This window comes from Haliotis cracherodii, unplaced genomic scaffold (genome assembly GCF_022045235.1).
Source record: "Haliotis cracherodii isolate W230 unplaced genomic scaffold, xgHalCrac1.p SCAF_13, whole genome shotgun sequence".
Lineage (NCBI taxonomy): Eukaryota > Metazoa > Mollusca > Gastropoda > Lepetellida > Haliotidae > Haliotis > Haliotis cracherodii.
In genome coordinates this window covers 24,264,325-24,336,413 of record NW_027266268.1, presented here as the reverse complement: position 1 = coordinate 24,336,413, position 72,089 = coordinate 24,264,325, and the positions used below count along the sequence as shown (strand labels likewise).

At 40.7% G+C, this 72,089-nt stretch overlaps 1 protein-coding gene across 1 annotated transcript; it reads left to right on the top strand.

Annotated features, from left to right (window-relative positions):
• Positions 1-19,485: 19,485 nt before the first annotated feature.
• On the top strand, positions 19,486-48,829 carry LOC139459102 (sodium- and chloride-dependent GABA transporter 1-like). The gene is made up of 14 exons (XM_071240547.1): positions 19,486-19,684; positions 22,095-22,226; positions 22,499-22,687; positions 24,734-24,848; positions 25,082-25,214; positions 25,427-25,561; positions 25,813-25,916; positions 26,580-26,704; positions 45,948-46,060; positions 46,627-46,755; positions 47,035-47,134; positions 47,604-47,704; positions 47,989-48,156; positions 48,664-48,829. Exons 1-14 carry the CDS (start codon positions 19,486-19,488, stop codon positions 48,799-48,801), a joined length of 1,881 nt encoding a protein of 626 aa, XP_071096648.1. The 3' UTR covers positions 48,802-48,829.
• The last annotated feature ends 23,260 nt before the right edge of the window (positions 48,830-72,089 follow it).

The following is a 72,089-nucleotide window of genomic DNA, read 5'->3' as shown; positions in this document are numbered from 1 at the left end:
AGATGCATGCAATTGACACCCAACGTTTTTTAATAACAAGTGCAAGTGATGTTGCACTTACATGTTATGATCGTGTGTATCGGTGCCAGGCACTCACGTGTTTTTGTATTTTGGAAACTTTTCACCAAATGTCGGCAGTACCTCATTCTTTCCACACAAATTAATCCCAATCCATGCAGAAATTCAATAATGGTAAAAGTTTTATATGGAAGTTGGCCACACTCTGTCATATTTTACTACTTTGGCGGGTTTTCTTTGGCAGAGTATGCTTATGAGTGAGTCAGTGGGCGAGTGAATATGTTATTTTTACGCAGTGTCCTTGTCATGCACAATACGATAAAGGACAGTCAGTATCCGTTGTATTTCAGAAGGTTTCCGTCATATTCCGATATAACCCTGAAGGAAAAAACGTGCTGACGTTTTGATTTCACACAGTAGCAGCACGCACAAACGCAACCGTACAGTAAGGTATGTTGCCGTGTGAGATATACGACTATGTCGTTTGAATGGGTTGGAGTTGTCACAGCACAACACGTAAGCAGCGAGTGTTTGAAAAAGAAGAAAATAAACTAGTCAAGGATTGACGTGTATCTGCTATTATGAATCTTTTGGTTGGTTGGTTGGTTTGTTGTTTAACGACTAATTCAGCAATATTCCAGCTATATGACGGCGGTCTGTAAATAATCGAGTCTGGACCAGACAATCCAGTGATTGATATCATGAGCATAGATCCACGCAATTGGGATCGATGACATGCATTAACCAAGTCAGCGAGCCTGACCACCCGATCCCGTTAGTCGCCTTTTACGGCAAGCATGGGTTGCTGAAGACCTACTCTACCCCGGATCTTCACGGGTCTATGAATCTTTTGAATGGTATTAGCATGTGTAAAGTTGCCAACATGCTGCATTTGAAAGAGTGAACTTTCACAATAACTTCGATGTGTTCTCCTTTGTCAACCCAAATAATACTGATGTCATCGCCGGGCGTCTGGCTGAAAAACAAATCAGCTCGCTATCGGAATACCTTCTGCGTGTCAAAAGGCAGCCTTCTGCATTAGCAATTTCGGATGACCTGTCCCTCATTGTGACTCATGTGTGTGAGTAGGGTATAGATATATGTTGTGAGTTTTTGAATTCAACAAATCTCTGTTGCGGTGGGCGGTGAGGTGCGGCATTCTTGTGGTTAAAGACTTCGCTCGTCACGCCGAGGACCCGGGTGCGATTCCCCACATGGGTACATATGCCCTCTTCACACAAATATTGCCAAAAGCAGCATAAAACCATACTCACTCACTCATATTGATATGATATTGATATGTGATGTTAAGTGGTTGAAGTTCGTTATATATATCTTTTCAATTACACTAGAAAAGGTTCGTCCCATGTGAATAGCTCCTCAAGTTTATTGTATGCCTATTATCCACCTAATAGTAAGAGTGAACATCGAAATGCTTGAAGAATTCGAGCCTACAGAAAGTGTATTGACATTTAAATTTCATCATCTCTCCCATGACGGATAAACTAAATATACACACCTTGACATGGGAGATTCAGAACCTTTGGAAAATCTTGACTTGCTTCATTGAGGGCTATAGCATGATAGTAAGGAGGTCATACCCCATTTGTTAGATACCACAACTGTTAGAAAGTGATCTCAGCTTTAGGAGGATATTAACAACTAAAGTGACACAGAATATTAACTGATATGCCCAGGCTTACATTATTTACTAGAAACAAGACGAAGAAAATTTGCATCTGGATACAACTTTGTTTGCTTTGATCCTCTCCAGCCATAACATAGGTGCTGAACATAAGTCAAATATACCAATGGCCTGAATGTGTTTCCTTGAACGAAAACTGCTTACTGAACACAGTTTCTAGTTTTATGTCTGCACAACGAATGGCATAGGTATTTGGGGGATGATTTAGGTGTTTACTATTTATGTCATTAGTCTTATGCACATGTTTGGACCATCATCTTTGTTACATTCTTATTCTAAATATCGCCTTGGTACCAGCACAGGCCTTGGATGCTCCCCTTGAGGCACGCAACTGCTACGACTTGGCATAGCAGGAGTATACATTCCAGTCAACCTGCACAATCACTAATACCTTACGTGGCTGACACCTTAAACTTGACTTGACCTTGGCATATTCATATTTCTTGCAGCCATGGGAGCTGTTTTCAACACAAGGGAACGTTGTCATTACCTCCCTGACGGTATAAACAGTAAACAAACTGTGCAATGGATACATATATATATATGTATATAGTAAATACCCACCTAGAAACAGGCCTATGTTGATATTTGCTAGCCGGGAGACACAGGAGCAAGGTATGTAATATGTCTGTATTCCCCAACAAATGAACAGTCACTATTTTGTCGTCGCTATCGAACTCAAATAGTTTTCCTTACTTGGAACTATTACATTTTGTTTCTTTAATGAAAGACAGATGGCGTCTTAGAGTTAACCACCAACCATGATAAAATTAACAAAGAAGTTTGCTCCAACAGTCCCTGAACTTTATATTATTTCCTTCCGCCTAGCCCTTACTGTAAGATTTCAGCTCTAAATAAAACACGTTCCTTTTCAATTTAAATACAGTTGTTAGTTTATATTAAAACATTGTATATCTTCAGTGACAAAGTTTTTGTTTAACTGGTGAACAGTGGAGAGAAGTTCCCATCACACTTTGGTCCCTTTTCAATTGAATGGAGTTGCTTGTTTCTTTCAAAATTTTATACTTTGTTAGTTTACGTAAATATCTGCATGGAGATATACAATAACACAACTGCTTCGCTTATCTTATCTTATCCAAATATAACATGATAAATATCTCCTTCTAAAACGGTCTGTTACAGAAACTCGAATTATTATTATATAGGATGTATGTTTTAAAAATGTTGTATTTCAAATAATGGCAATTAATGTAGAACACAATACATCTTACGACATTTCTAAATCTCTGTCATTATCAGCAATAAAAGTCAACTCCACATAGTGTCATAAACTGATTTTAATTAAGATGTATCAATTTCTAATTATGAATTAAATAAACTGAAATGAGGACAGATGTCACAAACAAATCATTTTCATCTCCGGCATTTTGTATAAGCGTAAGTGTTCGCATGGGTACGTAACCAGAGATAATGACAACTTTTAACAGCCCATATTTCGTACAGTACAGTACAGTATGTCCAGAAATTATTGAGAATTTAAAAATTGTAATTTATTAAATTTTTTTCACTCATAACCAAATGTTAATTGTGAATATTAGTACAACGTAACTCCAGCTTCAGAGACAGGTGAACACTTAGTATTTTGTCAAGTCACCATGGGCAGCAATGCAGGCTTCAAGGCGCCGGGGCATACTACTGATCAAAGAAGTTAGAAAGTCGTGGTTCATGCTGTCCCAATATCGGACCACCTCTTCTTTCATGTCAGCAATATTTGTCAGATCTTTTTTATTGACACTTTCCTTCATAAGCCCCCAAACATTTTCTATTGGATTTAGTCAGGGCTGTAGCTTGGCCAATCTAATAATGTCATGTTTCTGGTCCGAAAACGGGTCTGAGAATGTTTTGGGTCGTTGTCTTGCTGGAAAATCCAAGAATTTCCATAGAATACTTGAGCAGATGGAAGTAAATGTACCTCGAGCATATCTGTGTACCGCTCACTGATCATATTCCCTTCAAATTCACACAGGGGCGTTGCCCCTAACACAGATATGCCACCCCACACGTGAACTTTTGGACTGTACTTTAAGCGCTGATACAAAGATTTTTCAGTTCGTTTGGTCCAGAATTTTAGTGTATTAGGAAACAGTCACACAGAACTTTCATCTGAGAAAATCACATTGTCCCAGTTAAAATTCCTTTGATCTAAGCACCAGTTCAACCTTCGCTCCTTTTGTTCAGGTTTCATGATCGGTGATGGAATTCCTCGACTTTTCTCCCAACCCATTGCATGCAGCTCAGTTCTAATTGTCTCCTTACAGACAGCCACAGTTCCTCTATCAATCATATCCAGTCTTAAGTTTTCTAAACTCCTTCGTTTGTTTTTAGAAACAAGAATACCAAGCCGCCTCCTGTCACCGACTGTCAATTTTCTGGGCCTACCTGCGCCTCTCTTGTGCTCAATGCCATCTCCACTTTCAATATTTTTCAAAATACGATAAACAGTGGACAAAGGGATGCTTGTTCTACTTGAAATCACTTTAGCTGATCTGTTGTCCTTGTATAATACTCTAAAATCAACTTCCGCTTCTCTAAATCATCCATACTGAGGATCACTGAAAATGACGTCTACTGGGAAGTAAACAAAGCGGGATAACTCTTGACAAACTAATGAAATAGGATTAACTGAGTTGTCCCTCTTGAATGAAACCAAGCACTTGATAGCTGGTCAGTGTTTTTTATACTAGATATCCACTTAAACAAATCCCTAAAATTCTCTGTTCATACTATATATGATATTCAAAATGCACTCTTCAAAAAAAGAAACGCACAGGTTGAATTTTAGTAAATTTGTTGTACCTAATAAAGTCAACATAGTTAATTTAATATTATAAATACAAATATGAAAGTTTGGAGCTCGATAGTCACATGTACAAAGGCATTGAAAACTGATCATTGTCATGTTACATAAGGCCACAAGGTTGCGCTGAACTCAGTATCTCGTGTGACCGCCCGTGCCACAATCACGCCTGTGCATCTTTCCTACGGAATTCTGCGGCATTCCGCTTGTAACGCGTTGGCCAGTTGTGGGAGTGTCTGCGGCGTGTTCTGACGCACACGTCAATCGAGTTCATCCCAGAGGTGTTCGATTGGGTTGAGATCTTGAGATCTCGACGGCCAGGGCAAGACATTGATGGTGGCATTAGGCAGGTAGTCTACTGTGACACATGCTGTGTGCGGTGGAGCGTTATCCTGTTGAAGCAGCTCCTTCGGGCGGTCAATGATTGAAAGAAGGTGATGTAGAAGAATTTGATTCATGTGGTAATTTGCTTTTAAATATCCCTGAACCGCAACGAAGTCAGATCTCGTGGTGTAGGATTTGTCCCCCCCCCCCCACACACACACACCGTGGGACTACCGCCACCGAAATTGTCGAATTCACGTACACGATGTGGGGCAAAACGCTCATTTCGACGACGAGAAACACGTTGTCTTCCATCTCGCCGGTGAAGAAGAAATCGTGATTCATCGCTGAACCACACTCGTCTCCACTTTAACAAATTCCAAGACTGTAAGGTATGGCACCAACGCAAGCGTCGCTGTCGATTTTGGATGTAATCGGTTTTGCGCAATTGTTCTCATAAATGTCGTTGGCCCAGGTTCCAAATGCCACACAAGGTACAGTAGATTGAAGGTAATCTGTTCTCAATATGTGGCATGGCCATCATAGGAGTACACATTTGACTGGCATAATCGGCCCATGGAAGCAATCAGATCCCGAATCGTGGTCTGTGGAATGTTCATCCACTCTGTCTGCATTGCTTGTGCCAACTGTCGGAGGTTCTGTGGTTGTTGCTGACGCGTTCGCATTCGTTGATCCAGCGCATCACATAACTGTTCGATTGGGTTTATATACAGGAGCGGGATATATTGTGACTCCAAAATTAACGTTCGCTTGATGCATATTGGGAAGGAAGCGTTGCCAAAGAATCTCCTACGTGCACCATGTCTGTTTTATCAGTGTAGGAAATGGCTGCCCACATCATTACACTATCATCACCAAATCTGTCCACTTCCAGTATGCAGTTTCGTGCACAACGTTCCCCGTTACGCCTGTAAACACGACTTTTACCACCCGCACGGTGAAGCACAAAACGTGACTCGTCACAAAACCAAACTTGTCTCCATCACAAGTGTGGCCATACAATGTTACCTTGACACCATTGACGTCACAGCCGACGATGCAGGTCCGTCAAAATGACACCTGGAACTGGTCGTCTAGCGCGATTACCTTCAGCACGTAAACGGTTCCTCACTGCCTGGGCTGATATCCTACGCAATCCCGGTATTGCCGTTGCTGAGGAGGTGGCCGTGATAGTTGATTCACGTAACTGACGTCGTCGTATGAATCTGTCCTGTGTTTGGTAGCGATACGTAGTCGACCGGGTCACTACTGGATCTTGTCCCATGTGTCTGACAACGGTTCCACACTCTTTAATTCTTTCTCACTCTTTTATTTTTACGCAGTGTCATTGTCATGCACAACACCATAGGGGGCAGACAGTATTCGTTATATATTTCGTTTCCGTCATATTCCGATATTACCCTGAAGGAAATAAACGTGCTGACGTTTTGATTTCACTCGAGTAGCAGCACGCACACACGCAGACACACACTAAGGTCTGTTGCCATGTGAGATATACGACTATGTCGTGTTTATTGGTTGGAGTTGTCAACTAGTCAAGGTTTCGCGTGTATCTGCTATTGTGAATCTTTTGAATGGTATTAGCATGTGTAAAGTTGCCAACATGCTGCATTTGAAAGAGAGAACTTTCACAATAACTTCGATGTGTTCTCCTTTGTCAACCCAAATAATAGTGATGTCATCGCCGGGCGTCTGGCTGAAAAACAAATCAGCTCGCTATCGGAATACCTTCTGCGTTTCAAAAGGCAGCCATCTGCATTAGCAGTTTCGGATGAAAAGTCCCTCATTGTGAACCATGTGTGTGAGTAGGGTATAGATATATATTGTGAGTTTTGGAATTGATAGAATTTCTGGCCTTGTATGGATAAGATTTTATTCATCAAATTGATAAGAGGGCGGTGCGGTAGCCTTATGGTTAAAGAGTTCGCTCGTCACGCCGAGGACCCGGGTGCGATTCCCCTCGTGGATACAATTGTGTGAAGCACAGTTCTGGTGTCGCCCGACGTGATATTGTTGGAATATTACCAAAAGCAGATTAAAACCATACTCACTCACTCATATTGATATGTGATTGAAATACGTTATTTATACCTTTTCAATTACACTTGAAAAGGTTCGTCCCATGTGAATAGCTCCTCAAGTTTATCGTATGCCTTTAATCCACCTAACAGTAAGAACGCACATTGAAATGCTTGAACAATGCGAGCAAACAGAAAGTGTATTGACATTTACATTTCACCAGAAAGTCTCTCCCATGACGGATAAACTAAATATACACACCTTGACATGGGAGATTCAGAACCTGTGGAAAATCTTGACTTGCTTCATTGAGGGCTATAGCATTACAGTAAGGAGGTCATACCCCTTTTGTCAGATACCCCAGCTGTTAGAAAGTGGGGTAGAGATGGCTTGTCAAAACATTTGAGATTTACCTGTTGTCCAAATGAAATCCCCCTAATCTTCTGTATAATTAAAATCAAATACAGTGTAAATTGTTTATTTGTCTTAAGATGGCATATACATATAAAAACATACAAGACATAGACATAATGCCAACTTCCAGCCTTCTTGGGCTTATAAGACATGAACATTAAAATACAAATCGTAAGACATGAACAAAAATATATACAACACAATACATACTAAAAGACACGCACGCACGCACACACGCACGCACGCACACACACAGGCGCACGCACACACAAACACACACACACGCACACGCACACACAAAAAGCATACACAGGCACAGACCAAATGCACACACAGGTGTGCGTAATAAAATGCATGGTAGCATGGTAGCGTAATATCATTAAACAAGCTTATGCACGCATTTACATACAGAACAACTTCCTGCGGGCATACATTTTTACACACATCTTGCCAAGTGTAGGAATGAGGGTGTGATCTTGAAGCAGACTTGGTAGGTCGCACTGGTCACGGAGTTCTGGGATGAGGCTGGGCAAAAATTGGTTTCTGATGTCATCATAAAAATAACAGTATAGGAGGAAATGACTTTCATCTTCGACATGAGTGTCGTGACAGATTTTACAGTATCGTTGTGCTGCAGGGGTCGGCGGGTTCGCGTATCTTGCAGTTTCTATTTCAAGTCTCAATGATCCACATCGGAGGATGCAAGGATAGATCTTTGGTTGCGGAGTAGCTATAGATAACTTTCTGTACATAGTTCCGATTTGAGTGAGTGAGTGAGTGAGTTGGGTTTAACGCCGCTTCCCTCTCTCACAAACATTACCGAAACATTGCGAGTTTTCCTGGAATGCGCGAATTGATATTTATTACGTCATAGGGTAAGTGGTGTGTCAGTCGGACAGTGACAGAAGCCAATATAGTTCCAACTGAAATCTGTTTCTTAAACAGTGACGAAGCAACATATACGCAAAACAACAATTGTTTTTACTTGCCTTTCGCGGCAATCCATCGGTCTGTCCGCTTGAGTAACTGTCCTTTGTCAAAGGGAAGCTACTCTAACCCTAGTCTATGAGACGTCACAGCCACGTTCAGACGTTGTTGACAGTCGGTCTGTCCTTTCATAACGTTAAGAAGTGCAGTCAGATGTACACACAGCGACGAAACGAAACAAGGTAACAATTCAAACATATTTCGGCAAAATCCAACTGTATATTTTAATTTGTCGAAAAGGTTTCAAGCCGCAGAGGCCTACAAGCACAGATATGGCTACTGATCCCGCTTGGCTAGGCCTGGTGCCCTCGCAAAATTGTCTCGAAATTTATATCTCCAAAGTTGCCAAAACTTATAAAATGCCTTAGCTACGTCACAGTTAGACACTGATTTTCAGTATATTAGACTGTTCTTTTGATAATGATCAAGGAGATAAACATACTGTGTTTTCAATGTAGAGCTAGGTTACCTGTAGATTTAACCCCGCTAAATTGAATTTGGAACCGAACGCGCAGCGTGTTTAATTTCATGCAGAGTCCATCTTTCCAGATACGTCATCGAGTACAGGATATGAATCCATAAAGTACATTATGTTAAGAAAGAGTCTTCAAATGTTCCAATGGCAATTTTTTTAAACTACACGTCAAGCTTATTAGATGTAAATTATAAGGCATAAATATCTTAGTGAGTGAACTACAAACTGGACCCCTTCAAGGCTTATGAAGATGACTCTTGATGGTTATTTAAAAATGCTACAAATTTGTCACTCATGTTTTTTTGAACGAGTTAAGTCCTAGACCCGGTAATATCTCGAAGACCTATTCTTGTGAATCCCCAAGCAAGACTAAAAAGTGTAGAGCAAACAGCTTTAAAACCTCAGTAACACGACTTATGCGTCAAAATACACTTTGACAAATAGGTGAATACTGAAATCTAAGAACTAGTGAGTGAGTGAGTGAGTTATGATTTTAAGTCACATCGGCAATATTTCAGCCATATCGTGACTTTCAAAAGTTATATATAATAAATACATGTAAACCATAAAAACCTGTCGACAAGGGACAGTAAAATAACTAGACTTATCACAGATTATTATTTAAAACTAGCAGGGAACCATAAAAATACATCACTAGACAGGACAATACATTATAAAATGGGCTATAGATCGCCAGCAACTGAAGGTAGATCACCATACTGGGGACCATGGGGACTCTAAATCTAAGAACTAATTTACATGTTACATGGGTGAGTGAGTGAGTTAAAATTTTAAGTCACATCGGCAATATTTCAGCCATATCGTGACTATCAAAAGTTAAATATAATACATATAATGAAATGTATGTAAAAACCTGCCAACGAGGGACAGTAAAACAACTAGACGTATCACAGCAATAAAATTTAAAACTAGTATGTAATAATAAAATCAATAGCACTATCATATACATTACATTTTAAAAACAGGCTATAGATCGCCAGCAACTGAAGGTAGATCACCATACTAGGGACCATGGGGACTTACAGTACCTTTGCTACCTGCATGGACCCCAGCAGGATTTACATCATCCCTTCAGTCGCTGGCGGTTGTACATGATTTTAGCCACAATTAAAATGACAGAAATTCTACGTTTAAAAGCGTAGTAAATGGAAATATTCCGTGAATGACAGGGACTTACGATACCCTCTCAGGGGGACAATAATTTTACAGTACTTTAACCCCCTTCAAGGATACTGCCACTAACAATCTCAGATATAAATTCATTCTACTAATTTAAAAAAAGTTATTATACACAAAACAGATTAACAGAATTTATGATACAGTTCAATTTCTTTTAAAAAACCAATAACTAAATGAGTACTTATAGTATTAAAAAGATCCTTAATAGTTTTGACCTGGAAATAGTTATCCCTTGTGATGGAAAAATCAATGCAGTCAAGCAGGACATGCTTGACTGTGATTCTTTCATCACAAGGGACACAAAACGGAGGATCCTCACCTTTTAATATATACTCATGTGTATATCTACTGTGGCCAATACGACATCGTCGCATTATGACCTCCTCAAATCTGGACTGACAGCCAAAGTAGGTGTAACCGATAGTTGGTTTAATTTCATATAATTTATTGATACCTACTTGAGTGTCCCACTTCTTTTGCATTAGATCACGGATGTAAGATCTTATCACGGGTTTATAATCACTGTAGGGAAGAAGAAGTGGTGTCACAGATTTGTTGAGAGCTGCTTTTGCAGCAGCATCAGCCATCGTGTTACCAGTGATTCCAACATGGCTAGGTAACCAACAGAAAACGATGTCGTATTGGCCAGTAGCAAGATCAGTAAACAGTTCAACAATTTCCATTAAAAGTGGATGCGTGGAAGACATGTTTTTAATAGCTTGAATGCAAGAAAGAGAGTCTGAAAAAATAATGAACTGTTTATATTTAGTTTGGCTGTGGATATATTTTAGAGCTGTTAAAATAGCATTTGCCTCCGCTGTGAAAATAGAACATTTATCTGGTAATCTGGTTGAGATAGTCCTGGATCCAATGACGGTTGCGCTGGCAACAGCGTCATCATCCTTGGATCCATCTGTAAATATAGATCTGTGAGTATCATACGTGTTACGTAATTCATTATATTGCTGTTGATAAATTAGTTGATTTGTGTCCGATTTTTTTAGTTTACTTAATGTCAGGTCCACCTCTGGCTTGACTAACTGCCAAGGCGGCGAAGTGAACAGCCGAGTGGGGGCTATGGTGTCAAGATTGATTTGGGCAGCAGAAACATCAGATTGTATTCTTATTCCAAGTGGTGGAATAAGAGATGTCTTTTTATTATAGAGATTTTTGTACAGAGGATTAAAAACACAGCCATATGCTGGATTTGATTTAGTGGAACATAATTTAGAGATATACTGTAAACATAATTTAATGCGTCGTTGTTGAAGGGATGGCTCATCAGCCTCCACATACAAACTGTGAATAGGTGAAGTTCGGAAGGCTCCAAGACAAAGCCTCAGGCCTTGGTGATGAATAGTGTCCAATAATTTTAAATTGCTCTTACAAGCCCCACCATAAATGATGGAGCCATAATCAAGTTTAGAGCGTATGAGAGCTCGGTATAGCTGGAGGAGGGTTTTCTGATCCCCTCCCCACTTGGAATTAGAGACAACTTTTAACAAATCTAGGGCTTTCAGACATTTGTTCTTTAAGTATTTGATATGAGGTAAAAAGGTTAAATGATGATCAAAAATTATACCCAAAAACTTCGCTTCTTTTACAACTTTAATGGGGGTGTTATCTAATATTAGTTCAGGTTCTTTGTGAGGTTTATATTTTCTGCAAAAGTGAATACAGTTAGTTTTAGATTTGGAAAATTTAAAGCCATTTTCTAAACACCATTTTTGGATTTTATTTAAACACAGCTGCATTTGCCTCTCAATCGTATGCATGTTCCTACCACGGCAAGAAACATTAAAGTCATCCACAAACAACGATCCATCAATTGATATCGTTTAAAACCTTTGCTAAACTGTTGATTTTAATACTAAACAAAGTGACAGACAAAATACTACCTTGTGGGACACCCTGATCCTGATTATAATGATCAGACAGGGTTGAACCCACGCGGACTTGAAATTGCCTGTCAGTTAAAAACTTGGATATAAATCGAGGCAAACGGCCTCGCAATCCAAAATCATGTAAATCTTTTAAAATACCATACTTCCATGTAGTGTCATATGCTTTTTCTAGATCGAAAAAGATAGACACTGCATGTTGATTGTTTATAACGGCATTCTTAACGAATGACTCCAATCGAACCAAATGGTCAATGGTACTGCGATTTTTACGGAAGCCACATTGAATATTTGTGATTAAGTTATTGGATTCCAAGTACCATGTTAATCTATTATTGACCATGCGTTCCATGGTTTTGCAAACGCAGCTAGTCAATGAAATGGGTCGATAATTGGAAGGAACTGTATGGTCACGTCCAGGTTTAGGTATTGGAACAATGATAACTTCACGCCACGAAGAAGGAAATTCTCCTGACGTTCAGATGTTATCAAATAATATCAAAAGGGTTTCTAAACAGGATTGCGGTAAATGTTTTAAGAGTTGATAATGGATATTATCAGACCCTGCAGCAGTGTCATGAGCCTGTCCAAGTGCTGTATTGAGCTCATAATGGAAAAGACTTCATTGTAATCTTCCCCGTTATCTGAATTAAAATGTAAAGGTTTCTTTTCCTGCAGCTTTTTGAATCTTTGAAATTGAGGGACATAATTAGACGAGGAAGAATGTTGGGCCAGAGTTTCACCAAGTTTATTTGCAATATCTGATGTATCAGTTAATAATTGATCCCCATCTTTGAGATGGTGTATGCTTGACTTAGAACCCTTACCTTTTATTTTCTGAATCATGTTCCATACCTTGGACATTGGCGTCCGTGAATTTATCTTGGATACATAATTTTGCCAAGATTGACGTTTGTTTTGTTTGAAAGTGCGCCGGGTTTTAGCATTAACAATTTTAAATTTATTGAGATTATGGACCATTGGATGGCGTCGGAAATATTTTTCTGCCTTTTTCCGTGCCTTCCTAGCTTGTTTGCAATCAATGTTGAACCATGGTTTACGTATGTGAGGATTTGAGGAGGACTTCGGAATACATTCATCAGCTATTTTAGTGAGTTTATCGGAGAACAGTTGTATAGAGTCGGGAACATCAAGAAATACGTCAGGGTTTAGTTTGTTAGAACAAAGGACTTCATATAATGCCCAGTTGGCTTTAGTAAAATTCCAACGTGAAGATGGGGGAACATCAGATGGAGTCACAGATTCTAAAATGGTCGGAAAATGGTCATTTCCACAGAGGTCATCGTGGACTGACCATTCAAATTCACTTAGTAAGTTAGAATCTACAACTGATAAATCCAGACAAGAGTAAGTACCAGTTGCTGGATGTAGATAAGTGGTTGAACCGTCATTAAAAATGCATAAATCATTATTTAAGAAAAATTCCTCAAGTAATTTACCCTTTGTATTGCTGTCAGTACTACCCCAAAGTGGGTTATGGCCATTCAAATCTCCCATGAGAACACAGGGTTTAGGGAGTTGGTCATAAAGTGCCTGAAGATCGGACTGTCGCAGAGAATAAGAAGGTGGAATGTATAAAGAACACAATGTAAATACAACATTCAATGTGACACGGACTGCAACAGCCTGAAGAGGAGTATTTAGAGGAACAGGACTATGAATGACGCCCTGCCTCACCATAACAGAAGATCCTCCAGTAGCTTTATCCCCCGGAGGAGAAAAGCAATGGTAGGAATCATACTGTCTTAAATTAAAATTATCTGTTGATTTGAGGAAAGTTTCTTGAAGACAAAATGCTGATGGTTTTAAATCCTGAATTAATAGCAGAAGGTCGTTAAAATTGGTCCGAAGTCCTCTACAATTCCATTGGATTAAACTGGGAGAACAAATCATGGGGGCTCAATTGGAGATCGTGAGCGGGGGGAAGGTCCTCTACGCTGTAATGGCAGCGATGGAGCAACCTCCATATCCAGAGGTTCAAAAGGGTTATGAACCTCCAGAGGAACAATCAAGGGCAAAGGCACCTCAACATGTTTAAGGGCCCTTGCTTCTTTTTTACGTTGTTTCTTTTCACTTTTCGAAAGGGGTCTATTTTTTCTCAAGTCGGGTACAGTGTCTGGTTCAGTGTCTGGTTGAATGGTAGGATCGGGCAAGGTTACAGATTCCGGCAGCGGTTCAGTTTGGGAAGCTGATGAAGAGGAAGAGGAAGTGCTGGTGTCATTAGTATCAATTTGGTACAGTATTTTTTGAACATTCGACACCCAGCTTAGAGCTGTTTGACAACCATTATCAGCTTTGATAGGAGAAGATGAGATTGCAGCAGAATAAGTCAATGAAGAGGCAGAAGTGGTTGGTTCACTGGTTACCAGTTTCTTTGCGTCTCTAAATGAAATATCATTGGTGTACTTCAGTTTCAGAATTTTGGTTTGTGTTATAAAGGATGGACATGATTTTGAAGTGGACATGTGAACACCGCTGCAGTTTGCACATTTGATGGTATTTGTGCAGTCAGTGCTATCATGAGACTCACTACAGCGGAAGCAAACTTGGGTGTGATGACAGGATCTCGCTCCATGTCCAAATTGTTGACATTTAAAACAACGGAGCGGATTTGGTATATACACATCCACTCCGATGTTGAAATATCCTGCTTTTATTGAGGTTGGAAGCTTTGAGAGATTGAACGTAAAAAGGTACGTATTAGTTTGGATGATGTTGTTACCATCTTTCCTGCTGAACCGTTTAACTGAAGATACACCTTGAGGTTTCAATTCTGCTACAATTTCATCTTCTGACATATCTGAGAGGCACTTCGCACGGTCACGAACAATGCCTCTACATGAATTGAGTGTTTTATGCACAGAGACAACAATCTCTGTATGTGCAAAATGATCAGCATTGAGTAGATTCAGAGACTGCTGTCTCCTTGCACACTCCACGAGCAGTGAACCGGAACGAAGACGAGTGACATTCTTCACAGTACCACAAATACCTTCGATAGATTTCGAAACTACAAAGGGATTGAGTTTGAGAGGCTCACCATCAATCCCTTCAACAACCAGAAAACGAGGCCAAGAGTCAATATTTTGTACAGAATCCTCATCAGAAGATATTGCAGGATCTGTATCAATATGCCTTCTTTTGTTTTTTTGTCGAGAACCAGTGATCTGTTGGGTAGCCATAATGGAAAGAGGATATTCGACACCCCTGCTCCCCACCCACCATGGAGTGTCTACAAGGACGGTGCTGCAGTGGAAACCGACTACAAACACCAGGGTTACAGGCATGCTATACTCGAGCAATACAGACAGGGGAAGCTAACAGAGTCAAACAGAATAACGTCAGGCTGGTTCCGCCCTTGACAATTTTCTGAAGACAAATAGAACCCGGAGGTCAATAATGCCAGATTGGCCCATGAGCCACCGCCTTCAGGCATGGGACTCTAGGCAGATTTAGAACATACAATTTTTGATGTTTTCCAAAATAATTGTGTGGAATATCAGTAAATATATAGTCAACATCAAAGCGGACCATGCACAGGGCATGGCGTGACCAGCCGATTGATAAAACCGGGCCCATTCTACCACCCGTCTGGGTGAAGTTAGGGTCAAAGTGGTGTGTTGGGCAAAAGGAACACTGTTCCTGGCCCCCAGTGCCCTCAACCACCAGAATCCCTTCCTCCACCGACACAGGGACGCAACCCACGGCAAACAGGTTGCCCAATTCGGTCGCCTTTTACGACCAGCAAAGGGGTGCTGTGGGAATATTCTACCCCGGTTCCACACGGGGGAAGAGCTATTAGCGCTACCGAGCACTCACCACGAGGAGGTTGCTCTTCACGAGTGCCACATGTTACATGAGGCTATCGATTTCTCTATTACTTCCTTGTTTATGTAGTATGATTTCATCACTCACTCGTGATAATACCAAAACAAATACGGTTACAATATCGATATTTGTGTTGAGCAAATCAATACCAAGTGTTTAATGCAGTTAAATACTGTAATTACAATTTTAGCAACGTAAAAGGATGTTGGTCCCAACTCGAGCAAATGAATGTTTCCCAAAAGTTGTGTACAATGCCTAATTCAAGATTCATAAATCAAATCTTACAGCGCTGTTGCCATTTCCGTTTCCTATGCGTCAATGATGAACATGGCGCAACTCGTATTATTTTTCATGCCGTGATATAACTGGAATACTGTTTAAAGCAGTGTTAAACTAACTCACACACTCACATAATAGTTGTGCACCAAATAAAAACTACAAGCACTACAACAGAAGCCATATGAAATGTAAAATATAAGGTATTTTTCATCTGACTTAGAAACGGACGGGGTTATAGATCCATAGCAATACGATTGCGCCATAAAGTTTGGGTTGTATGTGATGACTAATTGGATATTTAAATGTTTTTCGCAAGCAAAAATTTATACAAAAAATATGCAAATGTACATGAGCACATTTAGTACATGCAGGGTTGCACGTGGTCTTGGTAATTATACAACGTTGAATATGTTTTTTACGAAAAAGTCAGGATAAATGTTTTTTTGCCCATGGCTTCTGTTAATGAAACTAAGTTAGACATTGTTACGAGTGATCTCTGTTTTTGACTTCATTCAGGATTACACAGCATATCAGGGAGATGTGGCAAATGTCAACTTCGAGATAAAGATACTAAATTCTACTGTTAAGTCAGAACCGGAGAAAAGGTTCAAGATATCGGTACTTTCGAGATGATGAATCTCGAGATAACTGGGTCCGACTGGATGTGTAATTGAAACATTATGTACTGGGGTGACTACAATAAAAGCCATGTTTGGCTTCTTCATCAAACAATTGGTGGAACAAACGCTTTTGAATAAAGGATATTTCATCTTACCTGGTGATAAAAATGCCACAAACAAGAATTTGTTGCAGAAAAATGACACAAAACATATTCCAATAATTATTTATTTATGAGATTTTTTCTCCTTCGCTATTGAATATTTTATTTAAACCTCAGGAGACAGTTATTATTGTAATAAAAATGTTTAAAATCCAAACGTTAACTTAGATATATCAAGAACCATACAGTTCAATATGAAAGCAATAAGAGTGAGTGAATGAGTATGGTTTTACGCCGCTTTTAGCAATATTCCAGCAATATCACTGCGGGGGACACCAGAAATGGGCTTCACACATTGTACCCATGTCGGGAATCGAACCCGGGTCTTCGGCGTGACGAGCAAACGCTTTAACCACTAGGCTACCCGACCGCCCCCCAAAGCAGTAAGAACGTTTATAACAATAACATAATAAACATGGTGTCATAGATCCATATCTGACCCTAAAACAAAAATGATTCATATATATTTTACTTCCCATTGAATTTCCCTCATGACACTGCTTTGAGGCTATAAACACAACGAACTACAGTTTTAAAAACCTGGTCAAACCAGAGGCTGTAACCTGTCCCAGCAAGGGCATGAGCCTTGTCATGGCAAGGTCTCATTCAAAGTAATGATAAATAAGACATAATTAATGCAATTATTGGATGGAAACAAGACAACTATTTTTACGATATTTACAGAACGGGGACTATTCAAATGGATAAAAGACATTTTTGTTCTTAGATAGTTAATTAATCAACTCATTGTAAATGTGAAATAACCGTATGCCTCATGGTATTTCTCTGAACATAATGACTGTCTGTTTGATATGAATATGCATTATTTTTAAAGGAATGGCATCAAATATTAGCTATCAAACTACATCTCTACAATGCTTCGTGCTTTTGTGTCTTGGTGTGTACTGCGGATCCTGGTTATTGGTTGCCCTACCACACGTCGCAGGCAACCCGGACAAAGAAATTTCGCAGTGGCTGCAGGAATGTTTTGCTCCTATCAAATTACTGTCGTCATGCGAGGATGTACCTAAATTTGTGTGTTCTTACGGGGGCATGGGTGGCCCAGTCGTCTAAGGCGCCGCGATTCGCTGTGCAGAGTTGCGTCCCGCCAGAAACCTATGATTGTTGGTTCGAATCCCGGTTCGGCCCGATTATATTTCTAGGTTTGTCAGTACCATACCCGTGCTCGTGGGTTTCACCGAAGTGGTAAACGTCTGAGACCTGCATCACTTCGGGCTTTCCTCCCACATTAAGCTGACACGCTGCGATATAACTCAGGTTGGAATACTGTTAAAAGAGGCGTTAAATCCAACTCACTGACTCCGTGTCCTGTACCAGCGACCAGCGACACCTCAGACGATATGTCGCTATGCTGCATATTTAGGACGCACCCATGCTTGTAGTTCGATTCCCCAGTATTTGAACTTAACTCGGATACTGCATCAGATGTTTGGGTTCACCTATCCCTTGACGGCCAATTTTCTCTTAACATCGATGTTGATCATGAAGTGCATCAAGAGGACCAAAGGATCCGCCCCTAACTACAAATTGCCTTTCACTCTAAACATGCTACTGCAAGTTCAACGTACAGGTTCCTCAACCAAGCCAGGCTTTGACCTATTGAGAATCACCAATGTAACTGCGGGATCTGTATCTGCGAAGTACGTAAAATCAGTGTGCCAATCAGATGTGACGTTCACTACAAAGGGGGCAGTTCTGTCCGTGCCAGATGCAATTTTGTGACGCGACCCCTGTATCCAGGGCATCCCCTGTGTCCAACCACGGCACTTATGCGTTTCTTTCGGATTGCCGGATCAGTGCCTCTCAGCTCCAATTTTCCATGTGTCGGCAGAGGGACAATTGACAACGTTCTCAGCAAACTGTTTTCGCTCACGTCTGCGAAGTGCCTTAACCGCACAAGGACTCTCTGTGCACAATTATAGTGCTCGTAGCCTTCGCCGAGGGGGTACGACGCGGAGTGCCACTTGAGACCATTAAAGTCCTTGGTGATTGGCGATCAGACTCAGTGTTTGCTTATCTCAAAATGCCAGCTGAAGGACAGTATGATCTTTTGCAAAGTTTCCTATACCAACCATAATCTAAAACATGTTAAATTGTTTTCCTTACCACTACAAGACTTTAGGTTGGGAGTTTATCACGCTTATCTATGACATTTCATGCTGCAAAGATATTGTTTGCTTTGCATCAGCATCCAACTGTTATTAAATTAGAATGTATCAGCATCCAACTGTTATTAAACACTGATGTAGTTTGTATAGTTTTGTTCAATAAATATTATTGCGCCCGACCCGAAGTTGTTAAATGGAATTTATATAAAATATCATTTATTTAATGCAAATATATAGCGCCAAATACTAGTAGATCCTTCAGAGATGAGATACTGAATAGGTTATCCCATGCGATGAAAACCCAATCACAAGGGATGCTCATTTGAGGATCCTCACTTGTTAATAAATATCCATGTGTATATTTGGAATGATCAGTATGGCGTCGTCGTAGAATGACCACTTCAAATCCAGAGTGACATCGTGGGGTTTTGACTATAAATTGAGGACAGTAAACATAGTTTCGCCTCATTTAGGCTGCTACATGACCAATGTTCTTATTATTCGCTTTGTCCTCCGTATATTGTATCTATTCCTTTGATGTTAGGATTCACAGTTTGTCTCAGAAATGGAGTCCGATAAAGACCATCATGAGAGCGATCAAGACTCAGAAGAACTGATGGAATCAAACAAAAACAACGATAAAGATAGAGGAGAGAAAGAACACTGGGCTTCGCAAATAGAGTACCTTCTCTCCATGATCGGCTTCTGTGTTGCCCTTGGTAACGTGTGGCGATTCCCCTATATCTGCAACAGGAACGGAGGAGGTAAGTACACTGTAGATTGAGGGAGGTACGTGTTGAGTCACACTGCAATCAACAATGTTACTGCTATATTGTGGTGGCATGTGAAAAATCAAATCTTGATCTGGTTCACCAGTGAATATACCCGTGAAGATCCGGGGTAGAATAGGTCTTCAGCAACCTATGCTTGCCGTAAGAGGCGACTATCGGGATCGGGTGGTCAGGCTCGCTGACTTGGGCGATGAATGTCATCGTACCCCAATTGCGTTGATTGATGCTCATGATGTCAATCACTAGATTGAGAAAAATAAAAATGCCAAAAATCCGCAAATAGCATTAGGCACCACTTCAGCATCGATTTCATATATCTAAAAAGTTTTGTTGAAATATATTGAAAGGTTTTTGAATTGTGCTCCGAAAACGAAATCCGCCCCTCATGAGACCAAGTACAAATTGTTTCCATGGAAATCAAGAAAAGGAAACATGACAAAAATCCATAAATAGCAAAAAGCAAATCTTCAGCAATTTTTTGTTGAAAAATACTGAACGGTTTTCGAGTTATGCTCCAGAAACGAAATGATTACGGACGGACAGACAGACGAGGCGTCGACTATATCACCACGCGCTATATGCCGGGGGGATAATAAAAAGAGACAAAACCCTATCCACAACCACAAGTTATCTTCGCGAAAAAGCAAAGTCCACTGCACGATTCCAGCCACACCACAAGCATGTGTATATGAAAACACCACCAAACAGTGACGACGCAGGGCGCTCGCGAAGAGGCTAAAGCATCCCGCCTCACCGGCAAACCCGCCAAAAGCACACCCAGAGGCAAGTCAACCGTTTACCCCCCAAAGACACTGAGCTTTTCCAAAGCCTGACCAACGCCAATAGCCAAGAATGTGGTCCTGGTCGTGAAGCATTGTCTACCATCTAAGTGTTTTAGCAGTGTCATAATTAAGAGGCTAAATGCATTGGCGTCACAGGCCGGGTGATTTTGTTGATTGTGTGTCCTCGTACCCCTAAGGAATGTTAGTGAGTGAGTGAGTGAGTGAGTTAATATTTAACGTCACATCGGCAATATTGCAGCCATATCGTGACGGGATAAAACTTGACTTTAACAAGATATATCTAAACTGTAAAAAATTCTGTCGACGAAGGACAGTAAAACAACTAGATTATCACAGCAAAGGAATGTTAGAGAGAATGCTTTTTTTGCAGCAGGTGTCATATTTTATATTTATCAGTTAGACAATCCAGCTAGACGCATGGAACGTCATGTATACTCAACAACAAAGGTTCCCGTGACACCAACATTTTAGTGTATTTTTCAAACAAGTAAAGTTTGGTTTTCAATTGTGTAGTACATATATGGAATCAAGTCACAAAAACGCAACTGCTACAGAACAGCATGCATTCCATGCAAAAGTTGACTTTTATATAAGCCCCATTGATTTCACTACCAAAGAATGGGTATAAAAACATGTGCGTTAATGAGATTCCGTATGCATTGTTTGGTATCGTGCTGACAACAACCACTCAGAAAAGCAACAAAATAACGCAATTATTCAACATTACGAAATGCAACGCCTGTCCGAAAATGAGAGTCTGCGAGCTATTGGTATGCTTGAAGTAGGATCGAGTCAACGTGATGTTGCAAGAGCATTTAACGTCCACAGAAACACCATTTGGTGTTTATGGCAACGTTGGCAACAGACGAATGCAATCAGAGACCATCCTCGGTGTGACAGGAAACCACCGTCAAGAACGTCTACAGTGGTGCAGACAACGTCTACGCTTGACGGCCATGCATTTGGGACAAGCTCTATTCACTGACGAGTCTCGTTTTCACCGCAGCTACAGCGATGGACGGATTCGAGTGTACCGACGTCGAGGTGAACGTTACGTCAATCATTGTTTCATGGAAGAAGATCGATTCGGGGGCGGCAGCTTTATGGGTAGATCCGGGTAGAGATTAGTTCTTCAGCAACCAATGCTTGCCGTAAGAGACGACTAGCTGCATCGAGTGGTCAGACTTGCTGATTTGGTTGTTGCATGTCATCGTTGATCGAGGCTCATGATGTCAATCACTTCATTGTCTGCTCCAGACTCGATTATTTATAGACCTCCGTACAGAGTCTGGCGTTGAACAACAAACCAACAAAACCAGAGTGGTTGAGTTGGATTGATCTCGAATGTCAGGACATGTCACTATAATATGGTAGGAAAACCTTAAAATTATGCAGGTCTCAGACCTTTACCACTTTTGTGAAATCCATGAGCACCGTCATGGTACTGACAAACCTTGAACCATAACAAGGAAACATCTAGGGTTCGTACCCACAATCATCGGATCATGGCACGGCGACATGTAGCGCATAAAACGACGGTTCTGCCAGAACCTGTATCATATATGTCATATCTATTTTAGGGGCGTTCTTGATTCCCTTCGTCGTGTGTCTAGTGTTGTGTGGTCTGCCTCTGTACTTCCTTGAGGTGGCTCTGGGACAGTTTACAGGAAGTAGTGCAACACATGTATGGAGTCTCTGCCCTCTGGTGAAAGGTAAGAGTCTCTAAGTACTGGCAATGACTATTATCAATGCTTATTAAGTTGGGATGTAGGGCGGGTTGTGTACATTAACCATTGTCCCCTTGCTTAAAATAATGCAGGGCATCATGTAACGATAATGCACAAACTTCAATATAATAATGCTGGAACTGATAACCATCACACTTGAGAACATAATGACCACATTTCCAGATTAGATTACAAAAGACTGAGAGGTTTTCATCCCTGGAAAGATGGTCAATTTTGCTTCACATGTTTCTCCACAGGGCTTGGTGGTGGGATGCTGATCTTCTGTTCCGGGTTTGTGATCTACTCCACAGTCATCTGTGCATGGTCTTTGTACTATGCATTCTACTCCCTGAGGCCTGTCCTACCATGGACGTCCTGTACCAACCCGTGGAACACCGACGCATGTGTGACAAGTGTGAAACACCTGAACCAGGTATTCAGTGGAGGTAGGAGAATGTGGAGGTGTTCGTTTCTAAGGGAAGTGTGAGTGAGTGATTCCTTACGCAATCTTGCCGCTAGTCATGGCGAATATTTATATGGAGGTGTCCCTCAAAGCCAGATTACAAATAGAAAATAACAGCAGTGTGTAGGTCCCAGTAAATGTAATGCAGCCATGATCAATACCTTTTGTAAATCTATGTAAATGTTACAGTCAGTGTGCAACCAGACTTAGGTATCAATAAATGTTTTGAACTTTCAAGAAGTCCGGTTAATTGACAAATTACATGACTATACGAAGAAAATGATGAACCCCACGACGAGTGTGGTTTCTGTTACTTCAAAGGCCATAATATATATCTCACATCCGGTAACAAGTAGAACATAACAGCTAATTAATAATGAATGATGAAGACAGCAGGACAAGTGGCTACCTAAATGACTCGGACCTTCGGACTTTCTACGATTCAACACTTGTGGCACAGTTCCTTTGCAAGTACCCTCAACTTTTGTATTTTGTAAACAAGTGACATACAAAGAAAATATGTTTTGAACGTGAATGGTTTTCTGTGAAAATTCAGTGGTCTTGTGGATAGAGCGCCTGCCCGGAGAGCGGAAGGTCGGGGAACACGTGCACGTCGCTATATAAGTGAGATAATCCTGAAAACGACGCCAAACCCAATTTCACTTAACCTTGAAAATTCAGATGAACCAGTGAAACATGAAAAACACCCGTGAATTTCACTGAAATAAATATTTATCAATTACAACAAATGGTGGCATTACACCCGTGAATATCCGGGTTGGAATAGATATTCAGCAACCCATGCTTGCCGTAAAGGAGACTATGCTTGTCGTAAGAGGCGACCAACTGGATTGGGTGGTCAGGCTCGCTGTCTTGGTTGATGCATGTCATATCCCCATTGCGTAGATCGATGCTCATGCTGTACATCACTGGACTGTCTAGTCCAGACTCGATTATTTACAGACCACCGTCATATAGCTGGATTACTGCTGAGGGCGGCGTTAAACAACAACCAACCAAACGAAATAAAACATAGTGGCATTGGAATGTCAAGGATATAGCAAAAGTTTAATGCCTTGTAAAACCACCGAGTGAACGATTCCCAGTGGTGACCCTCCTTTACTCGCATCACCATGCCCAAAAATGAATATTGTACAGAATACAAGAAATGTAAGACCACTGTAGGATACAGAATACAGGATACAGAATACAGGATACAGAATACAGGATACAGAATACAGGATACAGAAAGCTATTTCAATATTTTGAGAATAACTAAAGCTTATATCAAGAGTGAGTGAGTGAGTTAAAATTTTACATCGCATCGGCTATATTGCAGTCATATCGCGATGAGAACAAGGTAGTTACCATAATTAAAGACCTGTCGACGAAGAACAGTAAACCAGTCAGATAAATAACACAGTTTAGGTATAAAACAAACTCAAGCAATAATAAAACATAGAATTTTTCCGTAGATTAGTTCCTATAAATTAACACCAGGCTATAGACCACTAGCAACCAAAGTTAGACCACCTCACTGGGAATCATGGGGACTAACAGTGCTTTTGCTTCCTGCATGATTCCCAGCAGGAGTTATGCCATCACTTTGGTCACCAGTGGTTGAATGTAATGCTTAACCAATATTAAAAAAGGGAAGCACAATCAATACATTAAAACACCAGTTGATATTATAAACTTCAACATAGATGAACTTACGTGCCACTGTCAGGGGGACAATACTAATATCCAGACGTGCATGAACTCTGTCGCTATGTAATGATTTTTAGTGTGTTTAGCTGTTAACAGAATACCTTTGTGTGCCTAGAAGAAAGTTCATGTACCATTTTCTGATGTCACATGGCATAGTTCAGGTGGATTAGGTGCTTATAACGCCCCAAAGCAACATTAGTGAATCAGTAAATTGGAATGAAGCGAAATGTACGTGTCTCAACTGGTATGACATCCCTCAGCTTCATGTCTGCCTCTATTAGCGATACCAAGTGGAAATCTGTATTTCTCATCTCCACAGTTGCAAACACATCCAGTCACTTCAACCAATCGGACAACAATACCATCTCCAACACATCCTTTGTCATTAAAGGTTGGAAAAACGGATCTGTTACTGCAGCAGAAGAATTTTGGCAGTATGTGGATTTATTAAGTGTTTCCTATATATGTACCTATATATGTCACTTTAGAATGTCAGCCAAAAAAAGCTTTTGGGAAATTCTCCCCCATCAGAATGAGAGTTGAGAAGTATGAGTTGCTGTAAGTCTATGGTACCTCAGAATTCAAGTAAACAAGTTTAGTACGAAGCGATTGTGACATATTCCACCTTTCGAATTATTATTAATTCATTTGTATGTATTTCTTGTAGATACAAAGCGCTTGACATAACGAGGGGTCTGGAGTATCTCGGCCCAATCAAAATGGAGTTAGCACTTTGCCTACTTGCGTCGTGGGTTGTCGTCTTTCTATGCATTGTCAAAGGTGTTCGGTCTGTTGGAAAGGTTGGAACATTTTGCTTAGAAGTTACGAACGAAATCTGCAAGTTACAAAGTAAAACTTCATATCCGTTCGGATCGTGATACTTGAATTTAAGAAGAACGGTGTATTTAGTTTAAATTAAAGTTTTATATTTGAAATAGTTAAAATTTACTGTTATATGATGATATCTGACGTCACCCACGGCTGAATCCTGTGGCTCTTGCCCTCGTTTTAGGTTGTCTATGTGACAGCTACGTTGCCCTACGTCATCCTGATTGTTCTGTTGGTACGTGGCCTGACTCTCCCTGGAGGAACAGATGGAGCTCTCTTTTACATCACTCCAAACTTCAGTAAACTTCTGGACATACAGGTACGACGATAAGCAATTACATCCAAAAGGGGTGTGGTTCAAAGATGTTAAAGCGCATACGACGCTGTGAAAACGGATATACGAATTGCGTAAATGTTGACTTATGGCAGGAGATATCCGAAGCTTGGAATTAAAACCTATGCAGGTCACAAGATATCAATAAATCAGCAGAAAGTATAAGCAGATGGTGGAACATATAATGACATTATCACAAATGTTTCCATTTCACATAGTGTTCTCTTATTCATCAGGTGTGGCTTGAGGCGTGTCTCCAGGTGTTCTACTCCCTGGGTCCGGCCTGGGGTTGTATCATAACCATGTCGAGTTACAACAAATTTAATACAAACTGTCTCAGGTAAGTGAAAAACGTTTTGCGACAGTGATATACTCACAGTCGTAATCGCGTTGAAACGGACTCGACCTGTCAAGATCCTTTGTAAGTTTGTTGTTTCACGTCTCACTCCCAGTTTGCTGAGATCAAACTGTAACCCTTCTTGGGGTTTCAAGAGTATACGCTAATTAATCGTTGCAGTTATGGTTTATGGAATGATTGCACGCGTTGAACATGACGACATTTCCATATGCATATCTAATAAGTAAAAAGTAAACTTCGGCAACAGCTTCTTTGTTAAAACCTTTTTGTTTTATTGTTTTGTTGTTTCCCACCCCACTCCGCTCTGACACTGGAGTCAGACAAACCAGTGATTGATATTATGAGCAGCCTCACTCACTGTCGGGGTACGATGACCAATCAAGCCACAGGATCACGTATTCCTGGTGTAAATTAAACACAAAAATGCTCTTGTTTGGGTTTTGCCAATCTGAGCAGAAATTCTGACTCGTGTGCATAAAAGAAATAGATCAGAAAGGAGGGATCCCGATTGGTGCCCATGGGATTCCTATTGCTTGCCTAAATACTCAATCCCTATATGTTACATAGATGAATGGACATTTTACTTGTTCCAATTGTCTTTTTTATCAAGCAATTTATGTTGTGATGGTATGTTTGTGAATTCAGGAATGCTGTATTTTGCACATTTGTGTGTGAAGGAACCAGCATGTTTGCTGGTCTTGTAATCTTCTCAATTCTTGGATTCATGGCACATGAAGCTGATGTACCGATAATGGATGTCGTTTCATCAGGTACGCATACCCTATCGCTATATAATGATTGACGTATTTACCCGCCAATAGTAACTGATTACAAGTCTTTATATCGTCAAAGATTGATAGTTTAGAATCATTTCCCTTTCTTTGACGTTAATAAATGATAACATATTTTAAAATCTGTATTCATTTGCCGACCATTTAATAGTTTGTGCTGCAAGTTTGTGCTGAGAGTTCTTGGTTGTGTGTAAATCTAAAGGAAATATTATTTTCTGGAACAAATATCCCATAGAATTGTCAGTGTTACACATAAGGTTATAATATTCATTCATCCTGCCATAACATGTTGGAATGCAGTATGTAAATACAGTAGACACTGTGTGATCCGACATCTGTCAGCCCCTCATGATATCCTCTGAAGTGTTCACTCTGTATTCCGACATTCATGGTCCCTTGAGCAAATCCATTCTGTGTAATATGACAACAACAAAAGCGCAACCTTCAGTAAACACTCAATTGTTGTTTTGTCTTCGTATTCTTAAGTGACGACGTTTACTTGAAGTTTAGCTTGTGTATTTAGTACACCATCTTTAATAAACACTCAGTTTATGTTTACCAAGGATCAAGCTACAATGAACCAATTACGTTTTCATGCTTCGTGCAACTCGAGGTTTAATCGTTATTTTTTTCCGGAATTGATAGGCTGAATTACAGACTGAGTGAACCATTGAGGGTGCACTCAGCTGTGAAACTAATCCGAGATATTGACCCGTCCCGAGCACATTCCGATTGCAGTCTGCGGAATATATACTGAACCGCAAAAGAAACGTCACCCCAAGTAACATTGAATGAAAAGTTGTCATTTAGTGAGTGAGTGAGTTAAGTTTTAAGTCACATCGGCAATATTTCAGCCATATCGTGACTAGCAATGGTGAAGTATAATACATAGATTGAAGCTTATGTAAAAACCTGTCAACGAGGGACAGTAAAATAACTAGATATATCACAGAAATAAATGTAAAACTAGTATTTAATCATAAAATCAATAGCACTATACAAAACATGACAATATAAAAACGGGCTATAGATCGCCAGCAACTGAAGGTAGACCACCATGCTAGGGTCCATGGGGACTTACAGTACTTTTGCTACCTGCATGGACCCCAGCCGGATTTACATCATCCCTTCAGCTATTGGCGATTATGACAAATTTAGCCAAAGGTAAACGAACAGATATACTACTATTAAAAATGTGGTCAAAATAAATATACTTTGAAAGACGTGGTCTTACATATCCTCTCAGGGGGACAATAATTTTACACTACTTCAACCCCCTTCGAGGATACAGCCACTAACAATCTCAGTTATCAAATTTATTTTACCAATTATAAAAATTATACTATATACGAAACATATCAATCAAAATTTATGCAACAATTCAATTTCTTTTAAAAAGGCAATAATTAAATGAACACTGATATTAAAAAGAGCCTTTAATGTTGAAACAGTGAAATATTTATCCCTTGTGATGGAAAAATCAACACAATCAAGCAGGACATGCTTGACGGTGATTCTCTCATCACAAGGGATGCAAAATGGAGGATCCTCACCTTTTAAAAGATATTCGTGTGTATACCTGCTATGGCCAATACGACATCGTCGCATAATGACCTCTTCAAATCTGGACTGACAGCCCAAGTAGGTGTAACCAATATTTGGTTTAATTGCATGTAATTTATTGATACCGACTTGGGAGTCCCACTTCTTTTGCATAAGATCACAAATATAAGATCTGATTACAGGTTTAAAATCAGTGTATGGGATAAGAAGTGGTGTCACAGATTTGTTGAGTGCTGCTTTAGCAGCAGCATCAGCCATTGAGTTGCCTTTGATGCCCACATGACTGGGCAACCAACAAAAGACGATGTCATATTGGCCAGTAGCAAGTTCATTAAATAATTCAATGATTTTGATTAAAATTGGATGTTGACATGCTACGTTATGGATAGCCTGCAGGCAAGAAAGAGAATCGGAAAATATGATAAATTTCTTATATTTTGACTGTTTACTGATATATTGTAAAGCTGTTAAAATGGCATTTGCCTCTGCTGTGAAAATGGAACTAGTATCGGTTAATCTGGAGGAGATAATCCTGGATCCAATGACAGTGGCGCTGGCAACAGCGCCACTATCCTTGGATCCATCTGTAAATATAGATTTGTAAGTATTATATGTGTTTCTTAATTCATTATATTTTTGTTGATAAATAAGTGGATTAGTTTCCGATTTCTTTAAGTTAGTTAATGTCAGATCCACCTCTGGCTTTACTAACTGCCAAGGTGGAGAAGACAAAAGCTGCGTGGGGGCTATATCGTCAAGATTAATTTGAGCAGCTGAAATATCAGATTGAAGTCGTATTCCAAGTGGGGGGAGAACCGATGATTTTTTTTGATAGAGATTTTCATAGAGGGGGTTAAAAACACAGTCATATGCTGGATTCGAATTATTAGAGCATAATTTAGAGACATACTGTAAGGATAATTTAATGCGGCGTTGTTTAAGAGATGGCTCATCAGCTTCAACGTACAGACTGTGAATAGGAGAAGTTCGGAAAGATCCAAGACATAGTCTTAGACCTTGATGATGGATAGTATCCAAAAGTTTAAGGTTGCTTTTGCAGGCTCCACCATAGACGATGGAGCCATAATCCAGTTTAGAGCGAATTAGTGCTCTGTATAATTGGAGTAGGGTTTTCTGATCCCCTCCCCACTTGGAATTTGAAACAACTTTCAGTAGGTCAAGGGCCTTCAGGCATTTATTTTTCAAATATTTTATATGTGGTAAAAACGTTAAATGGTGGTCAAAAATAATACCCAGGAATTTAGCCTCTTTTACAACTTTAATCGGAGTGCTATCTAAAACTAACTCAGGGTCTTTATGAGGGTTGTATTTCCTACAAAAGTGTATACAATTTGTTTTGGATTTTGAAAATTTAAAACCATTTTCTAAACACCATTTATGTATCTTATTTAGACATAATTGTAATTGTCTTTCGATAGAATGCATGTTTTTACCACGACATGATATGTTAAAATCATCCACGAATAAAGATCCATCAATGGAGTCATTTAAAACCTTAGAGAGGCTATTTATTTTAATGCTGAACAATGTGACAGACAAAATACTGCCTTGTGGGACACCCTGATCCTGATTATAATGATCAGACAGGGTAGTACCCACACGGACTTGAAATTGTCTGTCAGATAAAAACTTGCATATAAATTGAGGCAAACGGCCTCGCAATCCAAAGTCATGTAAGTCTTTTAAAATACCGTGCTTCCATGTAGTGTCGTATGCTTTTTCTAGATCGAAAAAGATAGACACTGCATGTTGCTTATTTACAATGGCATTCTTAACGAATGACTCCAAACGAACTAAATGGTCAATGGTACTGCGATTTTTACGGAATCCACATTGGATATTTGTGATTAAGTTATTAGATTCTAAGTACCAGGTTAATCTGTTATTGACCATGCGTTCCATGGTTTTGCAAACGCAACTAGTCAATGAAATTGGTCGATAATTGGAAGGATCAGTATGATCACGACCAGGTTTAGGTATGGGAATTACAATAGCATCACGCCATGAAGAAGGAAATTCTCCTGACGTCCAGATTTTATCAAAGATCATCAAGAGGGTTTCTAAACAGGATTGCGGTAAATGTTTTAAGAGTTGATAATGTATATTATCAGACCCGGAAGCAGTGTCATGAGCTTGCCCAAGGGCAGTATTGAGTTCATGAATGGAAAAGATTTCATTGTAATCCTCCCCATTATCGGAATTAAAATTAATAGGTTTCTTTTCTTGTTGCTTTTGATATTTTTGGAATTGAGGGGCATAGTTCGAGGAGGAAGAATGTTGAGCCAGAGTTTCGCCAAGTTTGTTAGCAATATCAGAAGTATCAGTTAATAATTCATTCCCATTTTTAAGGTGGTGGACACTAGATTTAGAACCCTTACCTTTTATTTTCTTAATCATGTTCCATACCTTAGACATCGGCGTACGTGAATTTATCTTGGAGACATAATTTTGCCAAGATTGACGCTTGTTTTGTTTAAAAGTACGCCGTGCTTTAGCGTTTAATATTTTAAATTTATTTAAATTGTGGACCATAGGATGGCGACGGAAATAGTGTTCAGCTTTTTTCCTTGCCTTCCTAGCTAGTTTGCAATCATTGCTGAACCATGGTTTACGTATGTGAGGATTTGAGGAGGACTTCGGAATACATTCATCAGCTATTTTATTAAGTTCATCGGAAAAAAGTTTAATAGGATCGGTAACATCAAGAAAATCATCAGGTTTGAGTTGATTAGTGCAAAGGACTTCATATAAAGCCCAGTTTGCCTTAGTAAAATTCCATCTGGATGATGGAGGAATATCAGATGGTGTCACAGATTGTAAAATGGTAGGAAAATGGTCGCTTCCACATAGGTCATTGTGGACTGACCATTCAAATTCATCAAGTAAATTAGAGTCTACAACGGACAGGTCTAAACAAGAGTAAGTGCTAGTTGCAGGATGTAGATACGTGTGAGTACCATCATTGAAAATACACAAATCATTATTCAAGAGAAAATCCTCAAGTATCTTTCCTTTATTATTTGTGTCATTACTACCCCAAAGAGGGTTATGGCCATTCAAATCTCCCATGATAACACAAGGCTTAGGGAGTTGGTCATATAGTGCTTGAATATCAGACTGTCGAAGACAGTACGACGGTGGTACATACAATGAACATAATGTAAAAACAATATTTAATGTTACACGTACCGCAACAGCCTGAAGAGGGGTATTTAGAGGAACAGGACTGTGAATGACGCCCTGCCTCACCATAACAGAAGACCCTCCAGTTGCTTTATCCCCTGGAGGGGAAAAGCAATGGTAGGAGTCGTGCATTCGTAAATCAAATTTATCTGTTGCTTTCAGGAAAGTTTCCTGTAAACATAATGCTGATGGTTTTAAATCTTGAATGAGTAGCTGAAGGTCATTAAAATTATTCCGAAGTCCTCGACAATTCCATTGTATTAGGTTAGCTGAGCAACTCATGGTGGTTCGACTGGAGATCGTGAACGGGAGGAAGACCCTCTCCGTTGAATTGGCGGAGATGGGGTGATTTCCATATCTAGAGTGAGTGAGTGAGTGAGGTACTGCTTTACGTCACATCGGCAATATTTCAGCCATATCGTGACGAGAAATTAGATATGAAATATACAAATATTTAAACTTTATAAAAAGCTGTCATCAAAGGACAGTATGAGAACTAGAATATCACAGATAAGATTTAAAACTAGTTGCAGAACAGTTAAAAGCATTAAGTAGTAAGGAACAACACAATATAAAAATGGGCTAGAGATCGTCAGTAACTAAAGGGAGATCACCACACCAGGGACCATGGGGACTTACAGTGCCTTTGCTTCCTGCATGGACCCCGGTAGGATTTATACCATCCCTTCAGTCGCTGGCGATTATATGCAAGTTTAGCCATTGAATAAAACTAACAAATATACTACGAGTTAAAAGTCTGGTATGCATACAAATACTACGAATGGTTGGGGACTTACATACCCTCTTAGGGGGACAATAATTTTACGCTGCTTCAACCCCCCTCGAGGGTACAGCCACTCACAATCTAAGTTATTAATTAGCACTACCAATTAATAAAATAATACATTAAGCACATCAAAATTTATGGACAAGTTCTATTTCTTTTAAAAAACATAATATTAAACGAGAATTAACATCATTAAAAAGGTCCTTAATTGTTTTTACATTGAAATATTTATCCCTTGTGATGGAAAAATCAACACAGTCAAGCAGGACATGCTTGACTGTGATTCTCTCATCACAAGGGATACAAAACGGAGGATCCTCACCTTTTAGTAAATATTCATGAGTATATCTGCTGTGGCCAATACGACATCGTCGCATAATGACCTCTTCAAATCTGGACTGACAGCCCAAGAAGGTATATCCGATATTTGGTTTAATTTCATGTAATTTATTGATACCTACTTGGGCGTCCCACTTCTGTTGCATAAGATCTCGGATGTAGGATCGAATCATGGGTTTAAAATCAGTGTATGGGATCAGAAGTGGTGTCACAGATTTGTTGAGGGCTGCTTTAGCAGCAGTATCGGCCATTGTGTTACCTTTGATACCAACATGGCTTGGTAACCAACAAAAGACGATGTCATATTGGCCAGTAGCAAGATCATTAAATAACTCAAGAATTTGGATTAAAAGTGGATGTTTTGAAGACATATTTTTAATCGCCTGAAGGCATGAAAGAGAATCTGAAAACAGTATGAATTGGTTATGTTTAGATTGATTACCGATATATTTAAGTGCTGTAAAAATGGCGTTTGCTTCTGCAGTGAATATTGAACTGTTATCAGGTAAACGTGAAGAGATTGTTCTGGATCCAATGATAGTGGCACTAGCAACTGCGCCACCATCCTTGGATCCATCTGTAAATATAGATTTATAAGTGTCATAATTGTTTCTTAGTTGATGGTATTCTTGTTGGTATATCAATTGGTTAGTATCGGATTTCTTAAGTTTGGTTAATGTCAGGTCTACCTCTGGCTTTACCATTTGCCAAGGAGGAGATGAGAAAAGTTGAGTAGGAGCTATATCTTGGAGTTTAATATTCGAAGCTGATATTGCAGATTTTATTCTAATTCCGAGTGGGGGATTGAGTGCTGATTTCTTATTGTAAAGATCTTCGTAGAGAGGATGGAATATACATTCAAAAGCTGGATTTGACGGATTAGAATATAATTTAGTGATGTATTGTAGAGATAATTTTAGTCGGCGTTGTTTAAGAGAAGGCTCATCTGCTTCTATATAGAGACTGTGAATGGGAGACGTTCTGAAGGCTCCAAGGCAAAGCCTCAGACCCTGATGATGTATCGTATCTAGTTTTTGTAAATTACTTTTGCAGGCTCCACCATACACGATGGAGCCATAATCAAGTTTTGAACGGATCAGGGACCTGTACAAGTGCAATAGTGTTGTCTGATCCCCTCCCCACTTTGAATTAGAAACGACTTTCAACAAATCAAGTGCCTTCAGGCATTTAGCTTTAAGGTATTTAATGTGTGGTAAAAAAGTTAAATGGTTATCAAAAATAAGTCCCAAGAACTTGGCCTCCTTAACAACTTTGATAGGGGTGCCATTCAGAAATAGTTCAGGGTCCTTATGCGGTTTATATTTTCGGCAGAAATGTATGCAATTAGTTTTTGATTTGGAAAATTTAAACCCGTTTTCTAGACACCACTTGTTAATTTTATTTAGACATAATTGTAATTGCCTTTCAATTGTGCGCATATTTTTACCACGACAAGATAGATTAAAATCATCCACAAAAAGTGATCCATCAACTGAATCATTTAAAACTTTTGACAAACTGTTAATTTTGATACTGAATAAAGTGACAGACAAAATACTGCCTTGTGGGACACCCTGATCCTGATTATAATGATCAGACAGGGTTGTACCCACTCGGACTTGAAATTGCCTGTCTGTTAAAAACTGTGATATGAAATGAGGCAAACGGCCTCTTAATCCAAAATCATGAAGATCTTTTAAAATACCATGTTTCCATGTTGTATCGTAAGCTTTTTCTAAATCGAAAAAGATCGATACAGCATGTTGTCTATTTACAATGGAATTTTTAACGAATGATTCTAAACGCACTAAGTGATCGATAGTACTTCTGTTCTTCCGGAAACCACATTGTATATTGGTAAGAAGATTATTCGTTTCCAAGTACCACACTAATCGATTATTTACCATGCGTTCCATAGTTTTACAAACGCAGCTAGTGAGAGATATAGGTCGGTAATTTGATGGATCAGAATGATCCCGCCCAGGTTTGGGAATGGGGATAACAATGGCATTATGCCACGAAGCTGGAAACATTCCAGATGTCCAAATATCATCGAATATATTTAACATAGTTTCAAGGCATGATTCGGGCAAGTGTTTCAGCAGCTGATAATGAATATTATCAGCGCCTGCTGCTGTATCATGAGCTTGCCCTAAGGCAGTATATAGCTCATGTAGTGAAAATACCTCATTATAATCTTCACCATTATCAGATGTAAAATTTACTTTTTTCTTTTCCTGTTGGAGCTGATATTTTTGAAATTCAGGAGCGTAATTAGATGAAGAAGAATGATGAGATAAAGTTTCACCAATGCTATTGGCAATAGCAGATTTATCAGTTAACAAAGTATCGCCATCCTTCAGATGGTTAACTGTAGAATTTGATCCCTTGCCTTTGATCTTTTTGATCATGTTCCATACCTTGGACATAGGGGTACGAGAGTTAATTTTTGAGACATAAGTCTGCCAGGATTGACGTTTATTTTGCTTAAATAGACGTCTTGCCTTGGCATTTGAAATTTTAACATTATTTAAATTATGGACAGTGGGATGTTTACGGAAGTACTTCTCCGCCTTCTTACGACATTTCCTAGCTTGTTTGCAATTAGCATCAAACCATGGTTTACGAACACGTGGGTTGACAGAGGACTTAGGTATTGATTCATTAGCAATTTCATTCAGTTGATCTGAAAACAACTGAATCGGGTCAGTAACATTCTGAAAAGACGTAGGTTTTAATTTATCTTTGCATAAAGATTGAAATAAAGGCCAATCAGCCTTCACAAAATTCCATCGAGGTGAAAGTGGATCATCAGCGGGATTAATGGGCTTAAGCACCGTGGGGAAATGGTCACTCCCACATAGGTCATCATGGACGGACCATGAGAATTCATTTAACAAAACTGAATCCGTCAAAGACAGATCTAAAGATGAATAGGTACCAGTAGCAGGGTGTAAGTAAGTGTCGGAGTCGTCATTAAAAATGCAAAGATCGTTGTCGGAAACAAAATCCTCGATCACTTTTCCCTTTTGATTAATGGTTGAACTTCCCCATAGAGTATTATGCCCGTTTAGATCACCCATGATGACACAGGGCTTTGGGAGCTGGTCGTATAGTTTTTGGAGATCATTACGCTGAAGATTTGAAGAAGGAGGAATGTATAAGGAGCAAAGTGTGAAGGCAATATGCAGTGTAAGTCTAACTGCAACTGCTTGCAGAGTCGAGTCAAGCGGAACAGGACTGTGAACAACGCCCCGCCGCACTAAAATAGAAGCACCTCCAGTAGCTTTATCTCCCGGAGGAGAGAAGTAATGATATGAACTATACTGCTTTAAATCAAACTTATCTGTATTTTTAAGGTACGTCTCTTGTAAACAAATTGCTGATGTATTTAAATCACTTGTTAATAACTGCAGTTCATTAAAATTATGCCTAAGTCCTCTGCAATTCCATTGCATTATATTAGACAATTGAGTCATGGTGGCTCAATTGGAGATCGCTCGCGTGAATGTGAGGAGGAACTACTCCCCCGCCTGTCCTGTGAGGACAGAGTAACCTCCATGTCCAGAGGCCCAAAGGAGTTCTGTAAAGGAACCTCTGAAGGTGAAGGGACGATTGGCAGTTGTTTTTTCTTCAATTTCTTTTTTTCTTTATTCGACAAATGAACAACGACTGGTTGTTTGACTGACGTATGTGATGGTTTCTGAGACTGAATCTCAGTCTGAGAACCTGAACTGGAAAGACTGATGGTATGTATATCCTGAATGATTGGAACAGTATCAACTGGTTGATCTGACGTGACCCATGTCAAGTCAGTCTGACACGAAATAGTAGATGTTGTAACAGAGCGGGAGACTGCAGCGGAGTAAGAAATAGTTGAGGGGGTAGTGGTCTGAATTTTGAATAGTTTTTTGGCATCCAGGTAGGATATGTTTTTTTCACATTTTATTTTCATTATTTTGGATTCCATTTGCCACACAGGGCAAGATTTGGATGAAGCAACATGTGGGCCTGAACAATTTGCACACTTCAGATCATGATCACAGTCAATGCTCTCATGGTTGTCACCACAACGATGACATACCACAGAGTTATGACAGGATTTTGAGCCATGACCGAAATGTTGGCACTTGTAACATCGGAGCGGATTGGGGACATACACATCCACTCCGATGTTCATATAACCTGCTTTTATGGACTGTGGAAGGGAAGTTTGGGCAAACGTCATGAGATAGGTATTGGTGTTCGTGATGACACCGTCTTTCTTGATCGTGAAACGTTTAACAGCGGTTACAGCCTGGTCTTCCAATTCAGTAGCAATTTCATCCTCAGACATGTCGGACAGACATCGAGCCCTGTCACGAACAATGCCTCGACAAGAGTTTAAAGTTCTGTGCACAGACACAGCAACCTCAATATTGGCAAATGTAGATATAGACAACAGATTGAGAGATTGCTGTCTCCGTGCACACTCCACCAGAAGCGAACCACTACGGAGACGGGTGACGTTCTTGACCTCACCACAAATCCCGGACACAGCCTTAGAAATGGCAAAAGGATTTAATTTGATAGGCAGCTTATCAGCAGCCTCAATAACCAGGAATCTAGCCCAGGTATCAATATTTTGAGAAATACTTCCAGACGAAATTTCAATGTCTTCTAATCGTCTCTTTTTTTCATTGCGAGATGAACCAGATTGCTGTTGAGCCATGATGAAAGAATATGATTCAGCACCCCTGTTCCCCACCCGCCATCGAGTGTCAACAAGGACAGTGTTATATCGCACCGGACATCCAGGATGCAAACACCAGGGATACAGGGATGCTATACTCCAGCAAATATGACTTGAATAGCTATATTTATCTACCAGATTTAGTGCCAGGCAGGTTCAGTCCAAGACAAGAAACTGGAGACATACAGAATACAGAGGTCAACATCACCAGATTGGCCCATGAGCCACCGCCTTCTGGCGTAAGACTCTAGGCAATTTATTCCATCCAAAATTGTTAGTTCATACAAGTTATGCATGGCCAAGATCAAAATATACATTAAATACAACACAGGCGTGCATATACAATATTACGCACAGGGCCTGGCATGACCAGCCGATTGATAAGACCGGGCCCATCTTACCACCCGTCTAGGCGAAGTAAGGGTCGAAGTAGTGTGTTGGGCAAAGGAACACTGTTCCTGGAACCAGTGCCCTCAACTACCAGACTCCCGTCCTCCGCCGACACAGGGACGCAACCCACGGCAAACGGGCTGCCCACTTTGGTCGCCTCTTACGACCAGCAATGGGGTGCTGTGGAAATATTCTACCCCGGTTCCACACGGGGGAAGAGCTATTAGCGCTACCCAGCACTCACCACGAGGAGGTTGCTCTTCACGAGTGCCTCCATATCTAGAGGTTCAAAGGGGTTATGAACCTCCAGAGGGACTGTCAATGGTAAAGGCACCACAATGTTTTTCAGGGCCTTAGAATCTTTTTTCTTTTGTCGTTTTCTTTCTTCTTTGGACATAGACACATTTTTCATTTCAGGGATAGGTTCAGGTGCAGGAGCAGATTCTGGCAGAGGTTCTGTAGAAAGTACAGTTTGTGAAGCTGTTGAAGATGAAACGTTTGTCTTGGCAGTATTAACTGGAAACAAAAGGGTCTGCTCGTCTGAGACCCAGTTAATAGCTGTTTGGCATGCAGCATCTACTTTGAGTGGAGACGAGGAGACCGCAGCAGAGTAGGTCAACATGCTAGAGGAATTGGGTGACTCTTGGTTTAATAAATTCTTAGCAGCTGTGAATGAAATGTCGTTAGTGTGTTTTATTTTTAGAATTTTTGTTTGTCTCACAAAACAGGGGCAAGATTTAAAGGAAGACATGTGATCGCCGCTGCAGTTTGCACATTTGATGGTATCTGTGCAGTCTGTGCTATCATGGGACTTACTGCAGCGTGAGCAAACAGGCGAGTTACGGCAAGATTTCGCACCATGTCCAAACTGTTGACATTTGAAACAACGGAGTGGATTTGGTATATATACATCCACTCCGATGTTAAAATACCCTGCTTTAATAGATGTTGGAATCTTCGTGAGAGCAAACGTGAAGAGATAAGTATTTGTTTTTATGAAATTCTCACCATCTTTCCTTGAGAATCTTTTCACAGAGGTCACGCCTTGATTCTTCAGCTCTGTTGCAATCTCCTCCTCAGACATATCAGAAAGACATTTCGCACGGTCCCGTACAATGCCACGACATGAATTCAGAGTCTTGTGCACTGAGACAACAATCTCAGTATTTGCGAAATGATGTGCCTGGAGCAGATTTAGAGATTGTTGTCTCCGAGCACATTCCACAAGCAAGGAACCGGACCGGAGACGAGTAACATTTGAAACATTTCCACAGATGCCTTCAATTGATTTGGAAATTACAAAGGGGTTGAGTTTCAGGGGCTGACCATCAACTCCTTCTACAACAAGAAATCGTGGCCATGAATCGATATTTGGTACAGTATCTTCATCAGAAGATATTGCAATATCTGTGTCTACATGCCTCCTTTTAGTTTTAGATCTAGAACCAGAGTGAAGGGTGCCATGATGAAAGAAAGATGTTCCACACCCCTGCTCCCCACCCTCCATGGAGTGACAACAAGGACAGTGATGTAGTGGAAACCGACTACAAACACCAGGGCTACAGGGGTGCTATACTCCAGCAAAAAGGACACAGGTAGCTATTTTAGTCAAACAGGGTTAAAAGTCAGACTGGTTCCGCCCAAGACAGTTATCTGATGACAAATAGAACCCGGAGGTCATTGATGCCAGATTGGCCCATGAGCCACCGCCTTCTGGCGTAAGACTCTAGGCAATGTATTCAATCCAAAATTGTTAATTCATACAAGTTATGAATGGCCAAGACCAATATATACATTAAATACAACACAGGTGTGTATATACAATGTTACATACAATGTTACGCACAGGGCCTGGCATGACCAGCCGATTGATAAGACCGGGCCCATCTTACCACCCGTCTAGGCGAAGTAAGGGTCGAAGTAGTGTGTTGGGCAAAGGAACACAGTTCCAGGAACCAGTGCCCTCAACTACCAGAATCCCGTCCTCCGCCGACACAGGGACGCAACCCACGGCAAACGGGCTGCCCACTTTGGTCGCCTCTTACGACCAGCAATGGGGTGCTGTGGAAATATTCTACCCCGGTTCCACACGGGGGAAGAGCTATTAGCGTTACCCAGCACTCACCACGAGGAGGTTGCTCTTCACGAGTGCCAAGTTGTCATTTAAATACTGGGTAAGTTTGGTCAAAGTTTCTAAAAATTAACATTACCTTGTCCGGAAAAATGAAATGTGATGATAAAAAACAAATCAGATGGCAATAAAACCGATCGCCCAAACGCATCACGGCAATGGCCATGGTAACCCGATGCACGTGAGTTCCGTGCAAATTGAAATGCACATGCGTTGCCCCATTTCTTGCCCTATTAAAATCCACCCCGATCGGATAACATTCATTCGTTATTGAATTGCTACCACATACCAAGATTGACAAGAAATCAGCGACACCAAGCTCTTGGACGATTGCAAGCTGGACAAACCGCCCGGCAAGAAGCCATTGCATTTCAAGTCCACGTAAGGACCATTTACAGACACCAGCAACGGTACCAGACCACCAACACTAAAGATGACCGACCAAGTAGTGGAAGATCAAGGGTCACCACCTGACGTCAGGGTCGTCAGATAATAAGACAGCACCTTCAAGATCGCTTTGTTAATGCTGCGGAAACTGCTCTACAGACCAGCAACACATTAGTACGGGCACCGTGCGTCGACCATGGACGAGCAGACACCTCCACTGTCACAGGCCACACCGAGGACCCATTCTGACACCACGTCATCGCCGGGACCGTCTTCAGTGGGAAACACAGCACCAGCTTTTACACCACCCGCAGTGGAGAAGAGTTCTCTTCTCAGACGAGAGCCGTTGCTGAATCTCAACAGCAGATGGCAGAGACGCCGTGGGGAACGTTATTCGGATGCTTGTGTTGTTGAAAGAGACTTGTTGGGTGGTCGGAGCATCATGGTGTGGGGTGGAATTGGTCTTGCACAGAGGTTCGTCCCTGTGGTCTTCCAGAACATCGGTCCAGGGAGAGGCAATGGTGTCACAGCAGCTCGGTACATTAATCAAGTCTTGAGACCACACGCCATACCTCATTCTGCACGTCGCCGCAACCACGAGTTTCAGCATGATAACGCCCGTGCCCACACTGCGAGAGCAACAAGAGACTTCCTTAAGCAGAATGGAATCAGAACCATTTAGTCCCGATTTTAGTCCCATTGAGCACCTGTGGGACGAGATTCAAAGACGGCTGAATGACGTCCGACCAAGGCCGACAACTGCAGCTGAACTGCGTCAGGCGTTCCTCAGAGTGTAGGCTCAAGTGCCTACGGCCTTCATCAACCGCCTCATCCATTCCATGTATCGACGTTGCCCGGCAGTCATCAATGCACATGCGGACACACGACATACTGACTTGTGATGCCATTTTCTCAGAGACTAGTGTTTAACTTTAAGAACATTTGACACTTTAATTTCAACTTTTATGATCAGTTTTGCCAAGTTGCATCTTTTTAATATGTCTCAGAGTGTGTTTTCAGTGTTTGGACAAATAAGGTTTCTCATTTATCCATCCATGTTGACGTTTCTTTTGCGGTTCAGTATTTATACCTCTTCACCAAGATTTCGTAAATACAACATAATGATGAATCCACTCTAATAATACTCTGTCTATCAAGCCTCCACTATCACCATACACACTATCCGGTTGATAGTTTTGGGGAACGGCTGTCCAAGTCCTCTATGGCACCGCCATACGCTGGGCAAAATTGCGTCCTTAAGCGTTTCAGGAACCTATGATCTGGGTTCGAATCCTAGATCAGCTCGAACAAAGTGTTGGTTTGTCAGCACCATATGATCGTGCGTTTCACCTAAGAGATAAACGTCTAAGAACTGCATAAAAATACTTCGATTGATGTGGAACTTACATACCCTCTTATGGGGACAATTATATTACGCTACTTCAACCTCCCTCGAGAGTACCGCCACTAACAATCTAAGTTATTAATTAGCACTACCAATTGTTAAAACAATACAGTAAATACATCACAGTTTATGAATAAGTTCTATTTCTTTTAACAATCATAAAGCGTTCGCTCAGCACGCCGAAGACCCGGGTTCCGTGATATTGCTGGAATATTGCTAAAAGCGGCATAAAACAATACTCACTCACTCACTCACTTTAAGAAACATAGCATTAAATGAGAACTAACTTTACTAAAAAGGTCCTTGACCGTTTTTGCGCTGAAATATTTATCCCTTGTGATGGAAAAATCAATACAGTCAAGAAGGACATGCTTGACCGTGATTCTTTCATCACGGAGATACAAAACGGAGGATCCTCACCTTTTAACAAATACTCATGTGTTTATCTCACCACTTCTTCTGCATTAGGTGTTTGATATAGGATCTAATAACAGGTTTATAGTCACTGTATGGTAGTAGAAGTGGTGTCACAGATTTGTTGAGTGCTGCTTTTGCAGCAGCATCAGCCATAGTGTTACCAGTGATACCAACATGGCTTAATAACCAACAAAAGACGATGTCATATTGGCCAGTAGCAAGATCATTAATTAATTCGAGAATTTGGATAAAAAGTGGATGTTTATAAGACACATGATAATCTGAAAGATAATGAATTGTTTATGTTTAGATTGGTTATTTATTAAGGCAAACGGCCTCGCAATCCAAAGTCATGTTAATCTTTTAAAATACTGTGGTGTCGAAAAAGATAGACACTGAATGCTGTTTGTTCACAATGACATTCTTAACGACTGACTCCAATCTAACTAAATGGTCAATGGTACTGCAATTTTAACGGAATCCACATTGAATATTTGTGATTTAATTATGTTAATCTATCATTGACCATGCGTTCCATGGTTTCTCAGACAACACAACTTATATCCAAGGTACTTTTAACGCCTTAAAGACCGGCGGTAATTGGTGTTAATTACCAGGGTATAGCCAGTCGCGTACCTCTTCTTCTGAACTACGGTAATCCCCTCGTTCTTTGGTGCTGACTGTCTGGGATGAGCGAGGGGTACAATGTCATTACCCGAGGGCCTTGGACCTATTACCGTAGTTCCTCCAACAAGCACAAAGAGTGATCTTCGTTTAACAGCTTTTATTCCCACTTTGTGTTGACGGTCAACCCACTCTATTTGTCACTTAATTATGAGACTTCGGCCGCAAGGCTTCAGTCTCAGTCGAAATGCTTGTGCCTAGGTTTGGTTTCTGGTTCGAAAGATCGTGACAACAAGCCGAGAGCGGAGTACCAGTCCAGATGTAGTCTCCCCAGGCGCAGCCGCTACCTAGCCGCTCTCTAGCCGTCTCTAGCCGTTGTCTAGCTGTTCTCTATTCGTTCTTAGCCGTTCTCTCGATTTAGGGCTTTTGCCCCTTTTTAAACCGGTACCTACGTCACAGCTCTACTCTTTTTTCCATCCATCATTGTTCAGCCACCTTTCCCCTCTACACTAGATCAGTCAAACCCACTCTTATCTAATAACCAGCACCTTATTCGGACTTGCCATGATGTAGCTTCTCACCCTTTTGGAATTCGAACTATTCCACCTCAATACCATATGTCTCAAGACCCTGACGTTTCCGTCCCTCTCATCTGTGTTCCACTTTTTATCTATTTCGGCATCTGGTTAATCGTTTTTCATTAATGTATACCTGTATACTACCCTCACCCTTGGTTACTCGTGGCCAAGTATGTTTCCCGTAGTCTTCAGCTATCAGAGCTGCCCGTCTCGTATATATATCAATGTGTTATGTTTACATCTTACTGGTTTCAACTCCTCTTCTTGACCTGTATATACAATCACGTAGGTGTCTTAATGAATTGTTAATTACTTTAATTAGTTGTTAATTACTGTACTTTTATGCCTATAATACGACCCCCGTTCTGGCGAAGAGTGTGTCCCCACACTCTGAGATAGTGCCAATTCTTGTTATATTATCTGGTATATATTCCCTCTTATTTCTATGACCTATTGATTTAACTACCCTTTAATTATCTAAATATGTATTACACTTTCATGCCTATAATACTTATACAGCACCTTCACCCTCAGCACTGCTATTGCTTTCGGTCCTCGACTATTTAAGGTGTGGTGTAGCTTTGCATTTGATGCTACTGACCACAACAAACTTCTGAATCCTTGAGGATTTTGGTATGCATGATCATGCTCTAGGCAGGTCCGTGTCTGATATATCACTCTGTTTTTTAATGGTCATTTTTCCTGTCCAGTACATTTCAGCTGATAGAGTAGTGAAATACGCTCCTGACTGGTGCACTCTAATCAATTATAAACAATCTTGTTCAAAACACAGCTGCTAGGATTGTCTCATACTGTAGCAAGTATCATCACATAACCCCAATCCTTTACTACTTACACTGGCTTCCGGTGGCACGGGTGGCACAGTCGTCTAAAGAGCCGCGTTTCGCCGTGCAGAGTTGCTTCACCTGGGGCACGACAGAAACCTATGATCGTTGGTCCTGTTTCTAGGTTTGTCCATACCCGTGTTCGTGGGTTTCACCTGAAGAGGTAAACGTCTGAGACCTGTTAAGAGGTAAACGTCTGAGACCTGCATCACTTCGAGCTTTCCTCCGACATTTTGCTGACACGCTGTTATATAACTGAAATACTGTTAAAAGCGGCGTCAAAACCAACTCACTCACTCACTCACTACACTGACTTCCAGTTCGTCAGAGGATATGTTACATTCTCTGTCCCGTCCACTGATACTTATACAATAAGCTCTAGAATATGTTAACTAGTTTACTAAATACACTACGATGCTATTTACGAATAAATGTATCCATAGGACAACCCCGATCTGTAATTGTGTTCAGCTTTAACCTCGCGATTGGCTATTGAAAATGGACCACTGGCACAACCTCATTGACAACGAGACCCGTGAAGATGCGGGGTAGAATAGGTCTCCAGCAACCCATGCTTGCCGTAAAAGACGACTATGCCTGTCGTAAGAGGCAACTAACGGGATCGGGTGGTCCGGCTCGCTGACTTGGTTGATGCACGTCATCGTATCCCAATTGCGCTGATCGATGCTGATGATGTGAAGCACTGGATTGTCTAGTCCAGACTCTATTATTTACAGACCGTCGTCATATAGCTGGAATATTGCTGAGTGCGACGGTAAACAACATGTAACTGAAACTGAAACATTGCCAACGAGATCTTCAGCAACCCATGCTTGCCATAAAAGCGACTATGCTTGTCGTATGAGACGACTAACGGGATCAGGTGGTCAGGCTCGCTGACTTGGTTGAAGCATGTCATCGATCCCAAATGCGTAGGTCGATGCTCATGATATCAATCACTGGAAATAGAGTTGTTTGAAAAGATTTGCTTGCTATGTGTTATAAGATATGAATGTTTTAAACTTGGTAGATTAAATTAGCAATTGAGATTGTTAGTGGCAGTATCCTTGTAGGGGGTTAAGGTGCTGTAAATTATTGTCCCCCTGAGAGGATACGTAAGTTGCACATCATTCAAAGTAGTTTCAGGCCTACCATGATTTAATCGTAGTATATTTGTTAGATTTATATTGATGGCTAAAGCTGCATACAATCGCTAGCAGCCGAGGGGATGGTGTAAATCCTGCTAGGGTCCATGCAGGTAGCAAAAGTACTGTAAGTCCCCATGGTCCCTAGTGTGGTGATCTAAGTTCAGTGGTTGCAATTAGCGATCAATAGCCTGTTTTGATCATGTATTGTGTATCGTTACATCTTTTTATAGTTCAATGCTAGTTTATATTCATATCTGTGATAGTCTAGTTTGTTTTACTGTCCTTTGTTGACAGGTTTATATATTGTCAAAATGTCTTTATTATTGATGTATAAATTGATCTCGTCATTTTATGGCTGAAATATTGCCGTTGTGACGTTAAATCTTACCTCACTCACTCACTATAATCTACAGACCGCCTTCATAGAGCTGGAATATTGCTGAGTGCGGCGTAAAACAACAAACAAACAAACAAACCATCCATGAATACTGCCGTAGCATTGCGTGATAGGCTATTTACATTTATACATTTATGTATTCATACGCAATGGTTTTGTGTGACTTTTAAGTTATCTGTTGGAATAAGATAACTCATTTTGACCAATCAGAATCAAGAATTCTGCAGTAGTGGAATAGCAAGGTTATCCAACCTTAAACATGTTGCATGTTCTAGGACCTGGATTGGGCTTTGTGATCTACCCAGAAGTCCTTGCACAACTCCCGGTTCCTCAGCTGTGGAGTTTCATCTTCTTTATCATGCTCATCATGCTGGCACTGGATTCCATTGTGAGTATTTTTGATATAATCACTAGGCATACTTTTTATGCTGTACTAAGAAGGTAGTTTTGCTGGCTCTAGAAAAAGGTAAAGTAAAGAAATGCTTATGCATATACTTACCGAGATTAGATATGTTTCCTTTTGTTGTGATATTTCAAACATTGACTAGAACTGTGTTAGCAGGTATATACTCAATCCAGGGAAGTTTCCAAATGGACAGAATGACACAAATACCCACTAACCCTAACCTCAAAACCATGGCTTCGATACCAGTTGTCTGAGACTGACATTTCAACTATAATTAAACTGCATTGTAAAGTATGTGTGCTCTGCAATCTTATTGGTACTTGTAATTGGGCTGGATCCCGGAAATCTTTTGATGTATGTCATTTTTATGTCAATCCCAAACTTAAAAATTCGTGACATTGACATCACACCAATTAAATATTAACGACTGAGTTCTCTTTTTCCTCATTTTATTTACCATACGGGGGTTATATCATGAAGCATTAAATCGTGGCGTTTTGGGATTCCAGATGTCACCAGTCTTATATCGCATGTTATCTTATTTCCAGTTCTCTGCAGCTGAAACTGTGATAACCGCTATCGTAGATGAGTTCCGTTTCTTGTTGAAGTGGAGACTGTTGGTGACAGCTGTCTATTGTTCAGTGTCCTTCCTAGCTGGCCTTGTTTTGACGACTGAGGTTTGTTACTAGTATAGTATTCAAATCTAACTGAATGTTTACGCTAACGACGTATGGTATGATAGATTCTCTACAACTTAATTGATCAATTGAGGTGAAAACCTACCTTTAATTTTTGGGGCGGTTGGGTAGCTTAGCTTAAAATGTTACTTCAAACGCATAACACGAGACAGGAACGTGAATACAATGTCTGAAGCGCTTTTCCCTCAGGTTATTTGAGACATCATAACTATCATGAGATGGTACACTATTGTCATGATTTTCCCCCTTTACTTTCAGGGAGGTGTATACGTTTTTCAGTTATTAGACTGGTACCTCTTCTCTATTTTCCTCATATTCTGTGGTTTTATGGAGTGTGTAGTTGTTTCCTGGATCTATGGTAAGTGCTGCGGACTTAAAAGTATGTAAAATGAATTCATGAATGCTTAATATATGCCATCTCTAGACAGCGATACTGTCAGACCCTCGCCTTCAGTGCACCGCTGGTAACGCGTTCCTCAAACATTATGAACAGAAACATCTAGATAATTGCATTAATGTCTAATGTAACAATACACACTTTATGAATGACTATAATCGAACACTGGTTTGCAACCAACACATAGTTTTAAAGCTACGTTAAGACCCCTTCTAAAGGATATTCCGTTATACGAAAGATTCCCTATCATTGTTAATTTAAAGAGGCATCTCTGCATATGTTCATTACAACAAGATCAGCTTAGTATGACCCTTTTCCATGTCAAATCTCTTAGTCTAAATATCCAGGCACAGATGTAATATTCATAACATTTCTAAACCGTGTGTGACGTGATAGCAGCTGGGTGTATGATATACGCTTCATATTCAAGGTGTGGATCGCTTCAGCGATGACATTCAGATGATGATTGGCAGACCAGCGCCTCTGTTCTTCAAGATCACGTGGTGTTATGTTACACCAGCCATGCTCCTGGTGAGATTTTGCCAGTTTGATAACGTCATGATGCCACATGATAAATGATGCATGAACAAAAACCCGTGTTCTTGTGAGCAAATTGTTTTTGACTGAAATATTACCAACGAGAAGGACTACCTTCATCACATGTATCACATAGTTCTAAGCTTAGTCCTAAGTCTCTTTCTGCAAACGATGTTAACAGTCAAGCTCAGACTCATTGATAATTTAAAGCATACTGTAATACCTGAAATTATGAAAGCAGAAGAACATATATTTCAAGAAATTATTTATATTTTCAGACAACCCTAATTTTCACCTTGACTCAGTACAAACCTCCAACATATGGGAAGTATGTCTTCCCGGACTATGCTTCAGGCATTGGTTGGTGTATAGCAGCCATCCCAATGCTGCCAGTCTGCTTGATGATGGTTGTCGCTATTGCCCAGGGAAAGGGGGACATTCGGCAGGTAACTAGCACAGTATTTTCGCAACGTGTTTTTATGTTTTCTCAAATATGGTTGAATATTAGATAGTTGATATAAAAACCAAACAAAGAGCACTTATAATAATCATTTCACGAGCATAATGGCATTGATACTGACATAAAAATGATGATCGATGTAATTTCGATAGTGTTAACTTCTTGACGGGGCTTCAATATAATAATCTACAATTTATCTACAGCTAATGATAAAGATACAGTACATTCAAGTGTGCATGCAATTGATTGTAATGGCACCGTATCATAATCTTTATGACACTCGTTTCATAAAATCAATATGACACGCGTTTCATAAAATCAATATAACACGCGTCAAGATTTTAATCTCCATATATGTGTGGGGGAATTAAGTCGCATCCTACGACAAGCTATAGTGTGCTGGAGATATACTCTAACCTGTGTTTCCACCGAGAGCAGTGTCTTTTATTTTATGCATGCAAGCAAATTCATAATACTGATTATTGTATTTCAGAGGATAAAGACGTCCTTAGAACCAGATGCAGCATGGGGACCCAGTAATGCCCATTATCGCACGTGTTACTTAAAGAAACGAAAACGACCCAAGTCACTGAAACGCGTCTTCATTTCTTCAGTGTCATGTCGATCGTAGACGGATAGAGTATTGAGAAGATACTGTTCTTAAGATTACGAATTAGAAGGTGAATTTTACATGAACAAATGTTCAAAATCGTAAACTCAAACGTACGGTAATGCCTGCTAGTGTCCAAATTGTCACATATTACCTAGTTTTAAAATTATTCCTGTACGCATTCTTTCTTACATGCCTTTCTCCAAAATTATATGATCATCTTAGATAATATCTTTGAGTTGAAGTGCCAGTATTTTATGACATTTTATACCATTATCTCATTATCAAATATAATTTGACTTTAACTCCCAAATGAATAAAAAACACCTTTTATAATTTTTAAGCTTGTATCTGGTGGATCTGGTCTAGTTTAAAATAATTGGTCACATTAAGTGGAATTTCTTATTTGAGTGTGTGAGGTAAAGTTTAACGTCACATCGGCAATATTTCAGCCATATCGTGACGAAACAAAATCTGACATTTACATCATCCCTTCAGCTGTTGGCGATGGCTGACAAATTTAGCCAAACATTAAAATAACACATATGCTACGAATAAAAACGTGGAAGAAATAAATATACTTTAAAGACGTGGTCTTACATACCCTCTCGGGGGGACAATAATTTTACACTACTTTAACCCCCTTCGAGCATATAGCCACTAACAATCTCAGTTACTGATTTATTCAACCAATTTATAAAAATGAATTTATTTATTTACAAAACATAATCAAAATTTATGAATCAATTGAATTTTCTTTTAAAAAACAAGAATTAAACGAGTACTTACCAATGTAAAAAGATCCTTGATTCCTGAAACTTTAAGATATTGATCCCTTGTGACGGAAAAATCAATGCAGTCAAGCAGGACATGCTTGACCGTGATTCCTTCATCAAAAGGGATGCAGAATGGAGGATCCTGACCTTTCAATAAATGTTCATGAGTATACCGAGAATGGCCAACACGACATTGTCTTAATACGACCTCTTCAAATCTGGACTGACAACCAAAGCGGGTATAACCGATATTTGCTTTAATTGCATATAATTTATTTAAACCTACTTAGGTGCCCCACTTCTTCTGCATTAGATCTCTGATGAAACATCTAATAACAGGTTTATAATCACTGTATGGTATAAGAAGTGGTGTCACAGATTTGTTGAGTGCTGCCTCAGCAGCAGCAGCCATTGTGTTACCATCGATCCCAACATGGCTTCGTAACCAGCAAAAGACGATGTCATATTGGCCAGTAGCAAGATCATTAAATATCTCAAGAATTTCAATAAAAAATGGATGTTTACAAGACATTTTTAATACCCTGAAGGCAAGAGAGTTAATCTGAAAAATGATTTGTTTATATTCTGATTGGTTCTTGCCATATTTTAGAGCTGTTAAAATTGCGTGCGCTTTTGCTGTGAATATTGAATTTGTGCAGTTACATCAAATCAATTGAGTACGATCAAATGTTTATAATATACAATACTTGGCCTAAGATTCCGGGCTGACTCGGTGTTGGAAAGGTAACTTACGCTGCGGGTAAGTAGTATAAAAAGGCAGCCCTGTGGGTTGCATAAGTAAATTTGAAATATATATGAAAATGATTTAGAACCCTGCGGGTAGATCTAAAAATATAAAATGAAAATATGTAGAAAGGGTGATACCCTGCGGGTATGAGTGAAAATGAAAATACTTTGGGGGCCGCCATATAATGATAGTTTACAGAATGATTGGCTTGCAAAGCCCCTTCCGAGCCAGCCCCTTGGTGGAGATGGGGATGGATGGAGGGTCGCGATCGTAATGACAGCTGAGAGAACAATGGAAACAAGCGGAACGACGTTGAGGCTCTTGTTGTTGGTATAGAAAAACAAAATGACGTCACATCCGTAGTACTGCGCATGCCCGGGGAAAAATATATTGTATTCTGGGATAGAAAATAGTAACTTGATACAGAGAAGAAATGTGATCGTTCACAGACGATTCTGAATGAGTGAGTGAGTGAGTGAAGATTTATAGTCACATCGGCAATATTTCAGCCATATCGTGACTAAATCAAGTTGGACATTAATAATACATGAATATAGACATTAACATCTGCCGACAAAGGACAGTAAAAACACTAGACTATCACAGATGTAGATTGTAAAACTAGCATATCATAATAAAATTCGTAACAGTTCATAACAGTACACAATAAAAATGGGCTATAGATCACCAATAGCCAAAGGTACATGTGTAGGTCACCATACTAGGTACCATGGGGACTTACGATACTTCTGCTACCTACATGGTAACCCAGCAGGATTTACACCATCGCTCTACCTACTGGTGATTGTCAGCAAGTTTAAGCCAAATCAGTTAAAAACAACAAGAATTCTACGATTAAAAACATGGAAAATGAAAAATACTTTGAATGAAATACGACTTATGTACCCTCTCAGGGGGACAATTATTTTACGCTACTTCAACCCCCTTTGAAAGTACAGCCACTAACAATCACAGTTATATAATCATTTTACCAAATTAAAAGCACATACTTTTAACAATACACTTCAAAATTTACCAATCAATTCTATTTCTTTTAAAAAAGCAATAATTAAATGAGAACTTACCTTAAAAAGATCCTTCATAGATGAAACCTGGAAATAATTGTCCCTTGTGATGGAAATATCAACACAGTCAAGCAGGACATGCTTGACCGTGATTCTTTCATCACAAGGGATACAGAATGGAGGATCTTCACCTTTTAACAAATATCCATGAGTATAACGAGAATGGCCAATACGGCATCGTCTTAATACGACTTCTTCAAATCTGGACTGACAGCCCAAGTAGGTATAACCGATATCTGCTTTAATTGCATGTAACTTATTTATACCCTCTTGAGTGTCCCACTTCTGCATTAGGTCTTTGATATAGGATCTAATAACAGGTTTATAGTCACGCTATGGTAGTAGAAGTGGTGTCACAGATTTGTTAAGAGCTGCCTTTGCTGCAGCATCAGCCATAGTGTTACCCGTGATTCCAACATGACTGGGCAACCAGCAAAAGTGAGTGAGTGAGTTAATATTTAAAGTCACATCGGCAATATTTCAGCCATATAGTGACTAAATCAAGTTATATATTAATACATATAGACATTAAAATCTGTCGGCAAAGGTCAGTAAAACCACTAGACTATCACATATGTAGATTTAAAATTAGCATATCATAATAAAATTCATAACAATTCAGAACAGTACACAATAAAAATGGGCTATAGATCACCAATAGCCAAAGGTAGGTCACCATACTAGGTACCATGGGGTCTTACGGTACATCTGCTTCCTGCGTTGAACCCCAGCAGGATTTACACCACCCCTATGGCTACTGGCGATTGTTAGATATTTAAGCCAATGTAAAAACAACAAATATTCTACGATTAAAATCCTGGAAAATGAAGCATACTTTGAAGGGAGTGGGACTTACGTACCCTCTCAGGGGGACAATTATTTTACGCTACTTCAACCCCTTTGAAAGTACAGCCACTAACGATCACAGTTATATAATCATTTTACCAAATTAAAAGCACATACTTTTTACAATACAGTTCATCAAAATTTATCTATTAATTCAATTTCTTTAAAAAAAAACAATACTTAAATGAGTACTTACCTTAAAAAGATCCTTCATAGATGAAACCTGGAAATAATTATCCCTTGTGATGGAAAAATCAATACAGTCAAGCAATACATGCTTGACCGTGATTCTTTCATCACAAGGGATACAGAATGGAGGATCGTCACCTTTTAACAAATATTCACGAGTGTACCGAGAATGGCCAATACGACATCCTCTTAATACGACTTCTTCAAATCTAGACTGACAGCCCAAGTAGGTATAACCGATATCTGCTTTAATTGCATGTAATTTATTCATACCCACTTGAGTGTCCCACTTCTTCTGCATTAGGTCTTTGATATAGGATTCAATAACAGGTTTATAGTCACTGTATGGTAGAAGAAGTTGTGTCACAGATTTGTTGAGAGCTGCCTTTGCTGCAGCATCAGCCATAGTGTTACCCGTGATTCCAACATGACTGGGCAACCAGCAAAAGACGATGTCGTATTGGCCAGTAGTAGTGAGTGAGTTATTATACAATTCTAAAATATCTAAAATGAATGGATGATGTGAAGAGCTAGATTTGATTGCCTGTAGACATGATAATGAATCTGAAAAGATGATGAACCGTTTACAACTGTACTGTTTTTGGATATATTCCAAAGCAGTTAATATTGCCTTGGCTTCAGCGGTGAAAATGGAGCTATGGTCTGGTAAGCGAGATGAGACGGTTTTGGATCCAATGACAGCAGCACTGGAGACTGTGCTGCCGTCCTTGGATCCATCTGTAAAAATGGAACGGTGGGATTCGTATTTAGCTCTAACTTGTAAATCTTCTTGCTGATATACTAATTGATTTGTGTCTTGTTTTTTAAATTGTGTGAGAGTGAAGTCCACCTCCGGTCTGATAAGCTGCCAAGGAGGGGAAGACAGAAGCCTGAAAAGAGAAATATTATCTAAATCAATATGTGCAGCTGTAATGTGGGGTTTAATCCGAATGCCTAGTGGTGGGACCAGCTTAGGCTTACTATAAAAAAGGTCTTCGTAAAGGGGTTGAAATATATAGTTATATGCAGGGTTTAACGGGTTAGAACGTAATTTTGCAATAAATTGAAGCGATAATTTGATATGCCGCTGCTTCAACGATGGTTCACCAGCTTCTACATATAACCTATCCACAGGAGACGTTCGAAATGCGCCAAGACATAGTCTTAGGTCTGATGGTGAATGGAATCTAATTTTTGTAAATTGCTCTAACAGGCTCCTCCATAAAGGATGGAGCCATAATCTAATTTAGAGCGGATCAGAGACCTATACAAGTGTAGATCACCTCCCCACTTCGTGTTGGCAACACCTTTAACAAATCTAGAGCCTTCAGGCATTTAGTTTTAAGATAGTTGATATGCGGCTTAAAAGTTAAATGTTGATCGAAAATGAGACCCAGGAACTTGGCCTCTTCTACAACCTTGATAGGAGTGCCATGTAAAAATAGTTCTGGATCTTTGTGGTGCTTGTATTTCCTACAAAAAAAAATGAATACAATTGGTCTTAGCTTTTGAAAACCTAAAACCATTTTCAAGACACCATTTGTCGATTTTGTTGAGACATAGCTGTAACTGTCTCTCGATGGTACGCATATTTTTTCCACAAAAAGTGAACCATCAATGGAATCATTTAAAACCTTTGACAGACTATCAATCTTTATGCTAAACACAGTTACAGACAAAATAATGCCTTGTGGGACACCCTGATCCTGATTATAATGGTCAGACAGGGTGGACCCACACGAACCTGAAATTGTTGGTCTGTTAAAAATTGAGATATAAATTGAGGCAAACGGCTTCTTAACCCCAAATTATGTAGATCTTTTAAAATACAATGCTTCCAAGTGGTATCTGCATGCTGCATGCTGATTATTTACAATTGCATTTTTGACAAAGGATTCTAAACGTACCCGATGGTCAATGGTACTTCTATTTTGACGGAAACCACATTGAATGTTAAGATTGTTAGTTTCCAAGTACCACACCAGTTTATTTACCATACGTTCCATGGTTTTGCACACACAGCTAGTTAGTGATATTGGTCTATAATTAGATGCATCACTATGGTCCCTACCAGGTTTAGGTATGGGGACAACTATTGCATTACGCCATGAAGGAGGGAAATTTCCTGACGTCCATATCTGATCAAATATATCAAGAAGCGTCTCTAAACATGAATTAGGTAAATGCTTCAGGAGTTGATAATGAATATTATCATCTCCCGTCGCAGTGTCGTGCGCTTGACCAAGTGCAGTATTTAGCTCGTGGAGCAAAAATACCTCTTATAATTTTCTCCATTTTGAGAAGTAAAATCAACTCTCTTCTTTTCCTGTTGTTTCTGATATGGTTGAAACTTGGGATAATAATTTGTCGATGAAGAGTGTTTGGCCAGCGTCTCGCCCAATTTATTAGCAATGTCCACTTTATCTGTTAATAAATGGTCACCTTCCTTGAGATGGTGGACAATCGATTTTGAGCCTTTACCTTTAATTTTTGCAATCATGTTCCACACCTTGTATATAGGCGTGCGAGAATTAATTTTAGAGACATAATTCCTCCAAGACTTACGTATATTTTGCTTGAAGGTACGGCGTGCCTTGGCACTTGTAATTTTAACATGATTTAAATTATGGACAGTTGGATGTTGGCGGAAATATTTCTCAGCCTTTTTCCTTCTCTTCCTAGACTGTTTGCACTCATCATCAAACAATGGTTTTCGAATGTGTGGATTTGCAGAGGACTTAAGGATGGTTATATCAGCAATGTCATTTAGCTTATCCGAAAACAATTGAATTGGGTCGGTAACGGTCCTGAACATATCAGGTTTTAATCTGTCTGTGCATAGTCCCTGAAAAGAAGGCCAGTTGGCCTTGGTAAAGTTCCATCTTGATGTAGGTGGAACATCAGATGGATTTCTTGCTGTTAATAGTAAAGGAAAGTGGTCGCTTCCACATAAGTCATCATGGACCGACCACGTAAATTCGTTGAATAGATTTGAATCTGTTAATGACAGATCTAAAGCGGAATAGGTTCCAGTAGCAGGATGTAAATAAGTATTTGATCCATCATTGAAAATGCACAAGTTGTTATCGCAAATAAAATCTTCAAGGACTTTTCCTTTGGTATTAACGTCAACACTTCCCCATAAGGGGTTATGGCCGTTCAAATCGCCCATGATCATGCTGGGCTTAGGTAGCTGATCGTACAGAGATTGAAGATCTGATTTCTGAAGCACAGAAGATGGAGAAAGATATAGAGGACACAGAGTAAATGTTATATGTAAAGTCAGCTTGCAGATTGGTATGAAGTGAAACAGGTGTGTGGATCACTCCCTCTGCTTCACTAAAACAGAAGATCCTCCAGTAGCTTTAGCACCTGGAGGAGAAAACGAATGGTAGGAACTATACTGACGCAAATCAAAGTTGTCAGTCTCTTTGAGATATGTCTCCTGGAGACAGATTGCTGATGGCGTAAAATCTTGGATTATTAAATGTAGTTCATTAGAATTGGTCCTGAGACCTCTGCAATTCTCCCTTTTCGCGGCGACTTACTTCTGTTGCGCCCGGGATGAGGAGAGACATCCATGTCCTCCAATGTGTCAAAACGATTTTAAATCTGTATGGGGTCGCGGTAACCTTTGGCACACGATCTGATTGTTTTGAATAATCAATTTTTTTGCTGGCATTTTTGACAGGGGAAGATGTTGGAGTTGTTGCACTTGCCATTGATGATGTTGACACAGGCGCTGATTGTGGTGCATCATTTGTTTGTGAAGAAATACTTGACCGTAACAGGGAATACTTTTCTGCTGAAATCCAAGTAATATCTGTCTGGCAATGGACAGACGTGACATATCTAAGGGATGTGCGAGTCACAGCTGCCGAGTATGACACAGCTGTGGTAGTCGAGGCAGATTGTAGAACCAAACGTTTCGCTTCAGGAAAGGTAATGTTTCTCTCGTGTTTCAGCTTAAAAATCTGAAGCTGAAGTTTGAACTTGGGACATGTCTTTGAAGAGGCTACATGATCCCCAGAACAATTTGCACAGTGAGGGGTTTTCGTACATTTGTCATCTGTGTCATGGTCATTTTCTCCACATTGATGGCATAGTTTGCGATTTTTGCATGATTGTGCACCATGCCCAAACTGCTGACATTTGTAACATCGAAGTGGGTTGGGAATGAATTTGTCCACTTCGATGTTGAAATATCCTGCTTTGATATTTTTAGGAGGAGCTGGTTTTGAGAACGTCATGAGATAGGTGTTTGATTTGAAGATCTGATTATCTCTTTTGAACATGAAACGTTTGACGTTTGTAACTTCTTGATCATGTAGCTCATCTGCAATTTCAGTCTCTGTCATATCGCAGAGACAACGTTCCCTGTCTCTTACAATCCCTTTGCTGTAATTGAGAGTCTTGTGTGGGGAAATTACAACAGGAACAGAAACGAAATGTTTGACAGGTTGCAATAAAGTAGATTGTTTTGCACTTTTACAGTCAATTAGTAGAAATCCTGAACGAATTTTTTTCACATCCTGAACTTCGCCTGCAATGCCGTAAATCGCCTTAGAAATGGCAAACGGGTTAAGCTTCAATGGCTTACCATCAGCAGCAGTAACCACTAAAAATCTAGACCAGCTGCTCGAAGAATTCTTCGAAAAAGTATTTTCCTCATCAGAGGCTATCATCTAGTGCACGTTGTTTTTTTGGGTTTGTGCCATGTTGATTTTTAATATGGTTCACCACCCCAGCTCCCCACCCACCACGGAGTGTCATAAAGACAATGCTTAACACCAGTGGGACTCCAACTGGCAGCACCAAGGATACTGAGGTGGTATACTCAAGGAGAATTAATTGAAAATTAATTAATCTACCAGATTGGCCCATGAGCCACCGCCTTCTGGGCATATTTGACTCTAGGCAATAAATTTTAATCATTTTATTTCAACAGGTAGTGAATATCAATGATTGAGTGAGTGACCAAGACCCACAAATATACAATATAACATATTTGTGCAAAACAAATTGCGTTTACATTGTAAATGAAACATTTCAAATTCAATGAATTTGTCAAAGATAAAAACAGATTCAAAGCAAATGTTTATATATTTTATTTTTTTTCCAAATTTGTGCAATACAACGTTAATGCACAGGGCTCGGCATGACCAGCCGATTGATAGGACCGGGCCCATCCTACCACCCGTCTAGGCGAAGTAAGGGTCGAAGTGGTGTATTGGGCAAAGGAACGCTATTCCTGGAACCAGTGCCCTCAACCACCAGACTACCGTCCTCCGCCGAAACAGGGGCGCAACCCACGGCAAACGGGCTGCCCACTTTGGTCGCCTTTTACAACCAGCAATGGGGTGCTGTGAAAATATTCTACCCCGGTTCCATACGGGGGAAGAGCGATTAGCGCTACCCAGCACTCACCAGGGGGAGGTTGCTCTTCACGAGTGCCGGAATATTTCTGAACGCAGCATCAGCTGTCATAAAGGTGGACTATATCTTAGTACAGCATCATCCGTCATATAGGTGGAATATTTCTGACCGCAGAATCAGCTGTCATATAGGTGGAATATTTCTGAACACATCATCAGCTGTCATATAGGTGGAATATTTCTGAACACAGCATCAGCTGTCATATATGTGGAATATTTCTGACCGCAGAATCAGCCGTCATATAGTTGGAATATTTCTGAACACATCATCAGCTGTCATATAGGTGGAATATTTCTGAACACAGCATCAGCTGTCATATAGGTGGAATATTTCTGAACACAGCATCAGCTGTCATAAAGGTGGAATATTTCTGAGCACAGAATCAGCTGTCATATAGCTAAAACACATCTTATTGCTGCATCATCCGTCATATAGGTGAAATATTTCTGAGCACAGAATCAGCTGCTCTCTGTGTGTGTTAGCCTGCTTGCTTGTACTATAGCTGGTCCCTTTATAGTGCTAGCCCACAGACATACCATGCCATAGTTTAACATGAATACCCCATTCAGACACAGTATACTCCGAGCCGATAAGTCCTTAGTTTTAAGCCCTTAATCCCTAGCGCCAGACAAGTACCATATTTTACCGTCTTTTGGTTTGACGCGGCCGGAGATCGAAACCACGACCTTCCGCTCTCCGGGCAGACGCTCTATCCACTAGACCACGAAGGCGGTCCCATTTCTGAGCATCTCCGACCAAATAACGTGAAGATATTGTACAATCAAGTTTTTACTTGGAGTGCAAATTTCCTTACTTTCGCTCTTCAAGTACAATTTCCGTATTTAATACTGCAGCTTGGGTTCAACAGATACATAATATTTTATTATTATCATAAATCTTTCATAAACAATATCCTCGCATCGACATCACACAAGATACGTTTAGAAAGGTATGTTTTAGCTAGTTTTATTTTGGTGGTGGTATCAATTTGCAACTGCGTATGCTGAGAGTGGGAGCAAACGACTACCCTCGTCGGAGTAAGCATACTGAAATGGCGGAGCAAACACTCAGTTTTATTGCTAGTAGACCAACAGGTTTCACAGACAATAAAGTATGTTCAGATTGTACTAAACATTTAGTTGTGATCAAGTGGATGTCTTCTGTTACAGATATAACGTTTTCACACGGTAATACATTTTGGTAGCTCTTGGTTCTATATTACCCGTTTTTCTGGTTTTGAATCCAGTTGTTATTGTCTACACCTCAATGGTTCACACGTTGTGGATTAAGTGGTAACCGCTTGATGATAGCAATCACATGCTGTATTCGTCCGTCTTGTTGTTTGGGGCTTGTCTCCATGGGTCAACTGGGCAAGGTGCCTTGTGTTAGGAATGGGATTTGAGGACATCAATGAAGATGGACCGATTTCATATTGGAATTTAAGTGTCTGTGTCATCCTTCTAAGTGTTTATTTTTCCTTGTACGAAATTTGTAATTGTGGCCCCAGACAGTTACACTGAATGGAGCGTGCACATACTGTATTCTTACCTCGTGTGTCCATGTGTCAGCTGGGCAAGGTGTTAGGAATAGGATGTGAGTGGGTGAGTGAGTGAGTTAGTTGGGTTTTACGCCGCTTTTAACACTATTCCAGTTACATCACGGCGTGTCAGCTTAATGTGGGAAGAAAGCCCGAAGTGATGCAGGTTTTAGACGTTTCCCACTTCGGTGAAACCCACGAGCATGGGTATGGTAATAACAAACCGAGAAACATAATCGAGGTTAACCGGGATTCGAACCCACAATCATAGGTTTCTGGCGTGCCCAAGGGACGCAACCCTGCACAGCGAATCGCGGCGCCTTGGACTTGGCCACCCGTGCCCCCGGAATAGGTTTTGAGGATATCAAGGAAGCTGAAGATGGACCGAGTTCATTCTGGAGTTTAAATGTCAGTGCAATCCTTCTAAGAGATTATTAGAATAGTTACACTGAATGATTTGTTTGTTTGTTGTTTAACGCCGCACTTAGCAATATTCCAGGTATATGGCGGCGGTCTGCAAACAATCCAGTGATTGACACCATGCGCACCGATCCACACAATTGGGATACGATGATATGCACCAACCAAGTCAGCAATAAGCCAGCTACATGACGGTGCTCTGTAAATAATCGAGTCTGGACCACACAATCAAGTGATTGACATGAGCATCAATCCACGTAATTGGGATACGATGACATGTATCAACCAAGTAAGCGAGCATGACCACCCGATCCCGTTAGTCGCCTCTTACGACAAGCATGGACTGCTGAGGACCAATTCTAACACGGAATCTTCACGGGACTTATACTGAATGAAGCGTGCACACGCTGTAAACCGGTTAGCACGGATGTGGTGCTTACAAACTGAAATCTCGAATCAGCGGATCCAGCCAAAACAAAGGACATGACAGCAATTAGTGGCGCCATCAGGTAACAAGTTGACAACATGATAGATCATGACAGCTAATTTTAAAACTTTATTCAAAACAAAGTCTTATGATTCAAAGCACCAATCACATATTTACACAGCCACGTGTTCTTACAAGATTTTACAGTCAGATTTGCGTAAACAATGATATTATTACAATCAGGTATACAATCATTCAGACACAATGAACTTATGGTTTGATACCCCTGTATGTACTCAAGCATGCAATCCATTGGATCATTTGGAAGGTATCAAATGAATACACCAAGATCTAGAGTAGCATGGGTCAACCACATATGTATATTCATTCTGACAGGCCGAAATAATGTTTCAAAATGAATGACAAATACAGACAGGATTTGAAGCATGACGGAAACCAGTGTGTACCCCAACACATCAACAATAACCTTTGATCTTTGTGGCTTTAGATTTCAAAACTATGGCAAAACATTAACGCTTGTTGTATGCTTGCTTAGAATGGCGAATGTACACATCCAGGGTAGCATGGCTCAACCCGGATCATATGGATGATTAATGTTCCTGAGCGGATTACATGGTATGTGGTGATTGCGTTACGATACAGTCCAATGACCGGTGTTGTGTACCATATAGAGTGTGAATGCGGCGACTCATATGTAGGTGAGACTTCAAGACCTCTCAACCAACGCCTAAAAGAACATCATGCCTCTGTCCTAAACAAAGACTCTAAATCTGCTATCTATGACCACATCCCAGCCACAATATTCAGTGGGACAACGTCAACATCCTAACAACAAACCAGACAGATTTCAAGCTCAGAAAATTTAGAGAAGCCATATGCATCAAAAGAATTCAGCCAGCCATAAACGGAGATCAAGGATACTACATCCCTCCAGCTTACCATGATCCCATCAGCGTGTCATCACCGAAACGTCGCTAAATTGTAATAAAGAAGTTGCTCATTCATAACAATTTTGTCTTAGTTATCTTGAAAAAGGCCAGACTATCAATGGAAGATATTATGCCGACCAAGTGATACAGTTGCGTGTGCTATCAAAGCTAAGCGGCGGGAAATGCTCACTAAAGGAGTCCTGTTCCACCAAGACAATGCTCCTGTCCACAAATCAGTGGTTGCCATGTCAGCGATCCATGATTGTGGTTTCGAACTCATTGACCATCCCCCTTATTCACCCAAAATGAAAAAGGAAGTAGCCGGTCGCCATTTTCCAAGTAATGATGACGTCATTTCCGCTGTGAAAATTTCTTCTTTACCGGCATCCAGGCCTTGCAGCATCGCTGGCAAAAGTGTGTAAACCTGGAAGGGGACTATGTGGAGAAATAAATGAAAACCATCGACTTGGTACGGGTCTTTCACAGTTAGGCTTAGAACTTTTCAGCCGGCCCTCGTACATTCTAAGGGACATCTCCTTCCAACAACACAAGTTTTATATGGTGACGGGTTGGTATTCTAGCAAGACAATGATCCCAAACCTAGCGAAGCATTCCTAGGAATTGTTGAACAAGCAAAATGTTACACTGCTTGAATGGCCCAGCTACAGTCCGGACCTGAACCCATTTGAAAATATTTGGGGAATCATGAAGGACAATATCAATAAAAAATATTGGAAAATGGAGTTACATAACATATATAACTTTTATTATATGCTGGTTGGTTCCGTGAGAATTAATGAAAGCAATTGCACTAATACCCTTGCCCTAATGCATAATATGGTATATTACTGTGTTGATATCATTATTTACCTACCGATATGTGTCCGGTTAAATTGCAGCGATCTTGATTTCATATACTCACCATTGATTAGAACAGAGATAGGTGTGGTACACAGGTGTTGTATACAACTGCGGCAAGGATACTTGTACATGTCGTATTGTGATCAGATGGCATTTCATACACACAGAGCTAGTCACGCCGAAGACCAGGGTTCGATTCCCGACATTGGTACACTGTGTGAAGCCCATTTCTGGTGACCCCCGCCTTGATATTGCTGGAATATTGTTAAAAGCGGCGTAAAACCATACTCACTCAATCATACACACAGGTACATTTTTTTAGAATTGAATTGACAAAAGGAGTATTAAATGTAGGAAACAACAGCTAGACGCTTTTGTACTTCAAGACATTGTTTGAAACAGTGTCTGGAAGTGAGTCACATCTGTTACTTGTTCAACGTCTTAGTTTACCCTTTATGTAACATACGTACTAAGATATGCCTGCAAGAAATTATCAACACCAACTTTTGAAACAAAGTATGGTTTGAAAATCGTATTCTTAATTCAGAGAAATATTGAGAAAGACTGCTTGATTATTGAGTTATTTCAGCATGTCAAACAAACGCGCTGTTCAAAGAATTCCTTAATCACAGTCCACATACTTTGAGTTTTCTTTTTGATACGCTTTTATATTCTGCATAAATAAACATAATAACAGTTTTTATATGAATATGTTATCAACACATGTTATTGTGATTGGAAAATTTCTAAATAAACAAAACCCCACTTATCTCATTTACGGCAGACCTGTTCCTCTTTGATGAGATAGTATTGAATTGAAGTTAGATATTTTTATGGGATTGCTTTATACACAATCTACGAAATGTAATCCATTTAAAACTATTTCAAGGTATTTTCGTAGTGAGCAGAGAAAGTTTGAAATGGGAGGAAAGCCGGAAATAACATGTCTCTAAGGGCGAACCAGGATTTGAACACACGATCATAGGTTTCTGGGACGTCTCATGGAGGAAGAGTTCATTGTTTATTTAAAGTATCTGATCTATTTAAAGTAAAATGGCAGCGATCTGGCGTTCATATACTAGTACTCACCATAAACAAGAGCGGAGACAGATGTGGTAGGCAGGTGTGGTAGACAGGTGTGGTAGGCAGGTGTGGTAGACAGGTGTGGTAGGCAGGTGTGGTAGACAGGTGTGGTAGGCAGGTGTGGTAGACAGGAGTGGTAGACAGGTGAGGTGGGCAGGTGTGGTAGGCAGGTGTGGTAGACAGGTGTGGTAGGCAGGTGTGGTAGACAGGTGTGGTAGGCAGGTGTGGTAGACAGGTGTGGTAGACAGGTGTGGTAGGCAGGTGTGGTAGGCAGGTGTGGTAGACAGGAGTGGTAGGCAGGTGAGGTGGGCAGGTGTGGTAGGCAGGTGTGGTAGACAGGTGTGGTAGACAGGAGTGGTAGGCAGGTGAGGTAGGCAGGTGTGGTAGGCAGGTGTGGTAGACAGGTGTGGTAGGCAGGTGTGGTAGACAGGTGTGGTAGACAGGTGTGGTAGACAGGTGTGGTAGGCAGGTGTGGTAGACAGGTGCGGTAGACAGGTGTGGTAGACAGGTGCGGTAGGCAGGTGTGGTAGACAGGTGTGGTAGGCAGGTGTGGTAGACAGGTGTGGTAGGCAGGTGTGGTAGACAGGTGTGGTAGACAAGTGAGGTAGGCAGGTGTGGTAGACAGGTGTGGTAGGCAGGTGTGGTAGGCAGGTGAGGTAGGCAGGTGTGGTAGACAGGTGTGGTAAGCAGGTGTGGTAGACAGGTGTGGTAGGCAGGTGTGGTAGACAGGTGTGGTAGACAGGTGTGGTGTACAACTTCGACAAGGGTACCTGTACATTACAGATTGGTATCAGATGTTATTTCATACACACCAGGAACAAATATTTGGAACATAATTTACCAAGGGTGTGTTATGTAAAAGAGGTATTGACTTCTTAAGAAAGTTATTTGGAACAGTCTGTCTACAAGTGAGTCTATACACTTTTAACCATCAACTAAGCAAACAGTATGAAACTCGTCACTCTGATTCTGCCAACATCCTGCCATAGCACCGCACATGATCAGGAACGTCCCTCTTTAACTCGAAAATATCCAGGACTAAATGAAGTATTTTGTTGTGGTGAAGTTTTAACCAGAGGTACTTCTCCAAATAAATGTAACCGAGAAGATGTTTGTGAATAAAACCGAGTCACCGTTCAACTAGGAGGTATTAGCGGGTGTTTCAGGTTGAAATATGAGCCATGAAACATAAAACATCCCTCAACACCTCAGAGCTGCCGAGTCATCGGGAAGTACACACGGAGACCATCAGGGACTTGGAAGTGGACGAATGTGTCAAGATCAGGATGTTGTGTCAAGGTTTAAACGTATTTTAATGACACTAACATGTTAAGATTTGCAAATTACTTTGTAGAATGTAGGTGATAAGATCATAGAATATCAGAAGGTATCAATTCCTGCACATGAAGCGGTGTAATTGGCAGAGGTGTTGAGAACGTAGCCTGTCACCCGGCCGGAAGAATAAATATTTTGGTGTTAATTTCAGAATTATTCAATCACTTTTAAAAATAAATATGACGATCCAATTCACATGTGTGTGGCCTTTAATGAAGTTGTGGATTATATTATGGACGGAGGAACTGACATAACAGCTGTTCAAGTGGGACATAAAGCAGAAATCTCAATTGGGGGGGAGCTGCCCCCCTAGATTTTTTTTTTATTATAGAAAACATTTGTATTTGAATCAAGTTAGGGACAAGTAGTGATTCTTGTACAAATATTTGCCCGAATATTTGATTCGTATACAGCTCCGTTTCACTTACTAGGGGCACGGGTGGCCCAGCCGTCTGAGGCGCCGCGATTCGCTGTGCAGAGTTGCGTCCCTTGGGTAAGCCAGAAACCTATGATTGTGGGTTCGAATCACGGTTCGCCCCAATTATGTTTCTATGTTTGTCAGCACCATACCCGTGCTCGTGGGTTTCACCGAAGTGGGAAACGTCTAAGACCTGCATCACTTCGGGCTTTCCTCCCACATTAAGCTGACACGCCGCGATATAACTGGAATACTGTTAAAGTGGCGTTAAACCCAACTCACTCACACTCACGTTTCACCTACTGCATTGGAGAGGTAACACCAGGTGGACTGAAGGATGGATTATTCGTTGACTGCTGACCTGTTGATGGTAAGACCAATGGCAGTTGGGGATGGACGGCGCCCGAGGCTGGTGACTGAGGTCGGTGACCAGGCTATCGTCGCCTTTTCCTTGGTCCATCGTAACGACACCTGAAGTGCAAGGAGAATTTCGTTAATATATGTAAAACAGGCAATAAAAACACCAGGGTGAGTACATGTATTACGTACACAACATACACACCTATCTACTTCTGCAAGAATCTACAAACACCTACTATGGAAACATATTAATCGTATCTGTAAATCTTCAAAAGTTTATAATTAATAGAAACATTTAAAATTACAATTAGACAATTGTGAACCTATTTCAGCACAATTCAAACAAACAAGCTCTTTAAACAATTCCCGTATCACACTCAACATACACTCACAGTTTACTTTTTGATAGTCCTTTAATCCTGAAGAAATCCACAGATTCACCGTCCCCAGTAGTACAAGTGCTCAACAGGTTATTGTTTAAAAAACAATACTCTTCACACACCAATCTCATATAAAAATAAACTATTTTCCTTTTGAAGAGAACGTATCGAACTGGGGATTCACACAGTTCAGTGCCTGTTTAACCATTTCGATGTATTTTGTAAGCGGGGAGAGAACTGTAAACATGTAAAGTATGTAGAGTATTTAAGTAAATTCTGATAGTCCATAAGTCTGTAATTAATCGAGTCTGGACCAGGAAATCCGGTGATTGACAGCTTGAGCATCGATCCACGCAATTGGAATACGGTGACATCCATCAACCAAGTCAGCGAACCTAATCACCCGATCAGTGGGCTGTTGTACCTGAGTATCATCCTTCAACCAATATCAAGGCGGGGTACAAGAGTTAACTCAAGACATGGATAACATAACTAGTTGTGTGTGACAAGCCAACGGGTCAACCACGTGAACATCTGGGTTAGAATAGGTCTTCAGCAACCCATGCTTGTCGTAAGAGGCGACAGAAGGGATCGGGTGTCAGGCAACCTGACTTGGTTTGTGTATTTCATCTAATCCGAATTGCGAAGATCGATGCTCATGATGTCACTGGATTGTCTGGTCTAGGCTCGATTATGCACAGACCACTTCGTATGGCTTAATATTATTGAATGCGGTGTTAAACAACAAAAGAACAAACAATAACCATTAGGCTAATATACGTAGAATTGGTGGATGTGTTGATTACCTCCCTTGTAAGAACTAGAACACAGTGCCACTTACAAGGGATATATATGATAAGGCTACAAGTCATATATCGACCCGTGAAGTCCCGGGATAGAATAGGTCTTCAGCAACCCATGCTTGCCGTAAAAGGCGACTATGCTTGTCGTTAAAGGCGACCAACGGGATCGGGTGGTCAGGCTCGCTGACTTGCTTGATGCATGTTATCGATCCCAATTGCGTGGATCGATGCTCATGATATCAATCACTGGATTGTCTGGTCCAGACTCGATTATTTACAGACCGCCGTCATATAGTTGGATTATAATTGAGTGCAGCGTTAAACAACAAACCAACCAACCAACCAATAAGTCATATATCACGTTCCTATGGTGGAGGTATATAGCCCGAGTATATCTGTATTATGGTGAAGTATCAGCTGAATGTGAAATGTAAAATATAGTAAATAGAAACGAAACATATCAATATCAATGTTGTTCCTATTGTGGAGAGTCAGTGAGTTGGGATGTAGCAGTACAACATTTGAGAACATCCTTATAGATTATGGATTAAGAACACCCTGTTCTAGATTCAGATGTCGCAGATCAATATCCTTTATGATGAAAGATATTATATGTCATGCACGCTAAAAGGCTATTTAGCTGTTGCCATTTTCTGACTCCTTTTCCGAATGAGTGAGTGAGTATGGTTTTACGCCACTTTTAGCAATATTCCAGCAATATCACGGCGGAGGACACCAGAAATGGGCTCCACACATTGTACCAATGTCGGGAATCTAACCCGGGTCTTCGGCGTGACGAGCGAACGCTTTAACCACTAGGCTACCCGACCGCCCCTTTTCCGAATGAACTTATTCAATGTAAAATATTTAAGTTAATATCATGCAATTAATACCTTTATTTCATCACGCAGAGTAAGCGCACTGATATGATCAGGAATGTCTTTTATTTCTATATAATGCAAATTGGACAAAAGGGTACTGTCATCACCTATGATTGTGGGTTCGACAACGGGTGTCCCAGTCGTTTATGGCGCCGCGATTCGCTGTGCAGAGTTGCGTCCCTAGGCCACGCCAGAAACCTATGATTGTGGGTTCGAATCCCCGTTCGCCCGATTATATGTTTCTCGGTTTGGCAGCACCATACCCGTGCTCATGGGTTTCACCGAAGTGGTAAACTAGTGAGACTACATCACTTCGGGCTTTCCTCCCACATTTAGCCGCCACGCCGCCATATAACTGGAATACTGTTATAAGCGGCGTTAAACCCAACTCACTCACTGTAAGTATGCTATGTTTCCGACGGGTCGTTCTGTTTCGTATCTGTGCGTGAAAACAGTTCGCACAAACACACATACACTGCTTTACTTCGCGGATACAGATCTAAAAGCATGAAAAAAGCATGCATGCACGCCACGCGTCGACCACATTGTGCCTTGTAATTTCAGTTTGGCTTGAGAGATGGGACAGGCAACACATGCATATAAAGCCAAGCAATACCAAATTGTAAATCTGATATAAAAAATATGATGCATGATGTGTGTAACATGACATATAAGCAGTATAACGTATTATGTCAGATTGAATTGACAGCGCATTAGGAGTGACTAATGTAATTGCATCAAGGAGGTATGGCAAAATGCAAGTCGGTCCTTGCTAAACCAAAAGTTCTACAATCTTTGGGTACGGAAGTCAATATTAACATGAAATCTCAATTGATAATAGATGATGAAATATAATCTCACCGAAGTCCTCTGAGCTTCGTCCAAAAGACGCAAGAGATCCTGGTACGGTTGTTGTTGCCGTTGTTGCCTCTCTCTCGCCAATCTTTGCTGCTCTGCCCGATGCTGCTGTTGCTGCTGTTGTCTCTGTTGCTGCATCCTCATTGCGTTCCTCTGCCTGCGCCTGTCCGCCCTTCTCCGGTTCATAGCTTGTGTGAGTGAAAGAAAATACCCAATGCAAATATTGTTACAGTGCAAAAGTATGTTATAAAGAGATATATAACTGACATGTTTGCTTTTTTTTGTGTTTTTGTTTGTGACTTTGATGGGATGGGGGTGTTGTTTCAAAGATGTTTTGAACGTAGACTTAGTTCTTTGTTACATTTTCATGTGCAGTGATATTAAGGAAAGATGAATGGCATCAAGTACACACGGCCTATTGTGACCGGAACTACCACTGGGTGGTGTTTTTGTAGATTTGTTGTTGTTTAACGCTAAACTCAGCAATATAACGGCGGCCTGTAAATAATTGAATCTGCTCCAGGCACTCTTGTAAACGATATTGTGAGGAACGGTCTAAGCCTTTTGGGGCACATTGGCACACAATCAACCAAGTCGCCTCGCACAGATTGCTGGGCACCCGGCATTCCCACGGGTTGTCTTTGCCGGGGGAAATACAGAATGTCCGATGATGGTCAAGGGCGATTAATTCAGGCATGTTATGTTATGTGGCGAGAGTGAGTTGTCATTCAACATGCCACACAACAAATATAACTAACTGAATTGTAGCATACTCACTGTTGGCACCGTCTGGGTCGCCATTGAGACAGAAGTCGCTGCCGTTCCTGCCACTGGTACCGGTGCTGTCGATGTTGCTGTGGACGTTGATGGTGTTTACGATAAGACCCGTGAAGATCCGGGTTAGAAAAGGTCTTCAGCAACCAAAACTTGTCATTAAAGATGATTATGCTTGCCGTTAGAGGCGAGTAACGGAATCAGGTCGTCTGGCTCGTTGACTTGGTTGATGCATGTCATCGTATCCCAAATGCGTGGAGTGATGCCCATGATGTCAATCACTGGATTGTTTGGTCCAGACTTGATTATTTACAGACCGCCGTCATATAGCTGGAATGTTGCTGAGCGATGTGTTAAACAACACAACAACCAACATTGGTGTCCGACTTACATTCGCCTTCGGTTGCCCCTTTTCCACTTTAAGCAGTCTGTTCTCCTCCCGGAGTCTCCGGACTTCTTCTCTAACCTGGATCAGCTCAGCTTGAACAAGCTGCCACACAACAAATGAGATGATATGCATATTGCAATTACAATACGTCACTTTATTATTCAAAACTTATGTACACGATTACTGAATTATAAACTATTTACTTGTTTTTTAGACCCGTGAAGATTCCGGGGTAGAATAGGTCTTCAGCAACCATTTGATTAAAATGGGAGGGGTTGGTGATTTTGGTTTACGATCGAAATTTATTTATAAGTAGTATAGTTACATTTTTCAACTTAAACATAAACATGATTGACTTCTCAATGCATACCGTCTGAAGAAAATACCACATTTTCCACAGTAAAACACTGGATCGATGCGTATGATATTAATCACTGGATTGTCTGGACCAGACTCGATTATTTACAGACCGCCATCATATAGCTGGAATATTGCAGAGTGCGGCGTTAAACAACAAACCATCCAACCAATGAAAGAAACAACCGTTATGTACATAGGGCACTTAGGAGTAAGACGGAGTAGGCATGCACAGGACTAGTAGGCATAGAACAGGTTAAGGCGGGAATATTCAATCGTACATTTTGTGCTCACTCACATTCATTTGCGTCGCCCCCGATGACGTGCCACTACTGTTCGTCTTGAGGCCGGCGTGGTGGTAATCGGGGTCACTAGAGGCGTTGATGACATCGTTGACGTCCGGTTCCCGGCCTGTGGAATCTGGGTAGCCTGCGGTGCCTGGCCTGTGGAATCTGGGTAGCCTGCGGGGCCTGGCCTGTGGAATCTGGGTAGCCTGCGGGGCCTGGCCTGTGGAATCTGGGTAGCCTGCGGGGCCTGGCCTGTGGAATCTGGGTAGCCTGCGGGGCCTGCTGACTAAAACCCAACGATGGGTGGAACGTCAATGGCATCCCCCGGGGGAACCTGGCGTGTCTGCAGGGCCTGGGTCGCAAGTGAAGCCTGCGTCGCCAGTAGAGCCAGCCAGACATATATTTTATTTATGTCTCACTGAGTGTACAGCATTATTTACGACAAGAATCAAGGTACATATAAAGTAGTGCACACACCATTCCTTATGGATTTTTTAAGACTTAATCGATTTAAGAGACATTTATACAAGGTTGAGAAGAGAAAATATAAAGTGTAATGCTTCAGATTAATACACAGGGTTTCGACGACGGGGAAGTATAAAATAGGCGGTTTTGACATCGTCAGAGGTGCCTGCGTCGTCAGAGTGCCTGCGTCGCCTGTGGTTCCTGCAGAGTAAAATCTAAGTAACTCGATAAACTGAACATACTTAGTGATGGATAATAATAATAATTGCGAATTGTAATATCGAAGAGGATAGCGATAAACAACATGCGGGAGCAACTGTGGAAGTATTAACGTTATATAAATTTAGTACGCCCTTAGGAAGCAACCATTTGATTTAAAGGAGGGGGGTCGGGGAGGATTTTGGTTTGGGATCAGCATTTATTTATGTTTAGGCGTTTAGTTTTGGGTTTTTTTTCAGTTAAACATAAACATGATTGACCATGTTGGTCCCTTAGGGGCCTGTAGAGTCAAACCTGAGGAGCTCAAGAAACTGAACATACTTGTTGATGGATAATAATAATAATTGCGAATAGAGACTATAGAGAGGGATAGCGATAAACGACATGCGCTAGCAGCTTTGGAAAGTATCCACGTTTTATAGTACGTCGTCAGGAAGCTACTATACTCAACAACAAAAGTTCCTGTGACACCAATATTTTAGTGTATTTTTCAAACAAGTAGTTCGGTGAGGTGAAATTGGGTTTAACATCGCGTCCAAGACTATTGCACTTATATAGCGACGTGCATGCACCATCCTCGGAGACCATCCTCGGAGACCATCCTGGGAGTGGCGACCACGCGTAACCAATAATCGACAAGACAACTGGATTTGAACAACACACCTACTTAATCGATTCCAGCCAGCAACAGTGACTGCAAGAAGCATCCCTGGCCTTGGACGAATATCTTCACAAACCGTACGTCGCCGCCTCAGATGTGCAGGGATTGTCACCAGAAGACCCGCCAGACGTCCAATTTTGACAGGAAACCACCGTCAAGAACGTCTACAGTGGACGGCCATGCAGTGGGGACAAGTTCTTTTCACTGACGAGTCTTGTTTTCTCCTCAGCTACAGCGACGGACGGACGGATTCGAGTGAACGTTACGTCAATCATTGTGTCCTGGTTCGGGGGCGGCAGCGTTATAGTATCGGGTGAGATTACAGCAAGACAGAGGACCCGTTTGATAGTGGTAGAGGGAAATCTCATTGGACATCGGCCCTGGTGTGCTACCGGTTTTGCATCATCATGGCCCAGGCATTACCTTTCAACATGACAACGCCCGGCCTCATATTGCTAGACTTCCAACAAAACAACGTGAATGTCATTCCTCATTCCCTGGCCGGCTCGTCCCCCCCCCCCCCCCCCCCCCCCGCCGCAAGTCATGGATCGATGTTCATGATGTAAATCACTGGATTGTCTGGTCCTGACTCGATTATTTACAGTAAACCAAAAAGGGACATGTCTCAATATTGTGTGGACGTAAAATGAAGATGTTATTAACACTACAATTTACGTTCATGATGCTTGCATGTTCAGGGTCGGTGGGGTAGCCTAGTGGTTAAAGCGTTCGCTCATGTGTGAAGCCCATTTCTGGTGTCCCCCG

Excerpts from the sequence above, each read along its gene's own strand:
- LOC139459102 (XM_071240547.1), top strand. The coding sequence starts at position 19,486 with ATGGAGTCCGATAAAGACCATCATGAGAGCGATCAAGACTCAGAAGAA. Across the intron at positions 22,227-22,498 it reads TCTCTGCCCTCTGGTGAAAG|GGCTTGGTGGTGGGATGCTG; the intron begins GTAAGAGTCTCT and ends GTTTCTCCACAG. Across the intron at positions 47,135-47,603 it reads AGTTGTTTCCTGGATCTATG|GTGTGGATCGCTTCAGCGAT; the intron begins GTAAGTGCTGCG and ends TTCATATTCAAG.